General features: G+C 37.2%; 5 protein-coding genes and 1 long non-coding RNA gene across 6 annotated transcripts; all 6 read left to right on the top strand.

Moving 5' to 3' along the window:
- Window positions 1-15414: 15414 nt before the first annotated feature.
- Window positions 15415-17699, top strand: LOC135779853 (C-type lectin domain family 2 member B-like). The gene is made up of 5 exons (XM_065290760.1): window positions 15415-15591; window positions 15671-15856; window positions 15963-16108; window positions 16202-16299; window positions 16377-17699. Exons 1-5 carry the CDS (start codon window positions 15450-15452, stop codon window positions 16510-16512), a joined length of 708 nt encoding a protein of 235 aa, XP_065146832.1. The 5' UTR covers window positions 15415-15449; the 3' UTR covers window positions 16513-17699.
- Window positions 17700-30233: 12534 nt separating this feature from the next.
- LOC135779464 (uncharacterized) lies at window positions 30234-31497 on the top strand. Its single transcript, XM_065290177.1, has 5 exons — window positions 30234-30405; window positions 30485-30673; window positions 30780-30925; window positions 31018-31115; window positions 31193-31497. Exons 1-5 carry the CDS (start codon window positions 30234-30236, stop codon window positions 31326-31328), a joined length of 741 nt encoding a protein of 246 aa, XP_065146249.1. The 3' UTR covers window positions 31329-31497.
- A 7491-nt stretch (window positions 31498-38988) lies between these two features.
- Window positions 38989-40629, top strand: LOC135779624 (CD209 antigen-like protein A). Its single transcript, XM_065290404.1, has 4 exons — window positions 38989-39187; window positions 39300-39445; window positions 39538-39641; window positions 39719-40629. Exons 1-4 carry the CDS (start codon window positions 39100-39102, stop codon window positions 39852-39854), a joined length of 474 nt encoding a protein of 157 aa, XP_065146476.1. The 5' UTR covers window positions 38989-39099; the 3' UTR covers window positions 39855-40629.
- A 10167-nt stretch (window positions 40630-50796) lies between these two features.
- Window positions 50797-52580, top strand: LOC135779465 (asialoglycoprotein receptor 2-like). Its single transcript, XM_065290178.2, has 4 exons — window positions 50797-50872; window positions 51069-51211; window positions 51304-51404; window positions 51483-52580. The coding sequence occupies exons 1-4, from the start codon at window positions 50797-50799 to the stop codon at window positions 51607-51609; spliced, it is 447 nt and encodes a 148-aa protein (XP_065146250.1). The 3' UTR covers window positions 51610-52580.
- Window positions 52581-59397: 6817 nt separating this feature from the next.
- On the top strand, window positions 59398-65399 carry LOC135779854 (uncharacterized). Its single transcript, XR_010544885.1, has 3 exons — window positions 59398-59530; window positions 61349-61447; window positions 65265-65399. It is a non-coding gene; the product is annotated as an uncharacterized lncRNA (long non-coding RNA).
- A 3411-nt stretch (window positions 65400-68810) lies between these two features.
- Window positions 68811-70839, top strand: LOC135779466 (uncharacterized). The gene is made up of 7 exons (XM_065290179.1): window positions 68811-68940; window positions 69020-69286; window positions 69658-69822; window positions 69946-70091; window positions 70210-70316; window positions 70394-70497; window positions 70643-70839. Exons 1-7 carry the CDS (start codon window positions 68811-68813, stop codon window positions 70672-70674), a joined length of 951 nt encoding a protein of 316 aa, XP_065146251.1. The 3' UTR covers window positions 70675-70839.
- Window positions 70840-72089: the final 1250 nt, after the last annotated feature.

The raw sequence follows: 72089 nt of genomic DNA, 5'->3' as shown, positions 1-72089 counted from the left end.
CAAAATTTACACTTTTACTGTTTGTACTGTACTTTGTTGACAAACCATGTCATTGCCATACAGAATGGAAAAGACAGCACTGCATAGCACAAAGAAAAAAATGGACAATCTCCTTAGGGAAAACTTAACATGCTGTGCTTTGGGCTGCCAGTGAAAATATAATAGATGTCTAACCATAACCCAAAAATAGACAATGCATATTAGAAAATGTAAAAGAAATGAAAGCAAACACCTTGAACACCTGTTGACTTTGCTTACATGTTGGAATATCATACATCTTCAAGTTATTTTGGCAAAAATGGCATGTAATCAAATTTAAGGTTATTTAGGGTAGAAGTGGGATACTCATAGCCAGACTATATTGGGTCTATAGTTAGCCGTCATTTTAATATCTCAGGTTTTGTGTGCTGGGGGACGTTCCTGTCTGTTAGAGAAAGTCAAGATTCACCTGGGAGCAATTTACCAATTCAGGACAGATTTAGAAAAAAATGTCTAATGGAAATGTATAGAAATATGTTTGACCAAACCCTGTATTATGACAACTTGTTCAACCAATGTGCATGTAAAGATACTATGAACTAACGCCTAAATGTTGTGGGGGGTGAGACTATTCAATAGAGACCCATTTTAATACAATTTGATTAACATAATATAAGCAACTGATAATGTTAGGATTTTGACACAGAGAGAACCCAAATGCAGACGTAGATATACAACACGGAACTTTAATGACAAAATATGGTAAAAACAGGAAAACAAAACCCACGAGGGGGCAAAACAAGACAGGATATACACGGAGCTATAACTAAAGACAGGAATCAACATTAAATAAACACAAGACTAGACTACACTTAACAGTTAAACAAATGACACTAAACTTGGCTTAATATACACACACGATTAGTATTCACAGGTAACAGTACAAAACGAACCCGTACAAGACACCAAACACAAGGACTTTAAATAGGGGAAACTTAATGACACACACCTGAAAAGAATCACAAGTAAGGGACCGGGGAAAAAGTCACAAGACACGGGAAAAACGTGGTCTAATATGACAATACCAAAACCACGCTCTCCCACACAAAACATTGTACTGTTAGGACCCTGCCATACAAGACTAGATATAATTACCAACAAGATTATGGCAGAGTCCTAACAGGACCCTCCCCTCAAGGGACGCCCCCTGGCGGCCCTCAAGGAGAGACACAGGACAAGACAGATTGGACACTGGACAACATCCATGAAAACATCACAAAGACCAACAGAGGAAGACAAGACAGAATAACTAGCGGGTTAGGGTGGGACAACAAAAATAATAAACAAGGGAGGGGGGGGTGGGGGAACAACAAAGTTCATGGGTGGTAGTTCAGACTGGGTGGGATTGGGTGATGTTGAAGTCCTTGATTTCTGAGTCCGAGTGGGTCTTGGGGGAGCCTTGTGAGAGGCTGGTCCAACAGGGGCAAACTGAGGAATGACTGAGGCTGGAGTACAAGGGGACACAAAAGGGAATGAGGCAGGATTAAATGGTTGAGGGGGACAAGGATGCGGCTGCGTCGGTTGCGCAGGCTCTGGCTGCGGCTGCGTCGGTTGCGCAGGCTCTGGCGGCGGTTGCGCAGGCTCTGGCTGCGGCTGCGGCGGTTGCGCAGGCTCTGGCTGCGGCTCAGAGACAGGGGTTTCTGCAACTAGCTGAGGAGTCAGTGTGGGCCCAGGAGAAGACTGAGAACAGGAAGCTCCCTTCTTCCTCTTCTTTCTCCTGGGTCGGGGGGCAGAGAGTGCAGAAGGAAGAAGAGGCACTGTGGCAGGCAAAACGGGCTCAGATGAGGACCCACCGGATGCAGACTCCCATGAAATCCTCCTCTCTCGCTTTCCCCGAAGAGAGACTGGTGGAGAGGAATTCTCTGGGTTGGGAGAGGTGAGCCTCGGACCGCCCAGGGTCAGAACTCCCATGACTCGACCCTCCGGGACAGAAGGGAGCGGAACAGGCTCAGTGGCTCTGGTTGGGTTCCTCCTGGAATTAACACCGGGTCCATACACGAGTGGATCGTACCAGATTGGACCCGGTTCGCACTCCAGGACGAAACCACGACCTCTCCTCGCTTGACGGCTGTGCATGTCTGCTGGGTTCGGTGTTGACGGGTTCGTTCTGTTAGGATTTTGACACAGAGAGAACCCAAATGCAGACGTAGATATACAACACGGAACTTTAATGACAAAATATGGTAAAAACAGGAAAACAAAACCCACGAGGGGGCAAAACAAGACAGGATATACACGGAGCTATAACTAAAGACAGGAATCAACATTAAATAAACACAAGACTAGACTACACTTAACAGTTAAACAAATGACACTAAACTTGGCTTAATATACACACACGATTAGTATTCACAGGTAACAGTACAAAACGAACCCGTACAAGACACCAAACACAAGGACTTTAAATAGGGGAAACTTAATGACACACACCTGAAAAGAATCACAAGTAAGGGACCGGGGAAAAAGTCACAAGACACGGGAAAAACGTGGTCTAATATGACAATACCAAAACCACGCTCTCCCACACAAAACATTGTACTGTTAGGACCCTGCCATACAAGACTAGATATAATTACCAACAAGATTATGGCAGAGTCCTAACAGATAATGTAGGAAAAAGCAGAGTATTGTAGAACCCCAAAACAGAAAAAGTTGGGACACTGTAGAAATTGTGAGTAAAAAAGGAATGGAATAATTTACAAATCTCATAAACTTATATTTTATTCACAGTAGAATATAGATAACATATCAAATGTTGAAAGTGAGATATTTTGAAATGTCATGCCAAATATTGGCTCATTTCGGATTTCATGAGAGCTACACATTCCAAAAAAAGTTGGGACAGGTAGCAATAAGAGGCCAGAAAATTTACATTTGCACATAAGGAACAGTTGAAAGACCAATTTGCAACTTATTAGGTCAATTGGCAACATGATTGGGTATAAAAGAGCCTCTCAGAGTGGCAGTGTCTCTCAGAGGTCAAGATGGGCAGAGAATCACCAATTCCCCCAATGCTGCGGCGAAAAATAGTTTTCTGAGCTTCTCAGAGAAAAATTGCAATGAGATTGAAGTTATCATCATCTACAGTGCATAATATTATCCAAAGATTCAGAGAATCTGGAACAATCTCTGTGCGTAAGGGTCAAGACCGGAAAACCATACCGGATGCCCGTGATCTTCGGGCCCTAAGACAGCACTGCATCACATACAGGAATGCTACTGTAATGGAAATCACAACATGGACTCAGGAATACTTCCAGAAAACATTGTCAGTGAACACAATTCACCGTGTCATTCGCCGTTGCCAGGTAAAACTCTATAGGTTAAAAAAGAAGCCATATCTAAACATGAGTCAGAAGCACAAGCGTTTTCCCTGGGCAAGGCTAATTTAAAATGGACTTTGGCAAAGTGGAAAACTGTTCTGTGGTCCAACGAATCAAAATTTGAAGTTCTTTTTGAAAAACTGGGACGCCATTTCATCCGGACTAAAGAGGACAATGACAACCCAAGTTGTTATTAGCGCTCAGTTCAGAAGCCTGCATCTCTGATGGTTTGAGGTTGCATGAGTATGTGTGACATGGGCAGCTTACACATCTGGAAAGGCACCATCAATGCTGAAAGGTTTATCCAAGTTCTAGATACATATGATCCCATTCAGACGTCGTCTCTTTCAGGGAAGACCTTGCATTTTCCAACATGACAATGCCAGACCACATACTGCATCAATTACAACATCAAGACTGCGTAGAAGAAGGATCTGAGTACTGAAAGGGCCGGCCTGCAGTCCAGATCTTTCACCCAAAGAAAAGATTTGGTGCATCATAAAGAGGAAGATGTGACAAAGAAGACCTAAGACAGTTGAGCAACTAGAAGTCTGTATTACACAAGAATAGGACAACATTCCTATTCCTAAACATTGGTCCTCCTCCAGCTGTTCCTTATATGCACATTTAACTTTTCTGGCCACTTATTGCTACCTGTCCCAACTTTTTTTGGAATGTGTAGCTCTCATGAAATCCAAAATGAGCCAATATTTGGCATGACATTTCAAAATATCTTACTTTCAACATTTGATATGTTATCTATATTCTACTGTGAATAAAATATAAGTTTATGAGATTTGTAAATTATTCCATTCCTTTTTTACTCACAATTTCTACAGTGTCCCAACTTTATCTGTTTTGGGGTTGTACATAATCATTTGCATGGATGTACCAAAGCATTTGCAACTTGTTCAAAGAAATGAGAAACTGCTTTTTTGATGTGCACAAGTGACACAATGATGTGAGATTTGAACAGTTTTGAGAATTTCAATTCTGATCTGAGAAATGTAATAAAGCGACTGAGAAAATCTGTAATATTACATTTTTTATAGTTAATCAACTTTATTTAGTTAAAAGGTAATGGGTTCAATTCCCAGGGAATACAGATAGAAACAAATACATTTACTGAAAGTCACATTTGAGTAAAATGTTTCCCAGATGGATAAATGTACAGTAAATTTAATAAACACCCAGTCTCATAAACTAAATGATCATTTAGCATTTAAGCAAACACTACAATAATTTAAATATCCGGGCAGTGGCGGAGCTAGACTTTTAAAACTGGGGTGGCAAAGGGGTGGCAAGGTATTATTTTGGGGGGTCAATATACAAAGTGTTCAACAATTACACTAAAAATAAATTATTTTCCACAAAATGTATATAGATTAAATTAAAGTTGTTTATTTTCCAAAATGTACACAATTATAGCCTATATGTATTAAGTATACAGCAAAAATAGAACAACTGGGATATGTTTGGCCCTGATCTGCACCTGACTTTTGCTTCTTTAGAAAGAAGTTGGTAATATTGCTTTTTCTCTTTATTCTGCTGTCCCTAAAGGAAAACTTGGTTACACACCTCATGAACAAACCAAAATTTGGAACAATTTGCTTGTTTTTATTTACCATAAGTACACTGTTACTAATAATACAAATACTAAAGTAATACATTACGACAAGATCTGAGTATATTGAGGTCTAGCCTATTTGACAACACAAGGAAAATTGCTTACAGACATCTAGACATGTTATGTTAAGGGAGGAGGGAACGAGTATCCCTAAACTTTAACGTAATGATGTAAATAGACTTCTGTCCCTCACATTAAGCCATGGAATGGCTTCAGATGACTTTGTGAAATTATAATCCAACCCTCTCAGACCCAAGTCACCCAAACTGACGTGAAAAAAGCGCGAGGCACCGAAGAACGCGCTGTTGCATCCCTGTACTATCTTCACGGTGGTTTTATTAAGGTCAATATGCTGCATTACACGTGCCAATATGAATAAGCCTACCTAATGTCTGTGATTGTTGCTGAACATTTGCTAACAACATGTTTTTTATTGTTTTAAGCATCTTCACGCAGGCGTGACAGTCAGTTTCACAAGACTAGTTATGCTCATTGAAGTATTAATGCTAAGCACTACAGTGCAACGTCTCCCTTACTTCCCGTTAAAACAGTACTATGTTTAATTTAATACCAATAAAAGCCGTACATACCAGCAAAACGCTCTTCATTTATCCTGTGTGTTTTGGAGCACGAAGGAGCTGCGTGTCAGCTTAACCAATAGGCTTGTTCGACTTCAAGCTGTGCCTCAAGAATCGACAGCCGGATTACGTCAAAGTACCGTGAGAGCGATTCGCGAAATCATACGGAGGAGTTTGCTTATAAGTCGCTCTCGTGGAACTTTGATGTCACCGGCTGTCGGTTCTTGCGGCGCCGCATGAAGTCGAACAAGCCTAATGAAAAGTGTAGCAGCGCATTCACGTCCGCTGGGAGATTTGAGAAATGTTCGTAAAAATCAAACAGTGTAATGTTTTCAGCGGGGTGGCAACAGGGGTGGCAAGGACTTCGTCTGGGGTGGCAATTGCCACCACAATTAGCCCTCTGGCTCCGCCACTGTATCCGGGTGAAAAATGCACTCAGTAAAACATCAGATGTCCTCATATTCAACTAACAGCAAAAGGTTTATTATTAAAAAATATATTTATTTTATACATTTGGCTTTAATCTAAAGTAACTTATAGTGCATTTAAGCTACACATTCATATCAGTATATGTGTTCCTTGAGAATCAAACCCATGATCTTTGTGCTGCAAACACAATGAGTTACCAATTGAGTTACAAGAATATAAATGTTGTTGTATGCACAGACAAGGTGGATAGTTTCAGCATTGTGTATATTTCAGCACTGACAAAGTTAATAGAGTTGTTGTTTTAACAGATCAGCGCTCTGATTACTTTAAATGGATTTACTACAACTTCAGCCTTTATTACATTTCATCTGAATATGAGAGCTGGAATGACAGCAGACGAGACTGTGAAGAGAGAGGAGCAAATCTGCTGATTATAAACAACAAAAAGGAACAAGTGAGAGATGAAGAATGAGATTTAAACATTTACTCATTTATATGAGTATTTATGTATAATTTATCACTGTTTGATTATAACAGGAGTTTGTTCAGAAGGCTACATCTGGTTATAATCATTATTGGATTGGTTTGAGTAAAGAGAGAGGGGTGTGGAAATGGGTTGATGGCACCACATTGACATTAAGGTGAGAGATCATTACATTTAACTGAAGATCAGAAGGTGTCAGTAAGTTTTTAAACTCTTGTTCTTCATTGGTGTTTCAGGTCCTGGATGGAGGGATACCCCAGATCTGACCGTCAGTACTGTGCTGTAATAACTGCATCAGGGTGGGCTGATCATTTATGTGGTTATAATCCGTATAGATGGATCTGTGAGAAGAGAATCTTACAGTGAAATAAACTCATGAAGTAATACACCAGCACTAGTGTGTTTAGTTTTTTTTTTTTTTTTTCATTTTCAATCTATATATCATTGTCTAACATTGTAAGTTTTACGTAAATATACAGGGACAAGCAAAAATGTGAATCCCTAGGAATTAACTGGTTTTATATAGTGAGTTGACATAAAATGTGATCTGATCCTTATCTAGGTCACAACATTAGAGAAACACAATGTGCATAAGCTGACAACACACAAATAAATCTAGTTTCTTGTGTCTTTTTTGAAAACACCCATTAAACTTCACAGTCCTGGAGGAAAATGTAAGTAAACCCTTGGATTTAACAGCGTTTTGAACCTCCTTTGGCAGCAATTACTTTAAGCAAGCGCTTTCAGAAGTTCTGAATCAGACCTTGAGAGATTGTTCAGGGAATTTTTACCCATTCCCCTTTACAAAACTGCTGGACTTTGACTAAGTCACTGCAAATTACGCATTTTGTTTTTCTTAAGCCAGTCTGTGGTGGATTTACTTAAATATGCTTAAGGTCATTGTCCTGCTGTATCAACCAACTTCTACAGAGCTTTAACTGGCGGACAGCCACCCTGACATTATCCTATAGGATATTTTGTTAAACATGGGAATTCATTTTCCCCTCGATGATGGCAAGTGGTCCTGGCCCTGAGGCAGCAAAGCATGCCCAAATCATGATGTTCCCTCGACCATACTTCACTGTTGGGATGATGTTTTGATTAAAGTAAAGGCAGTTAAGTTGTGCCCTTTTTGCGCCATATTATTTTCCCGAACAATTTTACTTTTTTTCATTAGTCCATACAATATTTTCCCAGTAACACTAGGGTTTGCCAAGGTGCTCTTTTGAAAACTTCAGGGAAAGGGAAAAGCAGGGGCTTCCTCCATGGTGTTCTGCCATAGACACCCTGCCTGTTCAAAGACTTGCGTATGGTAGAAATGTGTCCAACAATATCAAAGTAGCACTTAACCACACCTTTAAACTCATTTTATTAATTGGACTTCAGTTTGCCAGCTTCTGACACAAATTAGCTTTTATTATTAGCCTGGTTAACACCAGACCAGTCTCATAGAGAATGAGACGTGGTCTGGGAACCATATGCTAATTTTCTCGTATTTGAGGCGTGGTTTACGAATGCCCAGAGCCGTTTATTGGGCGCTACGAATGTCTATCAAATGCATCTGTACGTAGCTCATAGCCAATCGTTTCAATTATACCAGATGAAGTATGTAGAGCAGGAGTGGGGAACCCTGGGTCCTGGAGGGCCACTGTCCTGCAGAGTTTAGTTCCAACCCTAATCAAACACACCTGAAAAATCAAATTAAAGTCTTCAGGAGTACTTCGAAATTAATTTCAGGTGTGTTTGATTAGGGTTGGAACTAAACTACGCAGGACAGTGGCCCTTCAGGACCAGGGTTCCCCACCCCTGATGTAGAGCGACATCAATTCAAACTTAAACAACTTTTATCTTGTTTGTGTGGACACAGCTGAAAGCTAGGCAACTAAACCGGTAGCTGTATATTGATATTGAAAAGCAACACATTTTAGTGGCACTATGACAACCACAGTACATGCATAATGACAATATTTATAAGTTAATTGTACGACGACGATGCCTAGCAGGTTGGTCCTATAAAACTCTGTGGTTATCATGTCTTGCCATATCCAAATATCCTTCTTGGATATGAAATTGTTTAACCCCAAAAGTTGCTCTTTTTTAAATAAACTTTCGTTCAAAACTACTTAGAACACTGTCTAAGGCTGCATTGAAAAGTAACTTTGCGTCTATTGCCAATAACAAAACTGCTTGGGTGTATCACATAGACGTTGTCATCGTTTTGCTGCCCCCTCCCCGTTCTGTGATTGGGTCCCTATTTCAGGGGCAAAAGAAGGCCATAGTTTCCATGCTAGACTTGCAGCGTGAATACATTTGCGCACAAGGTAGCATGGGGAAACCCAGGCTATTTTATTATAGTAATTAATCTATGGGTTCACTTACATTTTCCTCCAGCACTGTGAATGTTTAATCAGAGTGTTGAGTTAATTGAGTGTTTTCAAATAAAGACACAAGACACTAGAATTATTTGTGTGTTGTCAGCTTATGCACATTGTATTTGTCTACTATTGTAACCTAGATGAAGAAAAGATCACATTTTATGTTAAATCACTGTAGAAAACCAGTTCATATATATAGCAAAGGTGTCTGCTTTCATAAAACAGTTTGACAACACACACACCATTGCCTACTTAAAAAAGCTACATAAACAAACAGAAAATGCTATATAACCATTAAAATTTCCAAATAATCATTTTACAGAGGCAACAAAAAGTATTTTAACCCCTATAGGGCAAACAATCGATGAATCATGAAGAAAAACAGGAAAAACATGCAGACTGACAAAAACTCAAAGACGAAAAAGAGTGTTGATCAATACAGGGAACATGACAACTTAGTCTTAAAGTCTTTGTATTAACTGTTTATTGCAATGATAAATTTTTGCATAATAAATGCCTTTCCTCAGTGTGTAGTTTAAAGAGGTCCTATTGTCCGATTCACGTTTTTACATTTCCTTTGGTGTGTACGTGTGGTAAGGACATTCAAACATGGTAAGAAGTGTCACATTTCCGGCTGACGTCAGAGGTATTCAGACCAATCACAACTTACAGATTTGCTGGCCAATCAGAGACACAGAGCTTTTCAAATCTGTGCGTTTCAGGAAGAGAGTGAAAACTGAAGCTACAAAAATGTACGATATGTGGTAAATAATGTGTTTTTAACCATAAACAACATGAACACATTGTGTTATACCAAATACACAAAAATAATGTTGTTTTTTAGCAATGAAATAGGTGCTCTTTAAATTGTTTTGATATTCAGCCATTGATAGAAATTTTAAAAAAGATTTCTATAGATACATTTAGTTCCTGTATCTGCCATTTGAGTGCCACATGGTGTTCAGTGTCACACATTAACCACTGAAGTTTCCAAGTGCATCTTTACAGCAGGTGCTTTACCATTGCAAACTAGAGATTGTTATATTGTTTGACAGTTAGAGATCGGAGATGTCTGAGATGATTTATGATAATGTGATCAGAACTGAGACTCTGGAAATGGACAGAGAGAGAGAGGAGATGATGGTGGTCATCTATGAAAGTTTAGATGCTTTAAGAAATGATGAAGTGATGATAAACACAGAGATGATGAGTACAGAGAGACAGCAAGCGCTTCAACATGCAGGTACTCACATTCATTTATCAGTTGATTTATTGAAGTGAGAAAGAAAAGACAAATGTAATCTGATGTGTGTGATTTTTAGGAAGAGTCTCAGTGAAGAACAGAAGACACAGATCAGTTCAAGTGTGTTTGTGTTTACTGTCTGTTCTTCTGTTCACTGCTGTTATAGTCATCTGTGTCTATTTCAACAATGAAAGAAAACAACTACTAACACACAACTATAACTTGACTAAAGATAAAGAGAAATTCAGAAACAAGAGTGATGAACTCCAAAATACTTTAACAGGTAATCGTTTGTTACTTTAATTTTAAAATTATTTTTAAATGTACATAAATGTACAGTTTTTGTGATTAAATGTTTGCCTCTGTCCAATTTTCTGTATATTTTACAGATTTAATAAAAAATCTTTAAATCAGTAAAACATATCCTTGGTCTAGTTATAAGAATAGTAAAGTGGTTGACTGCGGCCAGTTACTTCCTGTAGTTGTTGTTGTGGTCTTTTAAGCTGTTGTGAAGCAATTTTGAGCCATTTCTGCTATTTATACAGTATTTTTTTCTAAGTATTTATAGTTGGTTTAAATCACTCACTCTGAATCTAAGCAATAATTATAGTGATGTTGTTTAAGTAAACTTAACTATAACCATGTAGTGTGTTCTTCTGTCAGCTGTTACACAGCTGAAAAATCATCACATCTACAACTTAACAACAGAAAGAGATCAGTTACTTACAAACATCAGCAAACTGCTAGAGGAGAAAAAACAATGCTTAATGAAGACCAGAAGTCTGTCAGAAAAAAGAGATCAGTTAATGAATGAAAGAAAAGAATTGAACAGATGGCTTACGGAACAAGGTAAACTTGTGTTCCCCTTCTGTCACTCAATCAAAGTTCGACCTTGGGAGACCAATCACTCTGTATGAAAAAGCCAATGAATGAATAATTAACATTTTTCAAATATAATTTGCATGCCGTGACTCCGCCCAGGCATCCGTGTATAAAGGAGGCAGGTATGCTCATTCTTTCAGATTTTGTTCTTCAGAGCCTTCATGTGGGTCTCGGCAAATTCAGTCTTCCCTGAATATTGGTAGGGACATGCATCCCACCCTAAATCTATGCCCATGAAGAGACCGCTGATCGCGTCATCCACACCAACAGCCGCAGAGCAAGGTGAGTAATCAGAGTAAATGCGTGATGAGACCCACATGAAGGCTCCGAAGAACAAAATCTGAAAGAATGAGCATACCTGCCTCCTTTTTACCCAGATGCTCGGAAGGAGTCACGGTATGCAAATTTCATTCACCAATGTTCATTGTTCATTCGTTGGCTTTTTTCCTATAGTATCACAGTGATTGGTCTACCAAGGTCGAACCCCTTGTGTCATATCATCGACACAACGTCTCGTTCCCTCCCTCAGGGAACAGAGGTTAAATATGTAACCAAGATGTTTACTGTCCCGTAAACAAACATTTAAAAAATCTTTTATTTTTTGTTTCGTATGATATAGTATTTTCACAATATTTCAGCATTGTGTGGATTTCAGCATTAACAATATCTAAACTGTTGTTTCAACAGATCAGCGCTATGATAACTCTAAATGGATTTATTACAAATTTAGTTTTTATTATATTTCATCTGATTATAAGATCTGGAGTGACAGCAGACGAGACTGTGAACAGAGAGGAGCAAATCTGCTGATTATAAACAACAAAGAGGAACAAGTGAGTGATGAAGAATGAGACTTAATATCATGTGTGTGTTTGTATATATATATAATAGTGTTAATTAGTGTCTACTGTATGTGTTTGTATCTAATACATGTAATATTTTACTGTTTTATCACGATAGGACTTTTTGCAGAAGGCTATGGATGCTGGTTATTATTATTGGATTGGTTTGAGTATAAAGGGAGGGGAATGGAAATGGTTTGATGGCACCACATTGACATTAAGGTGAGAGATCATTACATTTAACTGAAGAGCAGAAGGTGTCAAAGTTTTTAAACACTTGTGCTTCATTGGTATTTCAGGTCGTGGATGAATGGATACCCAAGACATTACAATCAAAACTGTGGTCTCATATCTACATCAGGATTGGCTGATGATTCATGTTCTGATAAATATACATGGATCTGTAAGAAGAGCATTTTAACATTTCTCATCATATGATAAATATGTACAGACAATGATATAAAACTCAATATCTTATTGAAATACAGTACCAGCTCTTCTATATAATTTAATATTTTTGCTTTTTTTGTTATGCAATATACTACTTATACGATATATATAAGTATCTACTTACCATTTCTATCACCACACATTTCCCACAATCTTCCCTGAACACCAGCTCACTGCCATAAATCACCACAATCACCAAACTCACCATCCTCACCACTCATCTCCTTCATCACCTGCATTGCTTGACTTCTCTTCATCTAAACAAAAGACTGTGACTAAGTTAAGCTTGTATTCTTTCATTTCCTCATCTGGTTGAAGCATCTGTCACCTGTACCATTACAAATAAACTTTGTGAACGATCATACCTCTCATGTCCTCTTCTGTCTGTGACAATTTAGTTGTAAATATATATGTATATTTTGTCTGACTGATTTGTGACTGACTGTGACATAAGACATTTTGATTTGGAATGTAAACTTACATTTACATTTTGGCATTTAGCAGACGCTTTTGTCCAAAGCGACTTACAAACATTGCGAAACAACAAAAAATAAAATGTGTCATAGGGAGGCAATAGTACAAAAGTAATGTGGTGGACCGGATTGCAATAAGAAGGTCATTCCACCAGCAGGGAGAAGTGAAGGAAAATGAGCGGGAAAGTGATTTAGTGCCCCTTTGTGAAGGCAACACAAGGTGCTGCTCATTCGCTGAATGTAAGATTCTGGATGGGGTGTTGGAATGTATGAAGGTGTGTAAGTATGCCGGTGGGGTTCCAGTGAAAGGTATTTAAATGAGTAGTAGTAGTGACTTGTAACTGATACAAACTTTAATCGGTAGCCAGTGGAGAGAGATAAAGAGCGCCGCTACATAAGCCCTTTTGGGCTCCTGGAAGGTGAGCAGAGCGGCTGCATTCTGAACTAATTGGAGTGGTTTAATAGATCGCACAGAAAGGCCAGCAAGAAGAGCATTGCAGTAGTCCATCCTGGAGATTACAAGGGCCTGACCCAGAAGTTGTGCAGCATGCTCTTTAAGATATTGCTGTGTCTTCCTGATATTATATAGTGCGATCATGTCTTTGCAATGTTTATAAGAGAAAGACAGTTCGTAATTATTAGCTGTAATTATGCAGCTGGTTGCCAGCAACTTACTGTAGAAGATAAAGACTGAAAATGTTTCATGTTCATTTAAAGGTCACGTTCTTTCTGATCCAATTTTTTAAACCTTAGTTAGTGTGTGTTATGTTGCTATAATAGCATAACTAATACCTGTAAAATGATAAAGCTCAAAGTTCATTGCCAGGCTATATATTTTCTTTAACAGAATTCGCCTTTGAAAGCCTACAGCGTTTTTTTTACAAACCCGCGTTGTCTTCCTGTTTATAGGCGCATATTTCTAACGCGCTCATTAAATAACAAAAAAATATTGCGCCATTGACTTTAGACCGTTTTATTTGGTCAATGGCATAGTCTATTTTAGTTGCCAACAATGCACCTGAACACACTTCGTTTTTAGATCAGAACGCCCATGGTCGCAAATGCATTTGCTATTTAAACAATGTGGCGCTAAACATGAAAATCATAATTGCGCCAGGTTGAAACTAGCAAAAGACACTTGCGTCGCGCATTGCACTGCATTGCGCCGAGTGTATGATAGAGCCCAATGACTTTCTAGATAAACTAATATATTACATTAACAAAAACAAAAATCAAAGCTTAAAAAACACAGAAAGAAACGGGACCTTTAACATAGGGGTTCTATGGAAATTGACTCCCTTTTGGAGCGAGTCTCTAGCGGCTAGTCGATGAATTGCAGTTTAAGTCACTTCCGTATTGGCTTCATCAGAGAGATCAGAAGGTTGACCCTCGGTTTCATCCTGACACTTCTCTGATTATCTCTGATCTGCCTTAAATCTAAAGTATTTCTGTACACGATCTGCACATCTTTAATGATTTTGGTCTTGTTTGGGGAGTTTGTGTCTTAAATAAACACAAAACATGCTTAATAAGAACGTTTGAAGAGCTGAAACTCTGCAAAGCCTGCATCTCCGTCTCCATGTTATTTCTTACACGGCCATTGTAGCTGGTCATTGTCAACTTTCAGTAACGTAATGATCATGAATAAGAATGAATAAGGATAAAAGAAACTTTGTCTTCTAACACATATTTATGCATTTGTGAGAAGCTTTTATCTGATTGATACTACTATTATTTGTGTAATAAAGCGGTGTACTGTTATCTAATATCTACTGCTGTCCAAAGTTTCTGTTTCAACATTCACAGAAAAAGGTAGTAAATCAATTGATATGCATTAAACAGTAAGAGTAGGTGAAAATAAACATTAACATCATCCGTGTTTTAATTTTAATATAATATCAATCCTACAGACAAGTATTTTTACAGTTAGGATCGCTAAAATACATCTTATGAAACATTTGATATGCATATTTACTTAATATAACGTTCTGATCACAATCCTACAGGCGACTGTTTTAAAGTTAGTGTCATTATTATACTTCTTTTGTTAAAAATTGCAATGACAATATGTATGTTTTATGTATATATATATATATATATATATATATATATATATATATCCTAAAGTGTTTATTGTCTTTACTAGTATGAATTTATCATAAACCCAAAATGACTCACCCTCATCTTGTCGCAGATTATATTTTTGATAAATTATATAAACACAGCCTATGGTACAATGGGTAGCATCAACTGTGTGCTTAGCTTCATTTTCAAAATATCTTCATTTGTGTTTAACAGAATAATGAAATACATACAGGGGCAACATTAGAATAACATGAGGATGAGTAACTATGGGTGAACAATCCCTTTAATATGAATGTATAATTAATACAAAGGCCATTACAACTACAAAATCCACTGTAACCACCTGAATAAATCAATCTAAAAAAATCTATCATTAAACTTGACTTTCTGCTGTCTTAGACTGATCAACAACAACAGAAAACCAAGATTATGATAAAAGCATTATAGAGCACATGATGATTATTTTTATAGATAACTCTTTCCTGTTCTGGCCACTTGAATATCACATGATCTTTGACATCTGAAAGTTTAACATTTAAGGGGGTGGGGGCAATAGAACCAACCTTTGTTGCAGGAACCTAAAACATTTACATCGGGTTATATTGTTTGACATTGAGAAATGTCTGAGATGTTTTATGAGGATTTCACATCTGAGACTCTGGAAATGGACAGAGAGACAACAGAGATGATGGACATGTATGAAAATTCGGATGCTGTAAGAAATGATAAAGTGATGATAAACAACACGCTTCAACATACAGGTACTCACTTTCATTTAGCAGTTGATTTATTGAAGGGAGAAATAAAAGACAAATGTAATCTGATGTGTGTGATTTTCAGGAAGAGTCTCAGTGAAGAACAGAAAACACAGATCAGTTCAAGTGTGTTTGTGTTTACTGTCTGTTCTTCTGTTCACTGCTGTAATAGTCATCTGTGTCTATTTCAACGAGAGAAACCAACTAATAAGACACAACTATAGATTGACTAAAGAAAGAGAGGAACTGTACAGTTGGCTTACTAAACAAGGTAAACTTGTGTTTAATTATCAACGGAAACTTTCTCAAAAAAGGTCAAAAATTGTATTATAGCATTGTGTATATTTCAGCTAAAAACTAAACTGTTGTTTCAACAGATCAGCGCTTTTATAACTTTAAGTGGATTTACTACAACTTGAGTTTTTATTACATTTCTTCTGAGGGGAGAAGCAGAAATGAAAGCAGACGAGACTGTGAACAGAGAGGTGCAGATCTAGTCATTATAAATAACAAAGAGGAACAAGTGAGTGATGAAGAATGAGATTAAATAGTGTTAATACCCTGTAGTTATCTATCAGTTTATGTCCACTCACATTTCATTGTTTCATGATAACAGGAGTTTTTGCTGAAGGCTACAGCTGGTCAATATTGGATTGGTCTGAGTAAAGAGCTGGAGGTGTGGAAATGGGTTGATGATACCAAACTAGCATTAAGGTGAGAGATCATTACATTTAACTGAAGATCTGAAGGTTTAAAAGTTTTTAAACTCTTGTGTTTTATTGGTGTTTCAGTTTCTGGATAAATAGACATCCCAGACACAGTGAGACATGTGCTGCGACATCTTCATCAGGATGGGTTAGTTATTCATGTGATAGGAACCAAAGATGGATCTGTGAGAAGAGAATTTTACAATCACTGATCATATGATAAATAAACATAAATAATTTACTTTTAAGCAATAAATAAACTAAACTGTAAAAAATATATTCACTCAACTTAGATTTTTTTATCATCTAAGTTCACTTATATTAAGTTACAATTTTAAGTAGTTTCAACTTGAAATGTTTTGTTCTCATATTTAAATATTTGACCCAACTATTTATTTCAACTAACCTGGACTTACAAAGTTTAGTTGAAATCGTTAACTTACCTTTTCAAGTTTTCTGTACTAACATTCAAGTTCATTCAACCTAAATAATTGACCCAACTATTTATTTCAAGTTACCAGGACTAAAAAGGTTTAGTTGAAATATTGTAACCATGTTTTTTTTAAGTTGTACTATAATTCAAGTTGTAATTTAATGTGTCTTATTTTACTAGCTTGGATTAGCAAATCCAGCCAATTAAATAACACCTTTCCAATAAAAGACTTAATGGACTCTATGCATGCTTAACTTCTGCGTTTGACTCAAGGCTGCTCTTCAGCTTCCGGTATGGGAGATTTAAAGCGAAGTGATGGCAGAATCGCTAAAATGTACTCGTTGTTTGCTGGATTTACCCAAATTTACAATCAATGATGTGTGAAGAATTGTCCAGATGTGCAAACTCGAGAAAGGTTGCAAGTATTGAGTGTTGTTTTATCTCTGTAATCATTAAGAGATGTTTAGATATCCTGTACTAGCCGGGCTTTCTGTGCTGTTTTTTTACGATTCATCCAGCAGGCTAATCATGTTAGTAATATATTAATGTCTTTGTAATGTTGTCTTAAAGTGTCAGGTAAAATAAGAGACACGGTCACTGCTATATGAGGAAAAAGCTATTCCAACTGCAGCAGGACTGATAGCTAAAATGTGACGTTCAGAGTTCTGTTCTAAGTTTTTACTGTTTTATTTTTGTATATTCACATCAATTGTCAAAACATTTTTACTTGGTTATTTTTTAGTTAGTATCTTGGAACATAGTGGATGTAAAGAACAAAAAGCAAACGGGACTATTGACTTTGGTAAAGTCTGTTTTAGAAATCTATATTATTTGTTTATCCCTGGTGTTATTTTGTATATTTTAATACCCGTGTATTTAGTTTGTTGTGTATGTGTTTTATTTTTTTCTGAAGTTATTCTTGTTGTCTTTGATATTAATTTTCTATTTGTCTTTTGCATTTGTAATTAGGCTAATAAAGCATACACAAATACGCACAATTTGAGTTTTTACTTTTCTAACATTTAGCTTGTATAACCACAGATGTTATCTTAGCTAGTACTGATGATAACAATTAAAAAAATTCCAAAGTACATTAACAACAGATGAATATAATAGCACTGTTATCAGTGTAATTTCTAGCTTTAACTCATGGTAATGCAGATACAGGGTAGCAGTGTAGAAGTTGTCATGCTTTCTAGTGGGTCTAATGCTGTAAACACTATGACACACAGCAGTGGTGGCTAGAAGTTCTGACCTCCCGTCTTTGTGGTCTTTTCACACCACACTGTTTGCTCTGGTCTGAACCAGTTAAAATAAAACTACATGCAGTCACATGAAACATCCACATCACCCGTTGGCCAGATGTGTCTTTGACCGATTTGCCTAAAATGCTTTTCGATTGGCCAGAATAAACATGCAGGGATTACAAAACTCCTGGAATTAAACAAAGAGAGGAGGAAAAGATGACTATTTTAAGAAACAGTAGAAGAGACGACTACACTGACTGTATTTCTGGTCATCATAAACTACAAAGTTTGTACACACTAGTATATTGTACACAGCGTATATATTTTGAAATTGAAGCATGGATGCAGCTGATAAATAATGTTTAATGGTGAAGGTTGTCTACGAGCTGCCATCAGGCTAATGTTGCTCTGCACCAGATGGGATATCAAATTCTAGTATGATTTAACAAAATAAGGCATGTGTAAAAGCATCCTTACATAAATAAGCATAGCACCTAACTGTACTTCAGCAACTCATTTTTAGGTGTACTTGCAAGTGCCAGCTCCAGTGTTCATGAAGAGCCTCTAATAAAGCCTCTTGAAAATAATTGTAGTTCTAAACGTAGGTTCGAAAGGAGCCTAAACATTCAGGTGTGTCAAACATCATCATGGGCGTATAAAAGGCAGCCTTCAGGCATCGGGGTCCAGCTGCAATTTTTCCAGCATCCCTCCTCCTCCCCATCTCCTCCTTCACTGCTCTCTTTCTTCCTCTGTGCAGTTCTGTTGCAGGGGGGTTGAACTTGGGGCTCGAAACCCCAGCCTCAGGTTCGCTCTCTCTGTAGGTTCAGAGCTTAGCTGCAGAGTTCCCTTCGAGGACAGCAAGCCAAGTTTGTTTACCATTAATCATTAAGATTTGAATGCGCAGGCGAACTATTAAAATGAAGAATAAGAGTTCTTCATCATATGATAGCTTATGAAAAGTGCATCAAGCCATCCCATCAAGCTAAAAAATGAATTTGGTCCATCAAGATTTTGTAAAGGTTGACTTCTTACAACAAGGGCCTGCAGTCACAATACGGTCCATCCTTGATTAACTCTTCTTTAGAATCTGTGTGCTGTATTAAAAACAAAAACAAACTTTAAAATCACACATACAACCTTAAGCTTATGTAATGATATTAAGTGATTGTGCGTGGTGTTTTAGAAGGCCACTAGATGTCACTGTGCATACTTATACATGTTAAGTTAGAGTAATGAACGAAACATGAAGAAGAGTGGCACTTGGAAAATAAAGACAACAGACATGTTGAGATGATACAGTGAATCATTTATTATTTTAGAGACTAAGACTAAGCAACAAAACAGCTCACACATTTAAAAATAGTTTGTGTAAACTTAACTTTACTAGATGTAATACATGATAAATTAATACTAAGTGGAAGAATAAAGTAAAACTTACTTTCATGGTCTCTTGTGTATTTGCACAATCCATGTTTCACCTGTAGGAAGACAGATGACACAAAATGTTACATTTACCTTACAAACGTTATATAATAAATAATGTTAAAACTTATTTTCAATATAATCATTACAGACCAAAACTTGGATGCACTCTGCTTAACAGAAACCTGAAAATTACATTAGTTTAAATGAATCCACCCCACAAGACTATAATTATAAGCACAAACCTCGCTTAAAGGGTAGAGGGGGAAGTTTGCTTCAATCTATAATGCAATATTTAAAGTAAATCATAAATCTGAACTAAAATTGAATTCATGTGAAATAATGTTGCTAAATATGAAACTAACTGATCATAACAACAAACAGCTTTCTTTCATCCTAGCCACTATCTACAGACCTTCGGGCCACCACACAGACTTTCTTAAAGAAACTGCAAATTTCCTGTCTGAGTTAGTAGTCACAGTTGCCAACTCTCGCGAGACAAATAAGCAACTGCAGCTTCAAAAACAAGCCCAAAACAAAGCCCAATATTATAATATTATTTAGTTTCAGCATTATAATTTATTATTTATTACTAATAAATGAGCCTGCAACATGTTAAACTGAAAGCTCTCCTTTATTAGTAAAGGATAAACAAGTTATTTAGCAGAAGCTTCTAACTATCCATATATATCCGATCACCTGTGAGATTGTGATAGGATTGGAGAGATGGAAAAATAAGGGAAAACAAGGAAGGAAAAGATAAGAGCATTAAATGGGAGCTGTAACATATTACGCTCAATAAAAAACATTTAAACTATATGTATCTACTTTAAGTATTAGTACTACTTAATTTAAACATTACACATGCATTCAAACATCACAAAAACATTGTAAAATTACATATTTACCTTACAAAAGAAGTCCATCCGTTACGCTGTTCATCATCTGTTCAGCTCTCTCCTCTTGTCTATCATAACAGGCTAACGTTAGTTTCGCGGAGTTCGCTCTCGCGAGCGCGCTACCTGCACATTAAATGTGACTTTTCTCCAATGAGGGGCGGATTCGGTGGGATGTTTTTACGAATTACTCCACAGCACTTACTGTATATTAGCTGTGAGCAGACAGTGTCAATCAATGTATTTGGATATTGACAAAAAAGCCAACCAAAAATGTACAGAAAACAGATTTCCCTAACAAGCAACCTTATTTCTTTAACTCTTTCACGCCAGCGTTTTAAAAAAAAGTTGCCAGCCAGCGCCAGCGTTTTTCATGATTTTCACCAAAGTTTAATGCCTTCCAGAAAATGTTCTTCTTTAAATATATAAACATACAATATACCAAATGAAAGAACAGACCATCTGCTTTCAAACAAAAAAAACCCGTTTCATCCTACCTTTAGTGGTTCATTTGCAATCAGCTTTTGAATATGGGTAGGTTTTTGCAAAAATACCATATTTTGAGCACAAAGCAGAGATAATTCCATTTTTGTGACGAAACAAAAACGAAACCCGCAACCCGTGATTTTTTTAAAGTGACTTGCCAAAATAAGAAGCCCAAAGTTGCGTATTATAAGCAGACTTGGCAACTATGCTAGTAGTCACTGTAGATAAAGCTCTTATCGTTGGTGACTTTAATATCCACATTGATAACCCAAAAGATGCATTCCCACTGCGCAAAGTGATGTCGGAATTACGTCTTTTTCATGTAATTTTTGGACGTCCGAATCCGGTCCATAAAAGGGGTAGTTTTGTAACGCCAGGTGACGTCTTTTTTTGGACGTGTTCTGCACGTCTAAAAATTTTGACAACTGTAGGACCGACGTGTAAGGAAAAGAGACATGAAAAAAGCGAAAAGACATGATTGCCTCTGCACTTCACCCATCCACCGCACCGAAACCTTTCAGACATTTCCTGCCGGCTGTGGGATTCGAACTCCCGATCTCCGTGTTACAAACAAGTCTCTCTAACCACTCGGCCACATGGCCATAGTTTCAAGTCGTATATAAGGCATTCTTATTGCATTCATATCATAAACAATTTAATATGACAATAATATTATGTTAAATTGTTAGTATGGTCATATACTTTTAATATAACGAACTACACATTTAATTACATATTTTTAATGGTACATTTAGATGAATTTTGTACGTAATTCAGAAAGCAGAAAAAACAGTACTGTAATAATAATATAGACTATTCGTATGTATTAATCATGTTGGTACAATAATGCTGATATTTGTAAATAAACACATTTTTATAGGCCTAATCATGTAATATAGACATAGACCTGTCATAGACGTCCAAATGACGTCCAAAAATTACCCAGTTTAAACGTCAAATGTTGCCCGTAAATATGACGTCCAAATGACGTCCAAAAAATAACCCAGTTTAAACGTCAAATGTTGCCCATAAATATGACGTCCAAATGACGTCCAAAAAATAACCCAGTTTAAACGTCAAATGTTGCCTGTCAATATGACGTCCAAATAGGGCCATGGTGGGACATCGAAATAGTGGACCTAGTTTGGACGTCGAATACATGTCCAGAATTGGTCATGGACCGACGGACCCAATATAGACATGATCTGCACGTCTATCCGACGTCCTGTGTTTAGTGGGTTAGGACTTGCGTTTACCCTCTAGGTATTAGACAAAATGTGACATGGCCCACGCATACCCGTAAACATACATTAGACTTAATTCTGTCACTTGGGCTCAATATTATTGAGGTAGAAATATCATCTCAGAGCGATGCTATTTAAAACTATTGCTTTGTCTCATACACGGTACTTTTAGATAAGATCGCTCAGTCCTCACCACGCTAACTATAAGGCAGAACAATAATTTCCACTACTAAAGATAGCTTTAATAGTAATCTCGCAGACCTGTCCCAAATTAAACATAGCAGGTAACCGTGAAGATCTGGAGGATGTAATCAAAATCTTGAACAACGTTTGTTCTAGCGCACTGGAAGCTGTTGCTCCCATTAGATCAAAGAGAATCAAGGAAAATTGCCTTAAAAAGGCAGCTGGAAAATGGAGCATAGTTGGAGGAGCACAAAGTTAGAGGTATGGGGTGCTGCATGGAAAGAGAGTGTTCAACACTACAGACAGACTCTAAAAACGTTAAATCTACCCATCTCAGCAAGATCATCAAAGAAAATCATAATAGCCATCGATTCCTCTTTAACACAGTTGTGAAACAAAAAAAAAAACAGATAGTAAACTACAACACAGTACTAATGACTTCATGAACTTCTTCACTAACAAATTGTGGTTATTAGGGAAAACATCAAAGCTATGCAAGCAGCCACCAGATTACCCAATAGTACATTGAACACTAGATTAGCACATGAATAAAATCATCCAAATCATCAACGTGTATATTAGATCCTGTTCCCACAAAATTACTTAAAGGGGTATTCCCTGTCAGACTCGGTTCTAAAAATTATTAACTTATCACTAGGAGTAGGATACGTTCCAACAGCTTTCAAACTGGCAATTATTAGACCCCTCATTAAAAAAACTCGACCAGGGAGAGCTTAATCATTTTAGACCAATTTCAAATCTCCCCTTTCTTTTTAAAATACTAGAAAAAACATTATTACTGAGTCTCTTGGAAATAAATGAGGACCGATAATGAGATGTTAGAAGGCGTAAAGATCAGCTTCACCTGTAGCCTGGATGTTTTGCTTTAAACAAATGTAAATATTACATTCATTTTTAAATGTTTTTTAATGCTACCCAACAGATTTATTGTATCTGACTTAATACCTGTGGATATGATGAGATGAGAGTCTTTTTTAAGTAATGCTTTTCAAAACACTCACAGCATTGTTTGAGTGCTGAAACGTTTTAAAAGAAAACCTGATTCACCAGACCAGACAACCCTTGTCTATTGTAGACACTTATGGTGGTGGACAGAAGTCATCATAAACATTCTGACCGGTCTGCAGCTACAGCCACATGTGCAGCAACTGTGATGTGTGTTCTGATAGCTTTCTATAATGGGTAGGGTTAATTTTTTCCACAATTTGAACCAAACGTTATTTTGTGTGATTGGACCAGACAGGTCTCTGCTTCTCATCAATGAGCTTTGAGCAACGATGTTTTGTCAAAGCAACAAATGAGCTTAGTTAAAAAATAGCTGTTCAGGAAATATGTGCATATAGTTTATACTCTAGAGGCCAACGTTGTGTTCACTTTTGTTTGGATGTCACCACTTTTTATAATAGTGTAAAAATGTAAAGAGGAAATATGCACAGACAACAGAAAACTCTTTCTGAAGATTCATGCTGACTATATTCACTTTTATTCCTTCATACTGTATCTTGTGTTGACAGATAACTTTAACCCACCTAATCTTATGAAAAAACATAATCATTAATATAACTTTCCGATTTCAATTTTTTATAAACCACATTAACTTGATTCATGAATATTAATTAGATGTCCAAACAGCCACCAAGTAGTCCTTGCTTAATTCCTCTGGGGTCTTGGCTGATTTTGCATCCTTGAGCAGTTTTGACCTGCAATGACTGTATGTGCATGTTTGTATTTTTGAGAGAAAAATGATTATGCATGTTTTTTTAGAAAAGAAAAACTTTTAAGTCACCGATATAAGTCCACAAAACCGATAATAAAGTTTTCATAAGACTTTTCAAAGTAGGATCTAGTAGTCTAAAGTTTTTTTTTAAATGATGTGAAAATCATTTTGCCTTCTCATTCACATAAAACAATATATTGACAAAAAAATTCTAAGACACTTTTTACTGAGAAAGGCATATGCGCGGAGGCGTGAAAGCTCCTAAATAATCTGTGATTGACACCTGAGGAAACAAAGAGTTGCAAAATGGGCCGCATAATCAGCCTTTTAGGCAGGAATGTGGGAGGAAACTACTTTTTCTGTAGTAAAACCATAGTATATGTTATATATAAATACACACAAACACACACACACACACACACACACACACACACACACACACACACACACACACACACACACACACACACATACACACAAACTTTATACTTTATTACAAATACTATAGTAAACATGGTTAATTTAAAATTTAGTTAGGGGTGTAATGTATTGAGCTGTTATTGAACTTTGTTAAAAGTACTTCTTGGCCATTGTACAAATTATCACAAAGTTTGGTTGGCCGGTTCATTATCTAAGAGAAACAAGAAACAGTGTTACAGATTTTTACTTTTGCGCAAAATAATAACTGCCAAACACTCTGTTTTAATTGGGAGTGGACACTTTAAAATTTTATTGCATATCTGTATGTCCAAAATCAGCAGAATAAGTCTCTTTGCGCATTGATTGAAAAATAAAGATGTTTGCACACCGTCCCTACACATTCACAAGATGATAATCAACTAAACTAGAAACAAATAAATACATTAAAACTACTTTAAAACGGCAGTAACACAGGAAGTGAACACAGAAACAAAGGAAATACAAACTTAGAGTTCACTCTGACTAAACTGAGCACAATAGCATATAAAGTCTAACACATATTTACACTGGTTCACGTGCAAAGTTTTAAAGCAACTTTTGTTTTGTCTTAAAGGGGCAATGGACCTGTGGACTTGATTGTTTTATACTGTTATCTGAGGTCTACCTATAATGTTGGTGTGGTTCTTACATTAAAAAACATTAAAAGCAATAAGTAATAGGCTATTTTGTAACATGGTTCTGATGCTGTCTGGAGAAATGGTTCATTTTGAATGGGCGGGCCGCACTGAAGACGTAAACGCCCGTTCTATGATTGGATAGCTTCATTCACCATCATTATATGTGGGGAATTGTTTTGAAAACATTCATGTGTAAAAATAGCAGCCGAACATATATATGTTTGAGCCTCAAAAGATTCTGGATGCTAAAAATGATACACATAAATGACAATACATATAGTAGAGTAGAAACAAAACTTTAAACTCTACGTTACTAAATTACCTTAAAAAATAGGGACTCCGTGGCATCTGCCATAGGTTTGTGAAGAGCTATTTTGAAGCTTAAAGTAGGTGGTGCCTGTCGTCGCCATCTTGGCCACGCGTTACCGCGCATCACTCGTGGGTGAAGCTAAGGTGGCTGGTTGCTGAAACCACACCCGCCTAGCTCGATTCTAGTGACTGCAGTGGCAGTTCACCCCTCACTTAATTGGCCACGCCCTTAATTATGCAGAACTTTAAGGCTTTATATAATTTAAATGGATGACTTACAAAATCTTCACCCCCTCACAGTTATATAACTATATAGACCAAAAACACTTTTTGTACCAGGCTATAAACATATGAATTTCTACTGTAAAGTTGGGCATTTTAAAGGTCACGTTTCTTCTGATCCCATTTTTTAAAACTCTAGTTAGTGTGTAATGTTGCTATAATAGCATAACTTATACCTGTAAAATGATCAAGCTCAAAGTTCACTGCCAGGCGATATATTTTTGTCACAAGCGACTATGACTGATTTACGCGGACTGATTTACGCAAACACCGTCACTTCCGGGTAACCCCGGGCAACGAAATCAAAGAGGATACGCATCAGGTGTGTGTGATGAGGTGGCAAAAGCTGACTGGGCAGTTCACGTGAGGTGTGGAGTATAAAGGAAGCGTGTGTGACACAGGAAGACATTCGTGTGGATGGTTGGAAAGAGGGGCTGTGGGCGAAGCTGTGCATTGTGTTACAGGGACGAGGCAAACGGGTAGAAACCACGGAGAGGATTCGCTGAAGTGAATGAAGATTTGGTGATACACCATCGAAACAGGTTTGAAGGAAAACTACGTTTGAAGGAGTAGATACTTACCTGTGTGTGCATGTTATCTTGAAGACTGTATAGAGAGACGATCTCAAGGCAGGATTATTGCAGTATTGTGGGCTGTTGAAGAGCTGTGTAAAGAGAAAGAACAACACGGAAGTGAGACAAACGTTAAGAAGATTGTGAGTACAAACGGTTTGTTTACCTTCACTAATACATCAGAAACGGAGATTTAACTCTTGTGTGGAGTGTTGTTCTCGTTTAGTTGCCCCACCGTGGAGGACGAAGCCGGTGGGCGAGCCAGAGGATTTCAGGGCACGCATATCATTGTGCGGGGGCCCGCGACATCTATACCACTGGCCGCGGCAGAGACCTCAACGCCTCCCTCAATGTGGAACTAGACCTAACGCGGAAGTATTGGCCTTATCAATCACGAAAGAGTGTGGATGGCAGTGGGTGAGTGTGCTTTATTGACGTGTGTGCACCTGAAGTATTGCAGTGCTGTGCCATGTCTCCTGTTGCCTATACCCGCCTCTAGGTCCAGCAAAACACTGTGGGCATTCCGTGAAACTGCTGTGGCGTAACTAACATCGTGGGTTTATTCTTCTACAACCCCCGCCTGCATGTCCAGGCTCAAAGGAAATTGCATGAGTACAGCGATTGAAGTGTTGTGGGAGAGGCCACACTGTGATAAAGGGAGAAGTGAAACTGTTACAACTCAAACTAACTGTTGTGTGTATGTCCTGTATTGGAGAGAAAGTCCAGCCATCTGCCCCACTGATTTAGGTGCCTCCCTGGCCCTGGAAAGGAACGGGAAGCGGACGTGTTCAGCTAACCGCACGGACGTAGTCTCGTGGTTCCATCTACGCCTTTCTCCCAGGACGAGTAACAGTTGGAAGTGGGTAAAGACCGCCCTCCCTAGCCCTTGAACCAAGTCCAGGTGATGTATGGTTTCTTTCGCTTATATTGAGATACCTGAATGAAAAGCCTTGTGAATCCAGAACAGCATGCCCAGTGAACCCCAGAGCATTATCAGATTCGAGCTAATAGCTATACTTACCTGAAAAGCCTTGTGAATGCAGAACAGCACTCCCAGTGAACCGCAGAGTATTATCAGATTCGAGCTAAGAGCTATACTTTCCTGAAAAGCCTTGTGAATCCAGAACAGCACGCCCAGTGAACCGCAGAGCATTATCAGATTCGAGCTAAAAGCTATACTTACCTGAAAAGCCTTGTGAATCCAGAAAAGCACGCCCAGTGAACCGCAGAGCAGCATCAGATTTGAGCTAAAAGCTATACTTACCTGGACAGCCTTGTAGATCCAGAAAACGCACGCCCAGTGAACCGCAGAGCATTGCCCTAGTCAAGCTCAAGGCTATACTTACCTGAAAAGCCTTGTAGATCCAGAACAGCCAGCCCAGTGAACCACAGAATCTTGCCAGAGTCGAGTTAGAAGTCATACTTACCTTATACCTCTGCCGGTCCAGTCGAGCGCGACTCCGCGACGCCCCCGAGCAACCTGACACGATAAGCAAAATTGTCACTATTGCAGCACCCCTGTCTATCTCAAACACCCAGCGTCGGGGGAAAGTACAGTAGTCAAGTTGAGATCACGCTAACCTGTCTCTTGCTTGTGACAGTAGGGGCCTCCGGGACAAGCTGTGAAGACAGTGGGCCGTGGACGGAGGGACGTCACTCCGATACCCTGTGGAACGAGGGAACAGAGGAGCAAGTTATTGTCACGAAGGAACTAATGGTAATACTTACCTGACCCTATTACGTGTATTGGCAGAGCCTGCGGCCACGAGACATTCACCCCAGTCCACGGGGAGGGAGGTACGGACGTGGTGTCCGGTAGACCGCAGGAGGGAGACCAGGACACCCCACTTGGGACCACGAAGCACATCCTTTGACAGAGCAGGTAGTTGCTTTGGCCTTTTATCCACTGATTGTGTGTTCCCTTTCTGCCTCCAGGAGAAGAGGAGGGCGCCACGCGTTCAACGCGAAACAAAGCAGAGGACCGAGACCCCTAGAATAGTATTTATACTGACCATCGGACGAAGGAGCACCGTCCCCTTTCCCCTCTCTGTGGGTCACCCTACCGCTAGCCTCTGGCCCTCTCATCCGCTGCAAAAGAAAGAAAAGGAGACAAGAAGACATTATTTTAGAGTCAACTTTCCCTTACCAACCATATTTTAAATAATTTTAATAAAGCTGGTTTTAATTTTACTTATCTGTTCTCATGTGTTTGGTCATTGGGGTGCTTTTGAAAACCTCCTTGAGGTGGAACTTACGGAGGAACGTTAGTGGTCCGCTCCGACTGGTAACATTTTCTTTAACAGAATTCACCTTTCAAAGCCTACATCGAATGGCCGGTTTGGACTACAGCCCTTTACTTCCTGCTTTGATGACATCAGTAAAACAGACCTGCGCAATGCTTATCACTTGGTGCGCATCAGAGAGGGCTATGAGTGGAAGACAGCGTTAAATACCCCTTCCGGACATTTTGAATATTCCGTTTTACCGTTCAGGCTCACGAACGCTCCGTCCATCTTCCAGGCTCTGGTTAATGAAGTGCTGAGAGACGTGATTAATAAGTTTGTCTTTGTGTACCTGGATGACATTCTCATCTTTTCCCCTTCTATGCAGGCACACACTCAGCATATTCGCAGAGTTTTACGACGTTTGCTTGAGAATCAGCTTTTTGTGAAGGCGGAGAAGTGCGAGTTTCATAGGAAATCAGTTTCTTTCCTGGGTTTTGTCATTGCCATAGGAGAGAGTCCTGATCCTGCTAAGATCAAAGTGGTCGTCGAGTGGCCAACCCCCGACTCTCGTAAGGAGGTGCAACGGTTTCTGGGTTTTGCTAATTTCTATCGGCGATTCATCAGAAATTTCAGTCAGATTGCTAAACCTCTTACAGCACTCACTTCCACTAAGGAGGGTTTTTGCTGGAACAGGGAAGCTCAGGAAGCCTTTGATGTTAAAGTCCTGGTTTATCTCTGCTCCTGTGCTTTCTATTCCAGATCCTATGGCTCAGTTTATTGTTAAGGTTGATGCATCAGATGTAAGAATCAAGTAATGTAAGAATCAAGAATAAGAATGAAAAAGGATGAAAGAAACTTTGTCTTCTAACACTTATGCATGTGTGAGAAGCTTTTATCTGATTGATGCTTATATTATCTGTGTAATAAAGCGGTGTGCTGTTATCTAATATCTACTGCTGTCTAAAGTTTTTGTTTCAACATTCACAGAAAAAGGAACTAAATCAATTGCTATGCATTAAACAGTAAGAGTAGGTGAAAATAAACATTAACATCATCCGTGTTTTAGTTTTAATATAATATCAATTCTACAGACAACTATTTTTACAGTTAGTATTGCTAAAATACATCTTATGAAACATTTGATATGCACATTTGCACGTCCTGATTACAATCCTGCAGGGTTTTTTTCCTAAATTGTCTACTGTCTTTACTAATATGAATTTATCATAAACTCAAAATGACTCACCCTCATCTGTCGATCTTGTCGCAGATTATATTTTTGATAAATGATATAAGCACACAGCCTACGGTACAATGGGTAGCATCAACTGTATGCTTAGCTTCATTTTCAAAATATCTTCATTTGTATTTAACAGAATAATGAAATACATACAGGGACAACATTAGAATAACATGAGGATGAGTAACTATGGGTAAACTATCCCTTTAATATGAATGTATAATTAGTACAAAGACCATTTACAACTACAAAATCCACTTTAACCACCTGAATAAATCAATCTAAAAAAAGTCTATCATTTAACCTGACTTTCTGCTGTCTTAGACTGATCAAATAAAACAAAAACAGAAAACCATGATTATGAGAAAAGCTTTATGGTAGAGCATGTGAAGATTATTTCTATAGATAACTCTTTTCTGTCTGGCCACTTGAATATCAACATGATCTTAACTTTTTACATCTGATAATTTGACATTTAGGGGGGTTTTTCGCAATAGAACCAACCTTTGTTGCAGCAACCTAAAACATTGACACCGAATTATATTGTTTGATAGTAAGAGATCACAGATGTCTGAGGTTATTTATGACGATGTGACCAGAACTGAGACTCTGGAAATGGACAGAGAGACAACAGAGATGATGGAGGACATGTATGAAAATTCTGATGTAAGAAATGATGAAGTGATGATAAACACAGAGAAGATGAGTTCACAGAGACAGCAAGCGCTTCAACATACAGGTACTCACATTCATTTATCAGTTGATTTATTGAAGTGAGAAAGAAAAGACAAATGTAATCTGATGTGTGTGATTTTCAGGAAGAGTCTCAGTGAAGAACAGAAGACACAGATCAGTTCAAGTGTGTTTGTGTTTACTGTCTGTTCTTCTGTTCACTGCTGTAATAGTCATCTGTGTCTATTTTATCATGGAGAGAAAACAACTACTAACTCACAACTATAACTTGACTAAAGAAAGAGAGGAACTGTGCAGCTGGCTTACTAAACAAGGTAAACTTGTGTTTAATTATCAACGGAAACTTTCTCAAAAAAGATCAACAATTGTATTATAGCATTGTGTATATTTCAGCTAAAAACTAAACTGTTGTTTTAACAGATCAGCGCTCTTATAACTTTAAGTGGATTTACTACAACTGCAGTTTTTATTACATTTCTTCTGAGTGGAGAAGCAGAAATGACAGCAGACGAGACTGTGAACAGAGAGGTGCAGATCTAGTCATTATAAACAACAAAGAGGAACAAGTGAGTGATGAAGAATGAGAATGAGATTATATAGTGTTAATAGGTATCTATCAGTTTATGTCCACTAACATTTCATTGTTTCATAATAACAGGAGTTTTTGCTGAAGGCTACAGCTGGTCAATATTGGATTGGTCTAAGTCAAGAGGAAGGGGTGTGGAAATGGGTTGATGATACCACACTAACATTAAAGTGAGAGATCATTACATTTAACTGAAGATTTGAAGGTTTTAAAGTTTTTAAACTCTTGTGTTTTATTGGTGTTTTAGTTTCTGGATAAATGGACATCCCAGACACAACCATACATGTGCTGTGACATCTTCATCAGGATGGGTTAGTCATTTATGTAATAGGAACCAAAGATGGATCTGTGAGAAGAGAATTTTACAATCACTGATCATATAATAAATAAACAAAAATAATTTACTGTTAAGCAATAAATAAACTACACTGTCAAAATTCACTCAACTTACATTTTTATATTAACTTACAATTTTAAGTAGTTTCAACTTGAAATGTTTTGTTCTAATATTTAAATAATTCACCCAACTAATTACTTTTTTAAGTTACCAGCAATGTTCCCTCTAAGCTGCGCGCGTGCGCGGCCGCGCAGGCCAGCCAAAGTGGCCGCGCAATAGATTTGTCAGACCGCGCACATTTTTCAGACCGCACATAAACATTGATGCATTTGCTGTTGTAAAAGAATTAAGAGAGAGAGAAGGCGAGTGTTCTAGAAGGAGAAGAAACTTTCAACCAATCGCTGATCTTGCTACGGTGACAGACACTTTTATGAGCCAATGGTAGCAGCGCATTCAGTTCACACAGGTGACGCTGCCAGTGAGCACGCACGAGCACCACAGAGTGAGAGCGAGCCAGATGAGCAGCTGCACGGGTCGATCTCAAGAAACTAAAATATTTATTAAGAGGAAAAAGTTCAGATTCAAAACAGTGATTTAAAACAAATTATTGGATTCCTGAAGTGATGCGATAACTTGCAAAAGCTGTCGCTAGAGTGAGGAGAGAGCAAAATAGAGAATTAGAACGGAGGCAGATGCAGAATCACAGAGCATCAAAACACTGCGAATGAACTTCTTCTTTTAAATAAGAAGTTAAAATGTATGCTTTGGTGAGTTATATTCTAAATATTAACTTGACATTGTGGCATAAGTGTTGCAAATTTGGCAGCAAACTATGAGTTTTATTAGTTTGTTTACATTGGCCGTTTGTATATAACGAACGAGCTGAAGCTATTTACATTTGAAAGTTAACAGTCAAGTAACGTAAATGTGATTAAAAAATAAAATTTTAAGTGTCAATATGTTCAATAAGTGTTGAAACCCTGAGTTAGGTTGTTATTTGAAATGTTTACATGATGCTTATTGATAAATCTGTTGAACTGAAGATTAATTACTGTTCTGCCTTGTGTTTTTACAAGGCTGGGTTTTTTGTGAGAATTGCGAACATCTGTAAAGTTCTCCTGCTCCATCTTGGACACGCGAGACAATTAAGTGAAAGGTGTATACAAAAAAAAGGGCCAACCAGAGCTGTGCTTTGAATTCATCAGAACTGGTAGGAGGATATTTTTCCTTTTTGTTTCGGACAACTACTAGCACGTGAATTCGCTGAAACTTCATTTTCCGTATTTTCTTGGATTTTCTTTAAAGGACACTGACTTTGAACTGAACTATTTGAACTATATAAAGGAACAAACGGTCCTTTGAACCGAATCAATTGATTCATGAATTCAACTGAGTCATTTAAGTGAATCATGAATTTGGATTACAAACAAAATGAAACAGTGTTACACTTTTACAAGTATTTTATTTATTTATTTATTTGCACTGTAGTATATGAGAACTGATTTTCAGCTTGAGGTGAACGGTTCAATCTGCTAAACCCAGGTACCTGGTAAATTCAAAGAGACTGTTAATTACATGTATTGGGATTTATACACAGGCCCACATTGAACATTATGTGTGTATACACTAAACCCCGTTACACGCTACATTGTCATCTCTTTGAATCTCCTATGGTTAACGCAGGCTCGTGTTCATTTTCGGCAGGTCGTGTGGTTGCGAATTCCTCACAGTACTGAAATGTGTGCTCAGAAAAAAAATAATTTGCTCAGTGCTGAAAAAAATTAGAGGGAACATTGGTTACCAGGACAGTTTAGTTGAAATATTGTTACCTTATTTTTTTAAATTGTACTAAATCAAGTTTATTCAACTTAATGTATCTTATTTTATTAGCTTGGATTAAATCCAGCCAAATAAATAACACTTTTCCAATAAAAGACTTAATGGACTCTATGCATACTTAAGTTCTGACTCAAGGCTGCTCTTCAGTTTCCGTACAGACAGGGTTTAAATTGGGCCGGGGCCGTCCGGGGCTAAGCCCCGGCACATGCTGAAGGTCTCGCTCTGCTCTTGCCAGTGTACCAGCTGCACTTGTGCGCGTGCACTCGCTGCGCTGGTGCGTGTGCACTGACGTGAAGGGAATAATACGTTTCCATTCATTATAGGGCATACTCACCAACGCAAGTTTAACGATTTGCACAAGCAGATTACATAAAAAGTCAATGCAAAGACACAACCAGGCGCGTCCTCGCACAGGGCGATGCAAATGACGCGAATTGGGCAGCGCAATTGCCGCAAAAACACGCGTTTTCCCGTTAAACGCGTCTTCGCACAAGTTATGCAACTCAAGCGAAAAAACTCAGAACTTCAAGAACGCGCTCTCACGCAGGATCATTTGACGAGAGAGAGAGCGCGTGCGCGCGCGCGCGAGAGAGAGAGAGAGAGATACAGTAGAGAGGTAAGAATGGTGCCCACGTCGAGAAAACCTAATAGAAGACTAGAAACGTGTAAAGGATTAAAGTATTTTTCACTCATTTAATTACAGTATGTTAACTGGATAACACTGGATATAACTCATTGTATAAGCATAGTTTAATAAAATAATGTATTTTGATTACACAAATCAAACCTAACTATATGATTGTTTTAGCTGCTGACCAGCATAGGGAATCTCTATGGCTATAATTTATAAGACATGTAAGAGTCTTTTTGGGTATCTTATGCCTAGAATTATTCAAGAATTGATTCTTTTAACTTCCTTTAAAATGTGATCAATTGTGCATAATGACATGTGGAATGGATAAAGGGTGTCAAACTCATAGATTTGCATCATTTAAAATTCAGATGCTCTTTTTAAAATATTTGGGGTCAACCTCTGACACAGCTTTAAAGCTGAAACTTATCAAATCCTATCAGAGGTCCAGAATGTCATTGAAACGCACAAGTGGCTTTTGCTGTCATCAGTATTAAACATGTTACCCCTCGAAGTACCCCTCCCCACAGAGCCCCCCCACATAACAAATCCCAATTTAACCCCTGCGTACAGACGATTTGTAATGTTGCCTTAAAATGTCAGGTTAAATAAGAGACGCAGATGAAGTCTTAGTGAGAGCTCACTGCTACTGCTTTAGAAAAAGCAACCCCAACTGTAGCAGGACTGATAGCTTAAATGTGACGTGTAATTCTGGCTGTTTTGGCAACCAACATTCTTGAATATCATAGCGCTCCACGACTGGCGGAAGAAGTCCAGCATCCCGAGATTTCACCAGAAATTGGTCAAGTCAACCATTGCCCTTAGAAATTCAAAAAACCAAACATATCAGACATCATTTTGTATAGTTACTCATATAGGAAAATTAGCCATGATTTTATTATTATTATGAAAATGTTTTTTTTTTTTTTGGCAGATTGATTATGATTTGTATTATGTTTTACTACAAATACCATGGTTATAGTTATTGTGGTAAGACCTTAGTAAATGTTTATTTAATTTTTTTTTGACAATGGAGGGCCGGTGGTCTACGAAATTTTTTGGTCCCATTCTGCCCCTGGATGGGGTATCAAACTCTAGTATGATTTAACCAAACAAAATAAGGTACAGGCATGAAAATCCCTCAACTTTCGGGGAAATTCACCGTTTTGAAGCAAAAAAAGGTGACCCACGTGAATCGTAAAGATTCGATGAGAAACATTTTTGGGGAGAGAGGGGGTATGTGCGCGTTGTTTGTAGACGGGCCCTTCGCCGTCATCCAACATGTATCCCAGACATTAGGTTTGCTTGAGCTCATGCTGAACTGGAAAAACCGACAGGCAGGCAGGTGACATCAAAGTATCACGAGAGTGAATCGAGAAGTCATAAGGAAGTCTGCTTTCGAACGGCCGTGTTTCTATGTTCTTCTTCATACACGCTTGTTGAAGATGCGTAGAGCAACTGCCTTCGGGACGTAAAGTCAACAGAAAACGCTGTAAAACTATAACTGTAGAATTCGAATTCTTCAATTAATTAAAACAATATACATACACAGACTGACACTGCAAATTGACCTAAAAGATTTCTTGTAAGTCACATTGGTCTACTAGTCTACGGTTGTACTGTAAGTACTTAAACTGCAAAATATTGCATGAAATGCTGTAATAAGAACATACTGTTACTAATACTGTTAATGAGAAAGTTTACCATTAACAATAACATTAAAGCGATTTTAGACTATTTGAGCGACAAAGATGCTAAATTGAACTGTTTTCGGTGCGCATCCGCGCACAAACTCCAAAGCCCACGCACTGAAACGCGTTTCAAAAATCACGCAAACACATAATTTCTTTGGGCTTGACAGTAATACCAAAGTCTCTGCAAGTATTCCCATAAAACAGTCGTTTATTATAAGTGAGAAGTTGATCATGTGTCAGTGTTTAGATCGCTTCTCTGTTGTTAAAGGGATCGTTCCTCTTATAAGAAATGCTTATGTTTGAGTCATTATGTAAATCAAACTACAGAAGACAAAAGGAAAATCACTTTTATAGCTTTGAAAAGATCAATTGTATTAATTTATATAATAAAAAACAGTGTTATATTAATCTGATACCGTTTCTCTACCTAATTAATAATGCTACTTTGTTCTTTTCGATTTTATATGCTTTTAATGTCTTGATTTGTTCTCAAGACGATTATAGCCTCCTATGTGCAAGATAATCACAGACAATAGGATAAGTGGATTGCTGAATTTCGCTATGCCATCAATTCCACATGGCAGGAGGCCACATGTCATATTGCCTTAGGACGGAATTTGAAAGGCCCGTTGGAACGGTTGATACATAAGCCTCCATACCCTGAACAGTCAGCATATGGTTTGCTAGAAGGGCAGAAAGCAATGCTTGAAAAAGTAAAGTCAATAGTCAATAGTTCTCAGGAACAACAAGAAAGATATTATGATCTCAGAAGGAGGATAGTACAATACCAACCAGGAGATTTAGTCTGGATAATCACTCATCCACTGTCTCGTGCAGGCTTTTATGTCAAAGTTAGCAGCCAAGTGGCAAGGTCCTGCTGAAAAAGTGTTCCATTTATGTGTTCTCCGAATGCTTAAGAGGAACCTCGCCTAGCCTCTGAAGGAAGTGACTTGTAAGGACTAGTCCTGCCAAGGAAGTATCCTTGACATTGAGAAACGGCCAGAATATTTGAAATGTAACTGTCTGTTTGTATCCTTTGTTAGGCCAGAGATGGGAAAATGTTATCTTTATTGAATCTCTGAGCCTTATGTTAAGTATATGTCAAGTTGCTCTATTAGACTGTGTATGATAAGTTCAACCGCAAAATGTGTGTGGGAAAAGCCATTGGATATCGACAGAGTGTGGATTATTCATTGACTGATTCATTGGACCATCGACAATGTTGGAACATTTGGGACAGAATTGTAGGCAACGGCCAAACAACGCTGGACATACAGCTTTTTGGAGAATGCATTGCATAGACTGTTTTGAAGGGACTGATTTGTACTTATTATGGTGAAGGGGTGAAATGGTTGTTTGTGTGTGGAGGTTGCTTTCTTGCATACACTTTGAATCTTTAATATATTATTTTCAAATACTCAATGGATTGTATCCCATATTTTTATTGTGTCTTTTGTTAAACTGAAGTTTAAGAAAGATGTTACAGCGTCTATATTTGAGTGTGCTTGCTGGCCACGCTTTAAGATTTAAAATAAAGGATCTACAAATCATATATTTTTTAATCTAAGTCATAGATGTTACCATGAATTGTCTATGAATAGTTATTCATCATCTATTTCAAAAGTAACAAATCAATTTGATGCAAAATCATCAGTTTATTGTGGGAAAAACTATGTTTCATATCAATATGATATGATTTTCTCAAGTAAAATGTTGAAAGTCCATTATATATTTATTCTGTTTGACACAAGATAGGCCTCCCATACATTATTTGGCAATATACATGATCTATATATGAAGTATATATAAGGATTTTTATTTTTCCATCTGTTTCCCCTGCATACTTGATAAATCTTGCTTGTGTATTGTTTATCAGGGGTTTCCAAACTTTTTCAACCCAACATGTAATCTCAAGACCCACCGTTTATTAAAAATAGAAATATATGGGAGAACACAAAGACATTTGTTCCCTTTCAGTAGTTTTTGAATAAGTGTAATTGAATAATATCAAAATACCCTATGGTAGAGCTCCTCGATTATGGAAAAATCATAATTGTTTAGGCTACTGTATTTGCATTGAATTGGAAATTATATTTTTGAAAAATACAATGAATTGCAAGGCTGCAGAAAACAGTGCACTATTGCAGACTTAAATACTACTGAGGATTTAATTATATTATTCTAACTAAAGTGGGCCGGTTATAAGACATGAAACTCCAGGGCTGAAAATGAGTCCCAGTCCGGCCCTGTAAATATATGTATATAATTTTTGTTATTTTAAATGTATTACTGCAAATTATTTAAAATGTGTATGTTTTAAAAGTTAATTTTCACACAACTTTTTAAAATATTTGTATTGTTTTATCCCCATAAGCCCCTTGGGGGCTAATGACCCCAGAAATTAAAAGAGTGATTACAAAAAATTATGTAAATTTTAATGATACAAGTAATATATTTTTTTCCTAAAGTGTCTTCTGTTTTACTAATATTTATTTACTATAAACTGCCAAATTGTAAAAAAACTTACATGTGTCAGGTGGATAAAGTCCTTTTAAAGTAGTTTATTTATATAACAAGCAAAATAAACAACACGTAGATTACCTAGCAAACCAAAACATTTGTTATTTTCGACAAGGTTTTTGTTTAAGAGTTCAGTTTAGAAACCAGTCAGACCATTAAAAAAACTGAAACCGGAAGTAAAGTTTGGATCTGACCCGTATCGCGTCACCGCACGTGCTTCCGATGAAACCATCTATAGTAAGAGAAATAAACTACAATGGGTAGCATCAGCTGTGTGCTTAGCTTCATTTATCAAAATATCTTCATTTGTGTTTAACAATGTTAGTGAATTCATACAGGGACAACTTTAGAATAACATGAGAATGAGTAAATAATGAGGAAAGTTTCATTTTTGGGTGAACTATCCCTTTAATGAATGTAAAATTTGTACTATAACTAAGAAAATGTTCTGTAACCACCTGAATAAATCAATCTAAAAAATCTATCTAATTTAACCTGACTTTCTGTTGTCTTAAACTGATAAAATGAAAACCGTGTCTATAAGAAAAGCATTATGGTATAGCATGTGAAGATTATTTCTATAGATAACTCTTTCCTGTTCTAGCCGCTTAGATATCACATGATCTTAACTTTAACATCTGAAAGTTTGACATTTAGTTTTGGGCAATAGAACCAACCTGTGTTGCAGCAACCTAAAACATTGGCACTGGGTTATAATGTTTTACATGAACAATTCAGAGATGTCTCAGATGATTTATGATGATGCGATCACAACTAAGACTCTGGAAATGGACAGAGAGACAGAGATGATGATGGACACGTATGAAAATTCAGATGCTGTAAAAAATGATGAAGTGATGATAAACACAGAGATGATGAGTACAGAGAGACAGCAAGGGCTTCAATATTCAGGTACTTACATTCATTTATCAGTTGATAGAAAGAGTGAGAAAGAAAAGACAAATGTAATCTGATGTGTGTGATTTTCAGGAAGAGTCTCAGTGAAGAACAGAAGACACAGATCAGTTCAAGTGTGTTTGTGTTTACTGTCTGTTCTTCTGTTCACTGCTGTAATAGTCATCTGTGTCTATTTCACCAATAAGACAAACCAACTACTAACACACAACTATAACATGACTAAAGAAAGAAAAGAGTTACTAACACACAACTATAAGTTGACTAAAGAAAGAGAAGAACTGTACAAATGGCTTACTGAACAAGGTAAACTTGTATTTACTTATCAATAAAAACTTTCTCTTTCTCAAAAAAGATCAACAATTGTATTATAGCATTGTGTATATTTTAGCTAAAATCTAAACTGTTGTTTTAACAGATCAGCGCTCTGACAACCTAAAGTGGATTTACTTCAAATTTAGTTTTTATTACATTTCTTCTGAGTGGAAAAGCAGGAGTGACAGCAGTCGAGACTGTGAACAGAGAGGAGCAAAACTGATGATTATAAACAATGAAGAGGAACAAGTGAGTGATGAAGAATGAGATTATATAGTGTTAATAGATATCTATCCGTTTATGTCCACTTTGTGTAACATTTCATTGTTTCATAATAACAGGAGTTTGTGCTGAAGGCTACAGCTGGTTATTATCATTATTGGATTGGTCTGAGTCAAGAGGGAGAGGTGTGGAAATGGGTTGATGATACCAAACTAACATTAAGGTGAGAGATCATTACATTTAACTAAAGGTCTGAAGGTTTAAAAGTTGTTAAACTCTTGTGTTTTATTGGTGTTTCAGTTTCTGGATAAGTGGACATCCCAGACACAGTGAGACATGTGCTGCGACATCTTCATCAGGATGGGTTAGTTATTCATGTGATGGGAACCAAAGATGGATCTGTGAGAAGAGAATTTTACAATCACTGATCATATAATAAATAAACAAATCATCTACTGCTAAGCAATTAATAAACTACACTATAAAAAATATGTTCACTTGTTTTAACTTGACTAATCAAGTTACCAGGACTTACAAAGTGTAGTTGAAACATTGTGAACTTACTTTTTTTAAGTTGTCTGCACTCCAATTCAAGTTCAATTTAATGTATCTTATTTTATTAGCTTGGATTAGCAAATTCAGCCAAATAACCACACTTTTTTAATAAAAGACTTAATGGACTCTATGCCCGCTTAACTTTCGCGTTTAACTCAAGTCTGCTCTTCAGTTTCCGGTACAGTAGATTTAAAGCGGAGTGATGGCAGAATTGTTAAAATATACTCGTTGTTTGCTGGATTTACCCAAATTTAGAAAGGTTGCAAGCTTTCTGTGTCATCTTATCTCTTTAATCATTAAGATATGTTCAGCTACCTTACTAGCAGAGCTGTTTTTTTTTTCGATTCGTCCAGCAGGCTAATCAAATTAGTTATATATTAATGTCTTTGTAATGTTGTCTGAAAGTATCAGGTAAAATAATAGACACAAATGCAGGACCTTTAGCTTAAATGTGACGTTCAGAGTTCTGTTCTGAGTTTTATTTTGGTATATTGACGTCGATTGTCAAAACATTTTATCTTGGTTATTTTTGAGTTAGTATCTTGAAATATTAGAGGATGTAAAGAACAAAGCAAAAAGGACTATTGATTATGGTAAAGTCCATTTTAGAAATCTATATCATTTGTTTATCCCTGGTGCTATTTTTGTATATTTTAATACCCTGTGTATTTAGTTTGTAGTTTGTGTGTATGTTTCTCTTATTCTTGTTGTCATTGATATTAATTTTCTATTTGTCTTTTGCATTTGTAATTAATAAAGCATACATAAATGCACAATATTTGTTTTTACTGTTCTAACATTTAGCTTGTATAACCACAGATGTTACCTTCGCAGTACTGATGATAACAATCATACAAAATTCCGAAGTACATCAACGACAGATGAATAGCACTCTTATCAGTCTAAAACTTGTGGTGATGAAGATACAGGTTAGCAGTGTAGAAGTTGTCATGCTTTCTAGTGGGCCTAATGCGGTAAACACTATGACACCCGTCTTTAAAAATATATTTTCCATACTTAATTATGGTATTAAGTGTTTGTGAGAAGTTATCTCTATATAAGGTAAATAGGCATCAACAATATTAGCTGTGTTATTTTGGCAACCAACGTTCCGGAATATCATAGTGTCTACGACTGGCGGAAGTAGTCCAGCGTCCTGAGATTTCACCAGAAATACGTCAAGCGACGCTGTGCATAGACTCCATTGTGAACTGTTGCCCTTAAAAATAAAAACTATTGTTATATAATAAAATCAATATTTAGACATTTCTTTGTGTTTAAAAATATGTTGATGAATAGAAATCTTAAAACTTGAACTTTAAACACATAGAACACAATTAAATCTCTCGTAGGGTGCTTTCACATCTGTAGTTCAGTTCTTTTTTTTCTGGACCAAGGGCTAAGCATTCTTGGCCGTTTTGGTTCCTTTTCACACAACACTGTTTGCTCTGGTCTGAACCAGTTGAAATAAACAAAAATGCAGTCAGGTGAAACATCCACATCACTCGTTGGCCAGATCTGTCTTTGAGCACATTGCCTAAAATGCTTCTCGATTGTTCAGAATAAACTTGCAGGGATTATAGAACTCCTGAAATTAAACAAAGAGAGGAGGTAAAGACGACTATTTTAAGAAACTGTAAGAGCAGACGACTGCACTGACCAGGTGTGTATAACACTTAAGTATTTTAGTTACATTTTCCAAGCATCTGTGCTTTATCAGTGTGTTTGTCTTGGGAAAAACAAATACTTTTCTTTACTAAAAACTTTTCACCACATTCTAAAGCATAGAATCATACTGTGTATGTTAAAGCATATGTGTACATTACATTATATATTGCATATTAAAATTGATTTAATGCATAATTAAATACAAATTGTGTACTTTTATTTTTTTTGAGTAAAAGTATGAATTTTTTTTAGTTAAGTAAATGTCACGACTAGTAACGAGAGTGATGACGCAAATGCAGAGTTCTTGATTAAATAAATAACATTTAATATAAAACAGGAAACAAAACACGAGTAACATACAACCGCGGGGAAAACAGGAACATCCAACACAGGAACAGACAGGGAAGTAATGACAATGATCCAGCAAGTGCACATACAACAGGCAGGGGTATATATACAAACAGGCTAATGATATACAGGTGTGATGAGGCAGGTAATTAATTAACTAATGAGTCCAGGTGAAGGTGATCAGCACTGAAAACACACACATGACAGAAACACAGTTTGCCAACTGTGACAGTAAAAGTACAAAAACATTACTAGGTTGTACTTAAATATTAAATATAAACCAAAAACTTGAAATTATGAAATGTAGTGGAGTAAAAATTATGATAATATGTTTTGGAATGTATGTTTTCCAAAGAAAAACACTAATAAAATATGAATAATTGAAAATTTACTTTTATGTAGAAAGTAAAAATACTTAAGTATTATACAACTCTGGCACTGACTGTATTCCTGTTCATCATAAACTACAAAGTTTGTACACATTAGTATAGGTAGCACTTTATTTCGATAGTCCACTTTAGACTTTTTAACCCTAACCCCTACAGTCTACTAATACTCTAATGACAGGTAGTTGACGTATAGTTGCAAATTATTGAAAGTTAGTTGAGATGTAGTTGCAAAGTTATTTATAGATAGTAGAAGGTCTAAAGTGGACAATCAAAATAATGTGTAACCTAAGTATATTGTACACAAAGTATATATTCCCAAAATGAAGCATGGATGCAGCTGAAAAATAATGTTTTAATACACTACAAATGGGGAAGGTTGTCCACGAGCTGCCATCAGACTTATGTTACTCTGCACCAGATGGGATATCAAATTCTAGTATGATTTAACCAAACAAAATAAGGCAGATGTGAAAGTATCCTTACATAAATAAGCATAGCACCTAACTGTACTTCAGCAACTCATTTTTAGGTGTACTTGCAAGTGTCAGCTCCAATGTTCATGAAGGGCCTAATGTAGGTTTGAGAGGAGCCTAAACATTCAGGTCTGTCAATCATCATCATGTGCGTATATAATGCAGCCTTCAGGCTTAAGAATCTGTGTTAAAAACAAAAACAAACTTTAAAAACACACATACAACCTTTAGCTTATGTAATAATATTAAGTGATTGCGCGTGGAGGCCACTAGATGTCACTGTGCATACTAATACATGTTAGGTAAGAGTAATGAATGGAAAGTGAAGAAGAGTGGCATTTGGAAAATAAAGACCACAGACATGTTGAGATGATACAGTGAATATTTTATTATTTTAGAGACTATAAGAAACAAAACAGCTCACACATTTAAAATTAGCTTATGTAAACTTCACTTTACTGGCTATAATACATAATAAATAACTTAATTTTACAAAATGGTGAAGAATACAGTAAAACTTACTTTCATGGTCTCTTATGTATTGCACAATCCCTGTAGGAAGACAGATGACACAAAATGTTACATTTCCCTTACAGAAGTTATACAATAGATACAATTAAATAACTTAATATCAATGAAATCATTACAGACCAAAATATATGCAGTCTGAAAATTACATTTGTTAAAATAAATCCCCCCCACAAGAGCACGAACCTCGCTTAAAGGGTAGAGGGGGAAGTTTGCTACAATTATTTAAAGTAAATCATAAATCTGAACTAAAATTTAATTAATGTGAAATTATGTTTCTAAATATGGAACTAACTGATCATAACAACAAACAGCTTTCTACAGACCTTTGGGCCATCACACAGACTTTCTTAAAGAAACTGCAGATTTCCTGTCTGGGTTTGTAGTCACCGTAGATAAAACTCTTATCACTGTTGATTTTAATATCCACATTGATAACCCAAAAGATGCATTAGGACTAGCGTTTATGGATGTTCTCAACTCTCTTGGTATTAGACAAAACGTGACAGGGCCCCCGCATACCCATAAAATACAGTAGACTTAATTCTGTCACTTGGGCTCAATATTAGTGAGGTAGAAATATCATCATAGAGCAATGCTATTTCACCCGGATTTCCACCGACTGCGGAACGGCGGCGGATCCGCCGAGTCAATGTGTGTATTTCCACTGACTGCACTCCGAATCCGTCACAGCTCCTGCCATCCGCAGCCCTCCGGCACAAATACGCACAGCTTCTATTTTTGACGGATGCCGGACAGCTCCGCAGGGCGGAGCCATGACTTTATCGTGTGATCATACCTGAATACGCGAGAACTCATGTTTTTTTTATTAAATATTTGCAATACAAACATTATAAACACACACAAATAAAGTCATTAATACAGAAACAACAAATAATAGACAAGAACAGAGCAAGGGGGAGTTTCAAATAAATACATTAAAGATAGAGCATAAATAAATGTTTTAGCAGCCTTCTTATTTTTTGAATTTTGGATGGATATGATGTACTGCTCTGTCTACGCGAGATCCTCGACAGGTTACTGATTAGGCAGAACAATAATTTCCACTACTAAAGGTAGCTTTAATAGTAATCTCGCAGACCTGTCTCAAATTAAACATAGCAGATATAGGTGAAGATCTGGACCCTGTAATCGATACCTTGAACAATGTTTGTTCTTGCACGTTGAAACCTGTTGCTCCCATTAGATCAAAGAGAATCCAGGAAAAAATGCCAGTTAGTTCCATATTTAAAAAATGGAGCACAGTTGGAGGAGCACAAAGTTAGAAGTATGGCGTTCAGCATGAAAAGAGAGTGTTCAAAACTACATACAGGCTCTAAAAACCGCCACATCTACCCATATCAGCGAGCTCATCAAATAAAATCATCACAGCCCTCAATTCCTCTTAAACATATTTGCAAAACTGAGTAGAAACAAGGAACAAACAGAAACAGATAGTAAACTCCAACACAGTAGTAACAACTTAATGAACTTCGTCACTAACAAAATTGTGGTTATTAGAGAAAATATTGAAGCTATGCAAGCAGCCACTAGTTTACAATAGTACACTGAACACTAGATTAGCACATGAACAACTTGAGTCATTTAAAGCAGTGGCGACTCGTGAATCCTCATCTGAGGATGCGCTAATTCAAAATAAGTGTTCGTAGTATCATGTGTGTGGTTCCCTTTTCCAAAAAATTTGTTCTGTGTGTCAAGATATCCTGTGTGCATCAAGTGTTTTGTCAAAATAAGTGCCTGTGTAAAATTTTTTATGATAAAAGAGACGCTCACATTTACAAAATACACGCAAGACACTAACTTAACAGTAAACTCTGATTACGCATGAGATTATGCGAGTATCTGGCAAACGCGAGCGTCTCTTTTATCACCCAAAATCATCATTGTGTATATTAGATCCTGTTCCCACAAAATTACTAAAAGGGCTATTCCCTGTAGTGTCAGAACCGGTTCTAAATATCAGTAACTTGTCGCTAGGCCTAGGATACGTTCCAACAGCTTTCAAACTGCCAGTTATTAGACCCCTCATTAAAAAGCCCCACCTCGACCAGGGTGAACTTAATCATTTTAGACAAATTTCAAATCTTGCTTTTCTTCCTAAAATACTAGAAAAAGTAGTGACAAGCCAATTATGCATATTCTTAGTGAAAAATAGTATGTATGCACATTCCTCCTTTTAATATTCTATTGTGGTGCAATCTCAATTCTTTTATTACTAGACCTTAATGCAGCCTTTGAAACAAAAGATCACACAATCCTACTCAATACACTATTGTTTTTGCTATTTAAAGAGCACATATGCCCATATAAAAGAGACACAACGCATGTTTGCTTATCACACGTATGAATGCGCAGCAGCACACAAACGTTTTAAAAAATGAAAGTTTTAAGGATAAAGATTTTAACATTATTACTGAGTCTCATGGAAATAAATGAGGTCTGACAAAGAGACATTAGAAGGCATAAAGAGCAGCTTCACCTGTAGCCTGGTTATTAATTGGATTTTTTGCTTTAAACAAATGTAAATATTACATTCATTTTTAAATGTGTTTTAATGCTACCCCACAGATTTATTGTACCTGACTTTGTACTTGTGGATATGGTGTGATGAGACTCTTTTTTAAGGAATGCTTTTTAAAACACTCACAGCGTTGTCCGAGTGCTGAAACATTTTTAAAGAAAACCTGATTCACCAGACCGGACAACCCTTGACTATAGTAGACACTTATGGTGGTGGACAGAAGTCATCATAAACATCATCATAAACATTCTGACCGGTCTGAAGCTACAGCCCCATGTGCAGCAAACTGTGATGTGTGTTCTGATAGCTTTCTTTGATGGGCAGCGTTAAATTTTTTTTACAAATTGACACTCAGAAGTTATTTCGTGTGATTGGACCAGACAAGTCTCTGCTTCCATTCAATAGGCTTGGAGTAATGATGTTGTTGTCAAAGCAACAAATGGGCTTTGGTAAATATAGCTGTTCAGGAAATGTGTTTGTTTAGTTTGTGGTCTAGATGCTAACTGTGCATTCAGACCGCCACCGGCGAGTAATGTTGTGCTCGGTTTTGTCTTGCTTTTGTTTGGATGGCAGCACTTTTTATAATCTCATGTATAATGTACATGTTTGAATTTTTGAGAGAAAATGTATGCATGTTTTTTGAAAAAGCAAGAATTTTAAGTTAATGATATAAGTCCACAAAACCCATACTAAACATGTTTTCATAAGACTTTAAACTGTGCCATTAAAATTGTCCTGCACTGACCACTTGAATACCACATAGGTTAATGTCACACTTTTACCAATGAAGTTTCCGGTTTGAAACTTTAGTGCGGATGCTTTACTTAAACAAACCTACAGCATTGATACAGTGTTATATTGTTTGACTGTAAGAGATCAGAAATGTCTGAGATGATTTATAATGATGTGATCAGAACTGAGACTCTGGAAATGGACAGAGGAGCGAGAGAGGAGATGATGGTGGCCATCTATGAAAGTTCAGATGCTGTAAGAAATGATGAAGTGATGATAAACACAGAGATGATGATTTCAGAGAGACAGCAAGAGCTTCAACATACAGGTACTCACATTCATTTATCAGTTGATTTATTGAAGTGAGAAAGAAAAGACAAATGTAATCTGATGTGTGTGATTTTCAGGAAGAGTCTCAGTGAAGAACAGAAGACACAGATCAGTTCAAGTGTGTTTGTGTTTACTGTCTGTTCTTCTGTTCACTGCTGTAATAGTCATCTGTGTCTATTTCAACAATGAGAGAAAACAACTACTAACACACAACTATAACTTGACTAAAGAAAGAAAAGAGTTACTAACACACAACTATAACCACATAAAAAACAAAAGTGATGAACTTCAAGATGCCTTACTAGGTAACCATGCTTTGTTTCATTCTTTTAGGTTAAAAAATAGGTTAAAAGAAATGTTTACATGTACAGCTTTATGCTATAGTGTCATGCAGTGAAAAGTGTTTGTCGTCTTATATTTCTGTATATTGAATATTTTTACACAGAATATAATTACATCTTTAACCAAAATCTGTAAATGCATAAGTGAGACCCTTTTAAACAAAAACACACAATGAAATATCTGAAGATAAATTCTTTCAGCTATTAAATTAAAAAGTTATATGATTCCTATTGCCTCTGTGTTAAAGGTGACATAGAATGATTGAACGGGGTATTTATCCTTGTTCTGTGATGTGACATGTAGACAAAAATTTTTGTGTTTGGGTCTGTAATGTCTTAGAAGCTTCCTAAAAACCTCTCTCAGTTAGCTCTATTAGGATGGGGGATTTTAAACAAGTGGTTTTGCACCTATTTGGCTCCCCCTACTGGCTTAACTTGCAATCTTATAACTGATTGGCTGACTTTGCTGCCACTCAAAAAATGTAGCCAATTATTGTAAAGTGGAGGGGCAGTGAGATGCCTGTGATGTCATAAGCTTGTATGCCAAACGGAAGTTAGCAGGACACTGGTTCCCTCGACAAAAAGCCCATACATTTTTTAGGATTATCACAAAACATTAACTAGGTGGTTAACAAAAGTTAAAAGTCTAAATGTGTTTAAATTAAAATTTAACCGAACTACACAGCAGCTACTAGACTTCATTGTTTTCACCCACAAGCTTCTGACAGCTTTTTCAAACTTTATTAAAAACATTTAAAAACATGTTCACTGATAAGAAAATAATCGATGAATCATTGTTAGGAATTGTACCCATGTTGTTCTGTTTTTCAGATCATGCGTTATGATGTTTAAAGTGCACCTACCTCTAACAAACAACATTATTTTGTGTATTTACAATGTGTTTGTGTGGTTTCTTGTAAAAAAAAACCACAATATTTTTCACATACCGTACATTTTTATAGTTAACATGTACTAATACACACCAAAGGAAATGTAAAATCCTGAATCGGACCATAGGAGCTATTTAAAGTCCCTCAATAACGTCTGTAGTCCCATGTAGCATACTGTGAGTAACCGCCATTTTAAAGACACATAAAAGACACGATTGACTGTATTACTGGTGTTTTTTATGTCGTAAAATGAAACGTGAAAATATATTAGGCTTGTGTTAACCTAATATCCTTTTTGAGCTGTTTAACCAAAATCCCATAAAAAACAGAAGTGCTAAAATGCTAACTTGCTTTGGGTTTTGACTACAGAAAAACATCCCTCTATTTCTTATTATCTATTGATAATACCTAAAAAATTCACTTTAAATGAAAAAATAAATTAATTGTAAGGAATAATAAAATGAATAATAATCTGAAAATAAAAACTGCATGTAAACAGGAGTGAAGAGGTTAATAGCTCCAGTCATGTAAACATCTTACTGCTATTAAAGGCGCTCTAAGTGAATCTGCGAGACGTTAGTTTTTGTTGACGTTTGAATTGTTTTCAAACAGACGGAGCGTAACTAACTCCTCCCCCTCCATTCCGTGCTTTCATGAACGCGCCCAACTCCCACCCCCAATCCTTCTTGTCATTTGTTGGCTGGAACACTTTGTTTTGTTTTGTGGTGCTAGGTTTGGCCAATATGTTGTTATTGCCGTTTGTGAAGCCTAGGCTGTCTACAGAGATCGCGTTTTTTTACAGTTTGATCAGCGGACAGGCAGCAAGCAGATAGTGAGGAGATGTTTGCTGTATGTAACAAAAAATGTTTTATGGTCTAAAACGCGTCAATTCGCTTAGAGCGCCTTTAAGTCTTTACTCTGATTATTGGAAATAATTGTGTTATTGGTGTACATGTAAATCTGTCCTTTAGCTTTAGCTACGCCCACAGAATGTTGGCTAAATGTCTGATTTTTATCGTACACTTTCCTGGAAACCCTGTGGGAATGTCGAAGTCATCTTTTGATTGGTTGAAATAAACCTGATTTCCAGGAGTGTCACAATTAGTTTCGGTCCCTGGAAAACAAAGCTCTGACGTTCCATTGAGGAAGAGACTCAGTCGTGTTCACGTGGATAATAATGACCAGTTATCATGATCAGCAAAACATTGGATTCTCAAAAATATGCAAAGTTCGCGGCATAGACTCTCTAAAAGATGTCCAACAGTTTTGCATGAGGCAGTTATGGTGAGGTCAAAAAGTTTGGTTCTCCTGAATTGCTTGTAGGTGTACAAAAGTGGAGAGATATGCTTCAAACACACGTTTAATGGGAGCGTCTCATTGGTGTGGCTCTTGATGAAGTGCACAACGTTGTTCTATGGTAATGTTGTTTATTTAGATGCTATTCGGTTGCGGCTGGTTATTTCAATAACTTGTTGCCAGCCGGCTCAGGGAATCCGAAACGTGACGTTAGACCAAACAAACTATGATTGGTTGTTTGACATGTCGGTCAAACAGCTCGTGGCCGGGCTTTGTCCAGAAAAAGCAGCGAAAAACATGCAAGACTATATTATGAGCAATAATAATACAACCCAGTATCACGAAATTGCGTGACTATTTCACACATGGACCAGCGTGACAATGTCACGCTTTGCCGCGTTTGAGCGTGAGCATGTCACGCTTTCTGTTTGTGTCACTGTCACGTATTGGTTACTCAACTTTTTTGTCCTAATTTCTTACCATTGTCGCTTCGGTTTAGGGTTAGATTTACATAAAATGACACCCTTACCTAAACAAACTCTAACCCCAACGTCAGGTGACAATTGGTTAAAGTTTAGAAAATATAAAAGAATAAGTATTGTATCTTTTTTTTTATAAACCAATACTTAAAGTGACAAATACTTAAAGTGACATATAACACAAGCACCAAATCTAACCCTAAACCGAAGCGACAATGGTTTGAAAATAGGACAAAAAAGTTGAGTAACCAATACGTGACAGTGACACAAACAGAAAAGCGTGACATGCTCACGCTCAAACGCGGCAAAGCGTGACATTGTCACGCTGGTCCATGCGTGAAATAGTCACGCATTTTCGTGATATAGGGTTGAATAATAATAATGCTGTCTTGAATAATGATGGACTAATGTCCATGTAGTGTAGTTTGCTCTTCTACTGACTGTTGTATTTGTGCTTGGTTTGTGTATACAGAGAAAACCCAGCTAATACTCCAGATCAATAACTTAAACAAAGAAAGAGATGAGTTAATGAATGAAAGAGAAGAACTGAAGAGATGGCTTACTGAACAAAGTAACCTCATGTTTACTCTCCCTTAAATATTAAATATTATATTTTTCTGTTATTAGACTAAATTTACTAATTAAAAGGTAATGGGTTTAATTCTCAGGGATAAAAAATAAATATACTGTAAGTCACTTTTGAATAAAAAAATGCTTAATGCTTAAATGCAAACCTACTAAACATTCAACCTCATAAACTAAATGATCATTTAACATTACAGTAATTAAAATATTCATGTGAGTAAAATGCGCACAGTAAAACATCAGATGTCCTCATATTCAACCACCAACACAAAGTGTCACCATCAGCTTTATATTTACGGTATGCATTTGGCAAACACTTTAATCTAAAGTAACTTATAGTGCATTCAAGCTATACATTTATATCAGTTTGTTTGTTCCCTGAGAATCAAACCCATGATCTTTGTGCTGCAAACACTATGAGCTACCAATTGAGCAAGAAGAATATAAATGTTTCAGCACTGACAAAGTTAACATCTAAACTGTTGTTTCAACAGATCCGCACTATAGTAACCTTTGGATTTACTACAACTTGAGTTTTTATTATATATCATCTCAGTGGAGAAGCTGGAGTGACAGCAAACAAGACTGTGAACAGAGAGGAGCAAATCTGATCATTATAAACAACCAAGAGGAACAAGTGAGAGATGAAGAATGAGATTTATTGTGTTTGTGTATGTAAACATTAATTTATATGAGTATTTATGTGTAATTTATCACTGTTTATGACAGGAGTTTGTGCTGAAGGCTACAGCTGGTCAACTCATCTGGATTGGTTTGAGTAAAGAGGGAGAGGTGTGGAAATGGGATGATGGCACCACACTGACATTAAGGTGAGAGATCATTACATTTAACTGAAGATCAGAAGGTGTCAGTGAGTTTTTTAACTCTTGTGTTCATTGGCGTTTCAGTTTCTGGATGAATGGATACCCCAAATCTGACAATCAGTACTGTGCTGTAATATCTTCATCAGGGTGGGCTGATTATTCATGTGGTTATACTAATAGATGGATCTGTGAAAAGAGAATCTTACAGTGAGATAAACTCATGAAGTAATACACCAGCACCAGTGTGTTTAGTAATTGTGTTTACTATTTTTTTTGTTATACAATACTTTATTTTAAAGTACTATGCTGTAAATCCCTAATTTATATATTCATATAAAAAAAATATTTCTATCTTTATATCATTGTCTAGCATTGTAGGTGTAAAATATAAAATTATAATCTTGATATGTAAATGATTATATAGCCTGTTTGTTTACGTAGGTTTTACAAGCAGGTAATGGTGTGTGTGTGTTGTCAAATATTTTTCTTATAAGAGCAGACACCTTTAGTATATACCTCCAGATAGAGAATAAAATCAGTAGACCTGACATAAGATTATGTAGAATGTAATGTTAAATACAATTTTTGCAGAAGAATAAATAAATAGAGATAAGAAATCAGATCCAAAACAAATTTGTTCCTGTAATCTTGAGTCAGAGGGCCCTATCATACACCCGGCGTAATGCAGAGCAAAGCACAACGCAAGTGTTTTTTGCTCGTTTCAGCCCAACGCAGTTAACATTTTCATGTCCAATATTGTTTTTGTTATTTAAAGAGCGCATTAGTATCCTATATGCGCCTATAAACAGGACACGTGTTTGCTTTTTACACACATGGATGCGAAGCAGCACACAAATGTTTTAAAATATGAAAAATTAAAAGATTATTAAAATGTAAAATATTATTATTGAGTCTCTTGAACATAATTTTTTTTTTTGCTTTTAAAAAGTGCTATTATGTAATATTGCATTTATTTTGACTTTTTAAAATGCTACCCCACTGATTTATTGTATCTGAAGACTTTGTACCTTTGGATATGGTGAGATGAGAAAAATGTTTAAGTAATATTTTTCAAAACACTCACGGCGCTCTTCCAGGTGCTGAACCGTTTGGACTCTCCACATATTTGTAAATGTTTTATCTCCTGTTTGTTACAAATCAAGTATTTTTACCAAACCTTTTTTTTTTGCATATGAGAGATAAGGCTACAGTGATCATATATCATACTTAATCAGCAATTAAAACACTGCTTATTTTACTTATTTCTCCATTACTGAAATAACTTTTAAAGAGAACTCTTTCTGAAGATTCATACTGACTATATTCACTGTTATTCCTTCATATCTGGTGTTGACAGATTATCTGATCCTGTGCGAATCGGCATCTCTGTAATTGTAGAGGTGTGGGCGGGGGATCGTTTTTAAGGTTTTGGTTTTCTGTGCGTGTCATCTTTCACACATAATTGAGTCTGCGTTGAAGTGTTTTGCTTGTATGTTGGAAAGATGTGTTAGATCAGCATAATGTACCTGGTCTTTCCCCAGCAGCGCGCATCTGGGAGGCCTTGGTAACTTATATTAACACAAACCAGTAAAGTGCAGATAAGCCTTGGAAGCACATACCCAAACTATGCAGTCAAGGTCCACATCACACTGAAATCATGAAATTTACTTGAATTGACCAAATCCTAGCACTGAATCCTGCACATTAATGCCCTGTTCTTTTCTGCTCTCTTTTCATCAGCTTCCATTTTCTAAATTTCAAAATCCAGACATTTCCTTTACAACTCATTTTCTTTTTTCTCTCCATCTCTTTTTCCTATTTAAACCGCTCCCTGTGGTAGTCATGGGCATTCTCATATTGCAGGAGACGGTCCAGATCCTTGTTCATTGCCTCCATTGTCAGTTTTTTTGCCCCTTTCTCGAGGGATGTGCTGCAAAATCATACACATTTATTTTCGCAAAATCAGATGGTAGAACCTATAAATACAGGAAACACTTAATGCAACAGTGATTAAATTTAATTTCAGTTCCTTTACTGAGCACTAGATCAAATAATGGTTTATGAAAATACCTTTGGGTGACTTGGTTTGTTTACAAACAAGAACCTTTATTGTCATTTTCACCATATTCAATTTAATTTTATTTATATAGCACTTTTTACAATTCGTAATTGTTTCAAAGCAGCATTACATTAATAGATGCAGGAGAAAACACAGAAAAATTGATGAACAACATAAGCAGCAGAATACAGCGGTTACCATACTAGCGAACATAATAATAATGTAACGTAGAAGAGGTTGCTAATTTGCTAACCCAATGTCAGCTGACTCCCCAGGGGTTGAAAAAACCTTAGGTGAAAAAACAAGTCAGGAGTCAACTAAAAAATAAGGAGGGGAAAAAATCATAGGAGGGGAAAAAAACCCTTGAGAGAGAGCCAGACATAGCTGATTCTATAAAGGATATACTATATATTAGATACTATTTATAAAATTATATATATATATATATATATATATATATATAGAGAGAGAGAGAGAGAGAGAGAGAGAGAGAGAGAGAGAGAGAGAGAGAGAGAGAGAGAGGGAGAGAGAGAGAGAGAGAGAGAGAGAGAGAGAGAGAGAGAGAGAGAGAGAGAGAGAGAGAGAGAGACTTTTAAGAGTCCTTTTAATTAAAATAGGTTTATAAATAAAATCAAACAGCAGATTACAATTTCAACAATATACATTTTCATACATTTAGTACAACCAGTCTTATAATCTCACCAATTAAACACTAAGTTTCCATTTTCATTCACAATCTCCATTCAAAAAAGGCAATATTGTCAGTATATCGATAATATGAATACTCAATAATCACTCGTGTTTTTACCAAGGACTTAAACATAGCTACCATATCAACATCCTGTCCTGCTTTTTTGCACTGATGGAATTTCAAAATGGCTAGCTTAGCTTGACCAATCAAAAAATTGGCAAGAACACATTGTTGTTGCCATGACCTTCTGTATTTACATCCCAATATAAATAAAGTAATATTGTATAAAAAACCCAATTTTGTAATGAGGTTTTCTAAAATTACAAAAAGAGGACGAAGTCTTAAACATTCAGAGAACATATGAAACACAGTATCATGAGCATCACAGAAAGGACACAATAAAACCACTTCATTAAATTTCGAAACTAAGCTATTTGAAGCTATAACACAATGGAGTACCCTCCACTGAATATCTCCACATCTCTTAGAAATAGGAGGCTTATATAATACTCTCCAAGATGGATGCATATCTTCACCAAAAGAGAGCTTTGCCCTCCATTTAGTATCGGTCCTTTCTTGCAATTGCCCAACATGTACAGATTTGACACAAATATAATAAAGAACTTTCTTATCCATATCATGAAAGAACATATCCCCATAATATCCCTTCAGCATTGTCGTCTGATTAATATCAGAACCAATTCTTTCATCTGTAGGTATCACTCTGAGTTCAGGAAAGTTCTGATGTATAAACCCATTAACCAAAACTAAATTTATGAAAGAAAGTAATGTAGGAGGAAAAGCATCTTTAATGCACTCCATTATCTTCTCCACAATCCTCAGGGATTTGAGTTCAACCTGTGTAGCAATTGATTGCACAGTTCTCCACTGACCTTGAGTTAAATCAATTAAGTCCCTTACTTTACTGACCCCACCATTCAGAAAATTGGGAATTAAAGGGGATACATTAGATGGCAGTTGTATAAGGGGATTAAAAAAACAAAGGTTCTAAAATCCCATAATGCACTTCTTCAGTTCTGTAAATATTTAAATACTTCCATGCTTTAATTACTGATAAATAGAAACTAGACCAAAAACACTGTTTCTTGTCCTCAAATGGTTTGTCTATTAAAAACAACTGTTTATCTAGGCCTACTCCACCTAGATCTGTTAACAAACATAAACCAAATGTAGCCCAGCGTAAATGATCAGAACAATACAGAATCTTCTGCAATGTTTGTAGTCTCATTGCTAATATTTTTGACTCTATATGTATTAAACCTTGACCTCCCTCTGCGCAACATGATCTCACGAAGTTCCGTGGGATAGTCACGGAATTTTTTGCTCATTTTTCCGTGGCATTCTCACGGATCTCCTCATATTTCCCTGGCCCTGACACGGACGTTCTTTTCCGTGGCATTCTCACGGATTGGTTACTCAACTGTTTTTTCCTATTTTCAAACCATTGTCGCTTCGGTTTAGGGTTAGATTTGGTGTTTGCCTTAGTATTTCACTTTAAGTATTGGTTTATACTATTTTTTTGATGTATTCTTTTATATTTTCTAAACTTTAATCAATTGTCACCTGGCGTTGGGGTTAGAGTTGGGTTTGGGTAGGGATGTCATTTTATGTAAATCTAACCCTAAACCGAAGTAACGTTTAGGCTGATCAAGCTCCTCCAGTGTTGCTTTTCTCATAACCACTACACATGAATCAATAAAAAGCTGTAAATCAGGGAAATACTTTTCAAGTTTTGGTTTTCTCTGATTGAAAGTATCATCAAGAAAATCATTTATTTGTTGAACTGTATAAAGAGGACGCTTTATTTTGGAAATCTGACAACTCTCTGCAGATCCTCCTTGAGATTCTGCTATATAAGAGCCCTCACTATCAGAATCCATAGACTGAACTTCACTTCCTTCAATCATCAAAGCCACATCACCCTGTGATACACTGAGTCCTGATTCCTGTGAATCTACTAGCTCGCCAGCAGGGTCCGCTATTTCAGCCCCCTCTACAGGCTGCTCCGGTGCGCTGTTTTCACCAGGAGGATCTGTCTCAGCGATCTCTCCCTCGTCCTGAACTACACCGACATTGACATTAACATCTACATCTGCTTTTGCAGCAATATGTATAGACTCATTCATTTCAACAACATTACCTCCATCTTTAGAAAGAGAAGATGGTTCGGTTTCCTGATCAGTGCCACCGTTATTATTTCCATCTTCATTATTTATCTGGATAGAAGACAACGTTAATTGCTCTGCCGTAGGATTATTCACAGTCTCATTATTATTGCTAGCCTCATCATTCTTTGGACATGACTGTTTTGTATGGCCATACATTCCACAACTAAAACACTTCATTGATTCGGTACTGATATAAATTATATAATCTTTACCCAACAAAGTAGTTTTCGCTGACGTATTCAAAGACTGAAATTCTGCATTCAGGATCATAAAAGTCTGACGTCTAAACGACATCACATGTTTAAAATCCGGATTTTTTGTTCCAAAAGGGATCATCTTAATCGGCCCCACTAATTTACCATAGCGTCCTAACAGACGCTCGAGTGAATCATTGCTGATAAATGGAGGCACATTTGACAGGATAACTCTTTTGGAAGGATTCGACAACGGCAAAACTGGTAAAAAAGTATCTCTTACAGATATGCTAAACTCAACTAAATGCTGCACAAAAGACACTTCTCTCAAAAAGACAACAACCGCTTTATTCATCCGTGATGCGGACACAATATTGCGAGCGCCAACTTCACTACTAATCGCAATTAAACAATCCTCAACTGTTATTGTCTCGTCAGGTATGCATTTGCAGCCATGTTTAGCTGTTAAGGAGGCACAACCATCTGAATTTGTCCCCATTTTCACCACCCTTAAGTGACAAAATTGTCAACAACTAGGTCTACACTAGACAAATATGTTTAAACAAACCAGGGAAAAGGAAATAAAGAAAACTCACTCAAACTATCAGCAGTTCGCTCAGACGCTCACAACCTCCTCACGCTCACGCTAGCACATGCGCACAGAGAGAGAGAGAGAGAGACAGAGAGAGAGATAGATAGATAGATAGATAGATAGATAGATAGATAGATAGATAGATAGATAGATAGATAGATAGATAGATAGATAGATAGATAGATAGATAGATAGATAGATAGATAGCGTCATACAGTATTGTGGTTTAATTTCCGCTCGGTTCCAGACAGGCTTACTATTGCGGCATAAGTATATTACCAAGATGAGACCATATAGCTATAGCAGGACATTCTCTGTTAAGAAAAGGACCTCTCAGAGCTGTCATAATTCCTTTCATTTTTATTGTAATTTAAAGTGATACTGTGTTCTGTGGTCTGTGTATTTTGCCTTCATTTTGGTATGCTACTTCAAGTAGGGTGAGGGAGTTTTATTGCCGTGTACCACAACATCGACCACAGAAGCCTTGTTTAACACAACAAAGCATCACTGTCATTGAGAATACCAATACATTTTATTATGGGAGCTTAAATACAATTTCCTGCTCATAGCAGGTACATCACTCAACTGAACTTGGGCTTCTAGTGTGTGTTACTGTTGTTGCTCTTACATGTATGTAGCCAAAACAAGTGTTGGGCAAAGGTACATTAACAAAACACTAATGGTTTTAAGTATCATCTGCAGCTAACAATAGCATGCACTTGCTTCTCAGTAACTAGCTTTATTTCTGTACATTCTTAAAAAGTGTTACCAACATGACAGCCCACCTTGTGACTTGGGTTCAGCAAGTGGACAACATGGGGGTGGGGCATTGGAGGCTGAGCCATGAATGTATGTTTCCTCTGCATCTTTTTTTCTTGAGGTGTTATGATCCTCAGTGCTGTCAGATGAACGTACTATATACAACAGAGAATTGAGCATGTTCCCTCAGTAATGATTTACTAGCAATGATTGTACTTACTTCTTTATTTAACTATAGACAAGATATTATAAATTAACAACACAATATACCGTTACAGTATTATTTAGTGTTCAATCTAATCTAATATATGCTACTTATTCCTCATCTGAACTCCCCTCGTTCTCCTTCCTCATGTCTCTAGGGTTGTTCATTGGTCTGCAACCTGCAAGAACACAATAGAAACTGAAGTAAAACTACAGTTGTTTGCTATGGATCTATAAGTGGAAATTGACCTATGGCTAAGCCACACCCCCTACACTCGCTCCGACAAACAATCAACATTCAGTCTAAATCACACAAGGTCCCCAGATAATACTAAACCTGTGCAAATAGTACTATAGTATAACATTTGTAGAGAAGAATAATGGTAATTAATTGAGCTGAGGTCTAACTGCAGGCTTTAAATGATGAAGAGAAAACACCAGACAAGAAATCAAGAAGCAAAATTTGATATATCCCAACAAACATATTTCAAAGACTGTGTTACAACAACACTAACGATATAAAGGATGGCTACACATTCACAAGATGATAATCAACTAAACTAGAAACAAATAGACACATGAAAACAAAATTAAAAAGGAAGTAACACAGGAAGTGATTTTACTACCTGTCTAAAAAGACATCCTTTAATTAGTTTCAAGGCTATACATTTATCTTCACACAACAGCTGAAAGTCTTGTATACTAACTTTCTCATATTTTTTCAAAAATGTAATGTTTACTAAGATCTTATTTAAAAGCAATTAACAGAAAACCATGTGTGATTATATGATAAACTGTCAAAACTGATTGTGCTATTAGTATTTTCCTGCACTGGCCACTTGAAAACTACATGAAGGTGAATGTCACACATTTACCACTGAAGTTTCCTGTTGAAACTTTACTGCAGATGCTTTACTTAAACAAAGCTACATCATTGACACAGTGTTATAATGTTTGACAGTAAGAGATCAGAGATGTCTGAGATGATTTATGATGATGTGATCAGAACTGAAACTCTGGAAATGGACAGAGGAGAGAGAGAGGAGATGATGGTGGACATCTATGAAAGTTCAGATGCTGTAAGAAATGATGAAGTGATGATAAACACAGAGATGATGAGTACAGAGAGACAGCAAGAGCTTCAACATACAGGTACTCACATTCATTTATCAGTTGATTTATTGAAGTGTGAAAGAAAAGACAAATGTAATCTGATGTGTGTGATTTTCAGGAAGAGTCTCAGGGAAGAACAGAAGACACAGATCAGTTCAAGTGTGTTTGTGTTTACTGTCTGTTCTTCTGTTCATTGCTGTACTAGTCATCTGTGTTTATTTCACAAACCAACTACTAACACACAACTTGACTAAAGAAAGAGAAGAGTTACTAACACACAACTATAACCACATAAAAAACAAAAGTGATGAACTTCAAGATGCCTTACAAGGTAATCATGCTTTGTTTCACTTTTTTAAGTTAGAAATAGAGTAAAATAAATAGTTACATATACCACTTTATGCTATGCAGCGAAAAGTATTTTTCCTCTTATCTTTCTGTATATTGAATATTTTTACACAGAATATAATTACATCTTTTACCAAAATCTGTAAATGCATAAGTGAGACCCTTTTAAACAAAAACACACAATGAAATATCTGAAGATAAATTCTTTCAGCTATTAAATTAAAAAGTAATATGATACCTATTCCCTCTGTGTTAAGGGTTATGATGGTAAGAAACCCATCAAAGGCTTCCTGTAGTATTTTTGGCCCACCTTTTTAGGTCCTGTCCTCGTATATTAATGGGTTGTATATCTTGTATTTGACTACACCATTTAAAAACTTTAATTTTCTAATATTTCAACAATTCAAAGGTATACTTTAAAAAGTGAAAGTTGGATAAAGTAAAAAAAAATACTTCAATAAAGTGCCGCAGTGATGACCGGAAGTTAGGAGGACACTGGTTCCCTCGACAAAAAGCCCATACATTTTTTTTGGATTATCACAAAAAATTAACTAGGTGGTTAACAAAAGTTTTATCCAACACGATAATCTTAAGACATTAACACAATTTATAGGTCTAAATGTGTTTACTAGAAATTAAAATGTAACCTTACTGTGCATTCAGACCGCCACCGGCGAGAGAGTCAAAGTGGCCGGAAGTCATTCATTTTCAATGAGAGCCGGCGGCGAGCTCCGGCAACCAGCGGCGCGTCATGTACAGCGTGAGCGTCGAGGAGAGTTGAAATCAGCTCAACTTTATGGAAATGAGATATGACGCGGTTCAGCGGCAACCAATCCGAAGGTGGAAATGTTCACCGGCAACCAATCGGAAGGCCTTGTACCTTTTGCATATAGTTAACATGTACTAATACACACCAAAGGAAATGTTAAATCCTGAATTGGACCATAGGAGCTCTTTAAAGTCCCTCAATAACATCTGTAGTCCCATCTGTAGCAACTTGTTAGTAACCGCCCTTTTAAAGACACATGAAAGTCACGATTGACGGTATTACTGGTGTGTGTCGTAAAATAAAACGTGAAAATATCTTAGGCTTGTGTTAACCCAAGATCCTTTTTGAGGTGTTTAACCAAAATCCCATAAAAAACAGAAGTGCTAAAATGCTAACTTGCTTTGGGTTTTGCCTACAGAAAAACATCCCTGTGGCACACTATTGATAGGACCTAAAAAATTCACTTTAAATGAAAAATTTAAGTTGATAAAACTTACATTTTGTAAGTGTTACTATTTGAAGTAATGTGTTTAAGTAGAAACAACTTTTACTTTTTTAAGTATAGATGTGCTTTAATATGTTATATCAATGACCATGTTTACATGCACACTCATAATGCGAATATAAAATTGCCATTACTTGCAAACACAATACTTCAATAAAATAAATGCGATTAAGCTCATAATCGCAGTAAGTACAATCATATTAAAAGAGGTGCCATATGCCATTTTTAATTGCAGTACAGTATGTGTCCATCATGTAAACGCTTTAATCACATCTATACCGCAACTGAAGTGCGCATGCGTTTCCTGGAAAACAAAGCTCTGACGTTCCATTGAGGAAGAGAATCGTGGATAATAATGACCAGTTATCATGATCAGCTAAAGTATTGAAGGTCTGGCTACGCGAGACTATATTATGAGCAATAATAATAATGATGCTGTCTTTAATAATGATGGACTAATGTCCATGTAGTGTAGTTTGTTCTTCTGCTGACTGTTGTTTTTGTGCTCTGTTTGTATTTGTATACAGAGAAAACCCAGCTAATACTCCAGATCAATAACTTAACCAAAGAAAGAGATGAGTTAATGAATGAAAGAGAAGAACTGAAGAGATGGCTTACTGAACAAGGTAATCTCATGTTTACTCTCCCTAAAATATTAAAAAATATATATATATTCTGTTCTAAGGTAATGGGTTTAATTCTCAGGGATAAAAAATAAATATACTGTAAGTCACTTTGGAATAAAAAAAAATGCTTAATGCTTAAATGCTTAAATGTAAACCTACTAAACATTCAACCTCATAAACTAAATGATCATTTAGCATTACTGTTATTAAAATATTCAGGTGGGTAAAATGCACACAGTAAAACATCAGATGTCCTCATATTCAACCACCAACAGAAAGTGTCACATCAGCTTTATACACTAGTCCACATTTGAAGTGGATCAAAACATTTTATAAGAGTTGTCTTAAAACCAAAATGTGTTTCTTCACAATCATGCATAACATGTAAGTCTGTTATTAGTCAATGTTGTCATTAATGAAATTTTATCCTTCACAGCTTTTTTATAGTCTCCAGCCATGATTGTTTGTCATTAGGTACCAATTGACCTGTCAAAGGGGTCTGTAATTGGGAACTGGTGATTATTTAATGCTCTGTTAGCTTCACTTGAGGTCAGAAAGCATTGAAAATGCCACGTTTAGTGAGATTTCTGACCTGAACAGGGCCATTGGGATGCTGCAAGGAGGCATGACACAGCGTGAATTGGCATATGAAGTGGGGACATCTCAAAGTGTTATTTCCAGAGCCTGGAATAGGTTTAGAAGGTCTGGTAGTGTGAGTAGGAGGCATGGTGGAGGCAGACAACGGGTTAGTGATGGTCAACCCGGATCTTTTTAAGGATTCGGGTTATTCTGAGTCACTCACTAATATGATCCGGGTTGTGCGAGTCACTCGAGTCACTTGAGTCACTTGGTCAAAATCTCCCAATTCCAATCGCTAAGTCATACTAATGCCAACCAAGCAACTCGGATCACGCGTGCAGCTACGAGTTTATGACTCCTCTGCTCACAAAAAAGGGCTTATGTGACCTGAGGAACTCGTAAAAAACATGCATGCCCGTGGTAACATTATCAATAACATAATTGTAAAAGTTTGGTGTGTTTAGTTTCATTTCATAACGACAAATATATCAACACCACATTTAGAAGATGTCAGGCTTGGTTGACTTGGACGTGAGAGGAACGTGTCCTGTTTCAGATTGACTTAAAAGATCCACGATAGGCTTCGGTTAATCTTGTGAGTGAGTCCCAGACAGAGCCGCTCGCCCGCTCCTGCACGGGTCCTGTGAGTGAACCACTCACGTCACTCTGAGTGACTCAGTCAACAAGAGGAGCCGTGTACGTCCGTCGGTGGCGGATCTTTCCAGCAGCACTGCTGCAGCAGTCCTCGTATTTAAAAATGTTAAACATTTGCAGCTTCTACCCAAAACATTGTGCCAGTCAAATATTTCAACAGATTAGCCTACATGAGTCAGTGGGTTAACAACACGAGCAAGGCTTGTTTCTCCTAGCCCAGGATTCAAGCTCCATGAGTTGAGTCACTCTCTGTGTGAATCCCTGAGCCGCCGACCAACTCATTGTCGCGCGCACGCATCCCAGTTTGTACTCGGACTCAGAGCTGCAAGAAATAATGATCCGGAATAGCAGCTTTTGGTTCACTCGGTACCCCCAGTCGACATTTGGTGATGCAAATTAACTCGTTGTTGCAAGTTATAGAACCTATGGCAGCTTATGTAATTTGTTGTAATTCTGTTGTAAACATTTGAAGAGCTTTGTGTTTGATACAATTTCTCATTTTTAATGCAAAATCTGAGAGGACTCAACTGACTCGGGTTAATGGTCACTAAGGACTCATGGTTCTCGAGTCATTTTAGGGATCGGGTTAAATGATCCGAGTTTCGGGTGACTCGCTCATCACTGGTCACAACACCAAATCAAGACCGATACTTGACCCTGCACGCCTGCAGAAATCGTTTCATGCCTGCAGTCAGCCTGCGAAATGACCTACAGGATGCAACAGGATTGCGAGTATCCACTCAGACTGTGAGGAGACGACTTCATGAAGTTGGCTTGAGAGCCAGAAGACCAGCTGTGAGGGTGCCTCTTACCAGAGCACACCAACTGGCACGTCTACAGTGGGCAACAGAACACCACAGGTGGACACTGAATAAGTGGGGTACGGTGCTTTTCACAGATGAGTCCCGGTTTTGCGTGAACTTCCTAGACAGGCGTAGGAGGGTCTGGCGTCGCCTTGGGGAGAGGAATTTGACACAAAATGTTGTACAGCATGACAGTTTTGGTGGGTCATCAGTCATGGTTTGGGGAGGAATCTCCATGGGTGGAAGGACAGAGCTTGTCATCATAGAAAATGGCAGCCTGACTGGCCAAAGGTAAAGGGATGAAATCCTGAGACCAGTTGTGCGACCATATGCTGGTGCAATGTGGCCAGATTGCGTGCTTATGGATGACAAAGCCCGCCCACATCGAGCAAGGCTTGTGACGGAGTTCTTGGAGGAGGAGGGCATCTCAAGAATGGAGTGGCCAGCCCGATCACCCAACATGAACCCCATTGAACACATTTGGGAGCAGTTACAGTCAAGAGTGCAAGCACGCCAGGTCCCTCCAGGAACCCGTGTGGAGTTGCGAACAGCGTTGCTGAAGGAATGGCAAGCCATCCCTCAACAGAATATCCAAAACCTCATCTCAAGCATGCACGAGCGATGTGAGGCTGTGATCAGTGTCAGAGGTGGTAACACTGCCTACTGACTGGTTGTCTCAATGCATAACATTTGTTGTTTCTTGTTCATACCTTGTTTGTCGCATTTGTTAAACCAGATTTTTTATATGCTGAAACATGGGTAATAACATATTGTTTTGTTGAACTGAAAAAGCATTCTTTCTTGTTTTTGAGTCCTGCTTCAAGCTCTGACTGCAGTACAGTACAGTATCCAGTGCATTACCATTATGACTATTGTGCTGGCTTCTTGAGGCACTCCAAAGGCACCACACTGCTGTACTGCAGGGGATAATGTTTAGGAGGCATTTCTAGTTCAGTGTGACTTCAGTTGAATCACAGATTTTTGGTACACTCTTGTCTTCACGAATGTGTGACGAGCCACTTTACACCTTGTGATAAACAATCATATCTAGGAACCATTAAAAGTGATGAGGCATGAAATTCCATTGATAATAACATTGAAAAATAGCAGACTTGTGTTTTATACAAGAATTTTAAACAATACCCGTTCTTGTTTTAGGACAATTTTGATGCATTTTTTTTATTCAGTTCAAATGTTGACTAGTGTATTTACAGAATGAATTTGGCAAACACTTTAATCTAAAGTAACTTATGGGGTAACACTTTATTTCGATAGTCCACTTTAGACATTTTACTAATTATAAGTAAATTTGCAACTACTTATCAACTACCAATCTTTAGAGAATTAGTAGATTGTCTGCTTAATATCTACTAACACTTTATTGTGAGGATATCTCAACAGACTTTCAACTGACTATAAGTATCTTTGCAGGTGCATGTCAACTTATTCCACTAACCCAAACCTCTTCCCTAACCCCAACCATTACAGTCTACTAATACTCTAATGACAGTTAGTTGACGTATAGTTGCAAATTATTGAAAGTTAGTTGACATGTAGTTGCAAAGTTGTTTATAGTTAGTAGAATGTCTAAAGTGGACTATCAAAATAAAGTGTAACCACTTATGGTGCATTCAAGCTATACATTTATATCAGTATGTGTGTTCCCTGAGAATCAAACCCATGATCTTTGTGCTACAAACACAATGAGCTACCAATTGAGCTAGAATAATATAAATGTTTCAGCACTGACAAAGTAAATATCTAAGTTGTTGTTTCAACAGATCGGCGCTCTGATAACTTTTGGATTTACTACAACTTCAGTTTTTATTACATTTCATCTGTGTGGAGTAGCAGGAGTGACAGCAGACAAGACTGTGAACAGAGAGGAGCAAATCTGCTGATTATAAACAACAAAGAGGAACAAGTGAGTGATGAAGAATGAGATTTGTGTTTGTGTATGTAAACATTAATTTATATGAGTATTTATGTGTAATTTATCACTGTTTATGACAGGAGTTTGTGCTGAAGGTTACAGCTGGTCAACTTATCTATTGGATTGGTCTGAGTAAAGAGGGAGGGGTGTGGAAATGGGATGATGGAACCACATTGACATTAAGGTGAGAGATCATTACATTTAACTGAAGATCAGAAGGTGTCAGTAAGTTTTTTAACTCTTGTGTTTCATTGGTGTTTCAGTTTCTGGATGAATGGATACCCCGAATATTACAATCAGGATTGTGCTGTAAAAACTTCTTTAGGGTGGGCTGATTATTCATGTGATTTTACTAATTAATGGATCTGTGAGAAGAGAATCTTAGAGTGAAATAAACTCATAAAGTAATACACCAGCACTAGTGTGTTTAGTAACTGTGTTTACATCAATGTCATTGAGAATACCAAAACATTTTATTATGTGAGCTTAAATACAATTTCCTGTTCGTAGCAGGTGCCTTACTCAACTAAACTTGGGCTCAGTGGCGGCTCCAGAGATTTTTTGATGCAGGTGCTATGGGGATGCTCAACACTTAAGAGAAGGTGCTTGGAATTTTGGGGGCGTTTCATTATGGAGGTCGCATTGGACCACCCTTGGTGTATATATATGCGCTTCGCACTTGCGTTTCAGATCGTTAAAATAGGGCCCTATATTTATGATGCTAGAGCATCTGTAACTCAAAACAGAGACCATACACTGATGCTAAACCCGTAGACCTTTTAAACAGTTTATAGTAATGTTAATATTATTATTGTTTGTAGACAGTAGGCTATATAGATATTGTTAGCAGCGTAAAAAAAAACTGACGTCTTTGCGCCCCCGAGCTAGTGCGCATCGAGAGGTTAACAAAACACTTATGGTTTTAAGTATCATCTGCAGTTAACAATATCATGCATTTGCTCCTCAGTAATTACCTGTATTTCTGTACATTCTTAAAAAGTGTTACCAACATGAAAGCCCACCTTGTGACTTGGGTTCTGCAAGTGGACAACATGGGGGTGGGGGCGTTGGAGGCTGAGCCATGACTGTATGTTTCCTCTGTATCATTTTTTCTTGAGGTGTTATGATCCTCAGTGCTGTCAGATGAACGTACTGAATACAAAAGATAATTGAGCATGTTCATCAGTAATTATTTACTAGCAATGATTGTACTTACTTCTTTATTTAACTATAGACAAGATATTATGTCAACATGAGTGGCGGCTGGTGACTTCTTTTTTTGAAGCGCACGATGCGAAGTTCGTCACAACATGTATGTAGCTTGTCATGTGTGTGTTCAAAATATGTGTTCTGCGCTTTGAGAGATCGTGTGTGCATCACGTGTCATGCCAAAATAAGTGCCTGCTGCCTTGAACTTGAAAGGAGATGCTCGCGTGTGCCAGATACTCGCACAATCTCATGTGTAATCAGAGTTAACTGTTAAGGGAGTGTCTTGCCTGTATTTAGGGAACGTGAGCGTCTCTTTTATCATAAACGGTTTTGACGCGTCTCCAGCAGGCACTTATTTTGACAAAACACGTGATGCACACAGGATCTCTCCACACGCATGACACATATTTTGGAAAAGGGAACCACACACATGACAATCCGAACACTTATTATGAATTAGCGCATCCTCGGAAGTGCAGTCACGAGCCGCCACTGGTCAACGTCCAATCTAATCTAATGTATGCTAATTCTTTCTCATCTGAACTCCCCCCGTTCTCCTTCCTCATGTCTCTGGGGTTGTTCCTTGGTCGGCAACCTGTAAGAACACAATAGAAACTAAAGTAAAACTACCGTCGTTTGCTATGGATCTATAAGTGGCAATTGCACAAATTGTGTGACACGAATAAAGTTATCATTTTGTTACTGTATGTTAGCCATGCATGTTGCAGCTGAACTGGCTATTAGCATATAGCATAATAAGACGTTGTAATACGTAAAAAGGGAAATGTTGCTTAATCTTACCAAAAGCAGCGTCCAGTTCATCAAAATGAGGACATTTAATGGGGTCGTTCCGGCCTTGTTGTTGTTTTTGAGGCTATCGCTGTTATTTTCTGTATGTACTCCAACCTTTCTTTCCCCTTTTCCAATCTCCAAAGTCCTGTTTATATGGGCACCATTGGACAAGGTTTTTGTAGATATTTTCCCAAATGGTGGTTGTGCACCATTTGTTCAAATTGCCTTTGGTAACATGGTTCGGCCCAAACAGCAGTTAAACAAAGTGTCTCCTTCCATGTCCAAAGCCAGCTTTTCTTCTTAGCAGCAGCCATGTTGAAAAGCAAGAAAGCGGATGTTATGCAAAGCCTGCAAGTCATATCCAGAATATTTTCAAGCGAAATCACAAGCGTCACTTACCCCATGCGAATGCACTAAACGGGTCACATCTGGGGGGATTTCTAAATCACACGAGGTCCCCAGATAAAGCTAATCCTGTGCAAATAGTACTATAGTGTAACATCTGAGGTCTAACTACAGGCTTTAAATGGTGAAGAAAAAACACTCAGCAATCCAGGAGCAAAATAAAGGTAATAACCCAACAAACATATTGCAAAGACTGTGTTACAACAACACTGAGGATATAAAGGATGGCTACACATTCACAAGATGATAATCAACCCTGCTGAAAAAACAGCATCAAACCAGCATGGACCAGCATGGGAATTATGCTGGTCTATGCTGGTTTAGCTGGTGGTCACAGCATACCAGCACCAAAACACAATATATGCTGGTATGACCAGCACGGGATGCTGGTGTTAATGCTGGTTTAGCTGGTGCTAATGCTGGTTTGTTGCTGGTTTAGCTGGTGCTAATGCTGGTGCTGATGCTGGTTTAGCTGGTGTTCACTAGCAAACCAGCACCAAAACACAACATATGCTGGTCTTGCCAGTATGCTGTTTTTTTCAGCAGGGAACTAAACTAGAAACAAATATACACATAAAACCAAAATTAAAAAGGAAGTAACACAGGATGTGATTTCACTACCTGTCTTAAAAGACATCCTTTAATTGTTTCAAAGCTATACTTTATCTTCACACAACAGCTGAAAGTCTTGTATATTAACTTACTCATATTTTTCAAAAATGTTCCCATAATGTTTACTAAAATTTTATTTAAAAGGAATTAACAGAAAACCATGTGTGAGTATATGATAGACTTTAAAAACTGATTGTGCTATTAGTATTGTCCTGCACTGGCCACTTGAAAACTAAGGTGAATGTCACACATTTACCACTAAAGTTTCCGGGGTGGACAAACTTAAACAAAGCTACATCATTGACGTGTTAGATTGTTTGATAGTAAGAGATCAGAGATTTTTGATGATGATGTGATCAGAACTGAGACTCTGGAAATGTACAGAAGAAAGAGAGAGGAGATGATGGTGGACATCTATGAAAGTTTAGATGCTGTAAGAAATGATGAAGTGACGATAAACACAGAGATGATGAGTTCAGAGAGACATCAAGCGCTTCAACATACAGGTACTCACATTCATTTATCAGTTGATTTATTGAAGTGAGAAAGAAAAGTCAAATGTAATCTGATGTGTGTGATTTTCAGGAAGAGTCTCAGTGAAGAACAGAAGACACAGATCAGTTCAAGTGTGTTTGTGTTTACTGTCTGTTCTTCTGTTGACTGCTGTAATAGTCATCTGTGTGCATTTCACCAATGAGACTAACCAACTACTAACACACAACTATAACTTGACTAAAGAAAATGAGAGGTTACTTACAAAATACAGCGATTTACTAAACCAGAGCAGAATCTTGACTGAAGAAAAAGAGAAACTTAGAAACAAAAGTGATGAACTCCAAGATACTTTAACAGGTAATCATGTGTTTTACTTGTTTCTAAAAAGATACATAAATGTACAGTTTTTATTCTCTGCTGTGTCCCCTGTCCAATTTTCTGTATATTTTACATAGTTTAACCAAAATCTTTAACTCAGTAAAACATATCTTTGATGTCTAATATAAGCAGTGGTTGACTGTGGCCGGTTGCTTCCTGTAGTTGTTGTTGTGGTCTTTTTCAGCTGTTGTGGAGCAATTTTGGCCCATATTTGCCATTATAAAGTTATTTTTTTCCAAGTACTGTACTAATAGTGAATGGTTGGTTGGTTTAAATCCCTAACTCTGAGTCTGAGCAATAGTTATAGTTAGCAAACTTATCTATAATCATGTAGTGTGTTCTTCTGTCAGCTGTTAAAGAGCTGAAAAACCATTACATCTACAACTTAACCACAGAAAGAGATGAGTTACTTACAAACAATAGCAAACTGCTAGAGGAGCAAAACCAATGTCGAAAGAATACCAGAAGTCTAATGAATGAAAGAAACGAAATGAACAGATGGCTTACTGAACAAGGTAAACTTGTGTTTTCTCTATATTTAACAAACATTAAAGAATAATGCATTTTTAGTTTTATACAATATTTCAGCATTGTGTGTATTTCAGCATTGACAAAATGTAAAACTGTTGTTTTAACAGATCGGCGCTCTGATAACTTTAAATGGATTTACTACAACTTCAGTTTTTATTATATTTCATCTGAATATAAGAGCTGGAGTGACAGCAGACGAGACTGTGAACAGAGAGGAGCAAATCTGGTGATTATAAACAACAAAGAGGAACAAGTGAGTGATGAAGAATGAGATTTAATGTGGCTGTGTGTATATATACATAAGCGTTAATTGGTGTCTACTGTATGTGTTTATCTGATTCATGTGATATTTTACTGTTTAATCACGGCAGGAGTTTTTGCAGAAGGCTATAGCTGGTAAATATTATTATTATTGGATTGGTCTGAGTATAAAGGGAGGGGAATGGAAATGGTTTGATGACACCACACTAACATTAAGGTGAGATATCATTCAATTTAAGTGAAGAGCAGAAGGTATCAAAGTTTTTAAACACTTGTGTTTCATTGGTATTTCAGGTCCTGGATGAAAGGATACCCAAGACATTACAATCAATACTGTGGTCTCATATCTACATCAGGATTTGCTGATGATTCATGTTCTGATAAATATACATGGATCTGTAAGAAGAGAAACATGAAAAATATTATATGATAAATATACAGACAATGATATAAAACGTTATATCTTTTTGAAATTCAGCAGCCTACCAGATCTTTTCTATAGTAATTTAATAATTCAGATTTTTGTTATGCACTCTACTTTAGATCACCACACAGTTCCAACAATCTTCCCTTAACATCATCAGCTCACTGTCACAAATCACCACAGCTTCATCAGTAACCCAACAAAAGCAGCCCTTTTCATGCATCATTTTATGATCTTGTCAATTCTTACCTGTTAACTAACCGGACTTACCATCCTCACGACTTGTCTCCTTCATCACCTTCATTGGCTGCTTAGCTTCCAGGACACAGAAGTGCTTCTCTTCATCTCTTACCAAGACAAAAGATTGTGACTAAGTTAAGCTCTTATTCCCTCTGTACCATTACAAATAAACCTTGTGAATGATCATACCTGTTATGTCCTCTTCAGTCTGTGATAATTTTGTTGTAAATATCTGTATATTTTGTCTAAAGTTGACTAATTTTGACATAAGACATTTTGATTTAGATATGTAACCTTATTATATACTGTATGTTTCCTGTTTATGAAGATTATATAAACAGGTAAAGGTTTGTGTTGAAGTATGGTCTGTATAGCTAATTTTGCCCTTTATGACACCTGTAGGATCGATTTGCAGGCTTAATGAAAACTCTTGTAGTCAAACAGGCAAGGGTCAAATAACAGCAAACCCTACAACGTAGGTGAGGCTGATCTCGTAGTCAATAATACAGGCAGTAAGGTCAGGGCAGGCGGCAAACAATCATAATATCAAATAAACAGATCAAAAGTAACAAACTGGATAATCACAGACAGAATAACACTCAGGCTGACAGCCGTGGCAAATCAAGACTTCTTCTTTCTTACGGCGGTTGGCATCCAGCTTAATGGAGCAATACCGGCCCTTCTGTTCCGGAATGTGGACAAATCGAGACTTTGTGTCCAAGTGCAGTTTATAAAGGCAGTGGGTAATGGGAAACAGGTGGCAGTGTAATCAGTTCCGGTATGTGAGATCATGGGAAATGCAGTCCGAATGATACTAGTAATCGGGGGGATGGCTCCCTCTGGTGGTGATCGGAGGATGAGGCAGGTGCTTCCACCATGACAATAGTAGGCTACTGTTAGCATTTTTCAAAATCAGATACCCTGCTTTTAATTAGGAGATTAGCTATCATTTTGACAAATGGTTTAAATCAGGGGTGCCCAACCCTGTTCCGGGAGGGCTGCCATGCTGCAGACTTTAGCTCCAACCCCAAACAAACACAGCTGAAGCAGCTAATCAAGGTGTTCAGGGTTCCTTGATAATTATAGACAGGTGTGTTGGAGCTGGGTTGGAACTGAAGTCTGCAGGATGGTAGCCCTCCAGGAGCAGGGTTGGTCACCTATGGTTTAAATAACCAGCCTGTCATAGTATTTCATAGTTCATTTGGCAGGATCGTGGCGGTACCCATGTTTTGTGTGGTAGCACATGGCCATTATTTAGGGTAGTGTGCTGCCGTCAAGGGCGTAGGAACCGGGGGGGACGGGGGGGACGTGTCCCCTCCAATATTG

This window comes from Paramisgurnus dabryanus, chromosome 10 (assembly GCF_030506205.2).
Source record: "Paramisgurnus dabryanus chromosome 10, PD_genome_1.1, whole genome shotgun sequence".
In the NCBI taxonomy this organism is placed as follows: Eukaryota; Metazoa; Chordata; class Actinopteri; order Cypriniformes; family Cobitidae; genus Paramisgurnus; species Paramisgurnus dabryanus.
Note: the sequence above shows the minus strand (reverse complement) of the source record. Positions and strands in the feature narration are given on the sequence as shown.

Coding starts and splice junctions, on each gene's coding strand:
- LOC135779853 (XM_065290760.1), top strand. CDS start 15,450: ATGTCTGAGATGTTTTATGAGGATTTCACATCTGAGACTCTGGAAATG. Junction 15,592..15,670: donor CAACACGCTTCAACATACAG/GTACTCACTTTC, acceptor TGTGATTTTCAG/GAAGAGTCTCAGTGAAGAAC. Junction 15,857..15,962: donor CAGTTGGCTTACTAAACAAG/GTAAACTTGTGT, acceptor TTGTTTCAACAG/ATCAGCGCTTTTATAACTTT.
- LOC135779464 (XM_065290177.1), top strand. CDS start 30,234: ATGTCTGAGGTTATTTATGACGATGTGACCAGAACTGAGACTCTGGAA. Junction 30,674..30,779: donor CAGCTGGCTTACTAAACAAG/GTAAACTTGTGT, acceptor TTGTTTTAACAG/ATCAGCGCTCTTATAACTTT. Junction 31,116..31,192: donor GATACCACACTAACATTAAA/GTGAGAGATCAT, acceptor TTGGTGTTTTAG/TTTCTGGATAAATGGACATC.
- LOC135779466 (XM_065290179.1), top strand. CDS start 68,811: ATGTACAGAAGAAAGAGAGAGGAGATGATGGTGGACATCTATGAAAGT. Junction 69,287..69,657: donor ACTCCAAGATACTTTAACAG/GTAATCATGTGT, acceptor TTCTTCTGTCAG/CTGTTAAAGAGCTGAAAAAC. Junction 69,823..69,945: donor CAGATGGCTTACTGAACAAG/GTAAACTTGTGT, acceptor TTGTTTTAACAG/ATCGGCGCTCTGATAACTTT.
- LOC135779465 (XM_065290178.2), top strand. CDS start 50,797: ATGCGCACAGTAAAACATCAGATGTCCTCATATTCAACCACCAACACA. Junction 51,212..51,303: donor TAAACAACCAAGAGGAACAA/GTGAGAGATGAA, acceptor TGTTTATGACAG/GAGTTTGTGCTGAAGGCTAC. Junction 51,405..51,482: donor GGCACCACACTGACATTAAG/GTGAGAGATCAT, acceptor TTGGCGTTTCAG/TTTCTGGATGAATGGATACC.
- LOC135779624 (XM_065290404.1), top strand. CDS start 39,100: ATGACTAAAGAAAGAAAAGAGTTACTAACACACAACTATAAGTTGACT. Junction 39,446..39,537: donor TAAACAATGAAGAGGAACAA/GTGAGTGATGAA, acceptor TCATAATAACAG/GAGTTTGTGCTGAAGGCTAC. Junction 39,642..39,718: donor GATACCAAACTAACATTAAG/GTGAGAGATCAT, acceptor TTGGTGTTTCAG/TTTCTGGATAAGTGGACATC.